This window comes from Chlamydotis macqueenii, chromosome 17, assembly GCF_036417535.1.
Source record: "Chlamydotis macqueenii isolate bChlMac1 chromosome 17, bChlMac1.mat, whole genome shotgun sequence".
Lineage (NCBI taxonomy): Eukaryota > Metazoa > Chordata > Aves > Otidiformes > Otididae > Chlamydotis > Chlamydotis macqueenii.
The window spans coordinates 6388700-6460788 of NC_141572.1; the positions used below are offsets into that span (position 1 = coordinate 6388700).

At 36.3% G+C, this 72089-nt stretch overlaps 1 long non-coding RNA gene across 1 annotated transcript; it reads right to left on the bottom strand.

Annotated features, from left to right (window-relative positions):
- Positions 1 to 18707: 18707 nt before the first annotated feature.
- Positions 18708 to 35650, bottom strand: LOC147598579 (uncharacterized). Its single transcript, XR_015260454.1, has 5 exons — positions 35555 to 35650; positions 27113 to 27165; positions 26545 to 26575; positions 25131 to 25193; positions 18708 to 20149 (listed from the first exon to the last, which is right to left on the bottom strand). It is a non-coding gene; the product is annotated as an uncharacterized LOC147598579 (long non-coding RNA).
- Between the last annotated feature and the right edge of the window lie 36439 nt (positions 35651 to 72089).

Below are 72089 nucleotides of genomic sequence, written 5' to 3' on the forward strand. Positions count from 1 at the left end.
AAGAGCCAGTTCTGGAAAGTCCTGCAGTTCCTGTCAGCTCACCTGCTAGGGCAATTAGGAGTCTACAGTGCTGACTACTGTTTAATGCCACAACATGTGCCCAAAAGTAAATAAATACATGAAAGATAAATTTGGCATACGATTTATTCATAGTGTTTTATGAATGAAAAACAAGAAAATCATTAGGAATTCAATTAATCATAGAAACCGAGGAAATTGGGACAAAACTCCTAGCGTGGCTGGTTCTGCAGTAAACTTACCTTGGCCTTCAACAAGTCACATAAGCTCTCTGTGCCTCAGTTTCTCATCTGGTGAAAGGAATGCCACAGCAGTATGCACGCTCTTTGCACATCTGGCCAGTGTGGGACCTAAACTGTACAGATGGTGAGCTATTTCTGATTTGGGGTCACCTCTGGAGTACCATTTGGCAAGTAGAGATGCTTGCATTACATCTGAAATAGGGGGTTTAGGTCTTTTCAGCCCCTTGGTGTGAGCGTGTGTCCCTGCTGCTTTCCAGTCTGACAGGAGGGAGGAGGTATGACCCAGCACTGTCTGCTGGCGAGAAATCCCAGAGAGCGGCTCCGGGAGGGAACATCAGTGCCTTCAACACAGAGAGACAAATCAGATGTGGTGATCTGCTTCTGTGTTTTGGAAAGCAGCCAGAGAAAACCAGCTTTCTGAGATCCAAACTCCAGGCACAATTGATTTCTAACCTCTAAGAGTTTGAGGACACTCCAATCTAATTGTACATATGAAAGCCAATCCTGAGCAATATTAAAAATTGCATCTATGTAGTGCGTAGCACAATGGGACATGGATACCTAATAAAAGTAGCAGTAATAAAAAGGATTTGTAGGAATGTGAGTATCTCACTGGCTCAGAAAGTATATTAATCACCACTGTAGTAAAGTGAGATAAAAGAGACATTCATGTGAGCTTGCAAAGAGGTGACAGGCAAAGCATTTTCCACCTGAGATAGTGAGGTGTAAGTGTTGGAGTACTCTCTCAGAGAATATAAGAAAAGTACATCTCGGGCTCTCATTAGGTACCTTAAGCAGTATCATGGTGAAAAAAAAAAAAAATCGATGTTAATTGCATATGTTTTCAAAAATACTCCAAATTACTCTATTAAAATAAAGACATGCCTCAGGAAATAGCTCCTGTTATGCATATCAATAGAGTAAGAGACTCTATTGGAGTCTCTAAAGGAGACTCTAAAGGAGTAAGTAAACTCCTTTGTGTTTATTATCTCTTTTTTCTCTGTGTGCTTCCTAGTGAAATCTCTGCCATGACTGTTTGTACAAGTTGATCTTACACACTTGTCCTGTCCGACTCTGTCCATGGTCCAGAGAGACCATGTAACTTGCACTACTGCAGTAACTTATTCACAATCACTATAGCTCCTATTATCCCCGTAGAAGCAAAAAATAAAAAATAAAACATAAAAAAGAGAGAGAGAAATTAAAAGAAAAAGGGCAAAAATACACATTAAGATGAACTAATAATGACAGACAGACCTGACAGGTGACACCCACCCTTGCCAGCATTCCTGAAAGCAAAAAGGATGAGCCAGCTTTTAACGCATAGATAGAATGCGACAGAATAAAGAAAACCCAGGTGAGAAAAGGTGCCAGCCAAGACCTCCAATCTAAAACTTTGCAAGAGAGGTTGCTGGGCAGCTGCACCTGGGACAGCACCACCAGCACTGCCCAGAAGCTACTCGGAGGAAGGAGAGCATCAGCACTATTAATAATATTAGCAGGTTCTGGGTTTTTAATAGAGGAAATGATTCTTCAGTATCATCTGAGATTCTAGCGAGAAGCTCAAAATAGGAAGGCAGCAACCTAATAAATGAAACAAAACCAAAGTTTAGAATACCTGTGTGTGCTAGACAGTTATAGGCATACACACACATATATGTATGTGTTGTGGTTTAACCCAGCAGGCAGCTAAACACCACACAGCTGTTCGCTCACACCCAGCCCCTCAGTGAGATTGGGGAGAGAATAAGAAAAGAAAGGAAAACTCATGGGTTGAGACAAATACAGTTTAATAGGAAAAAAAAAATGAAATAATAACAATGATAATAATAATAATAATACAAAATAAGTGATGCACAAAGGAGTTACTCATCACCTGCTGACAAATGCCCAGTCAGTCCCCAAGCAGCAGCACACCCCAGCCAGCTCCCCCCAGTTTATACACTGAGCACGATGTCACATAGGATGGAAAATCCCTTTGGCCAGTTTGGGTCAGCTGTCCTGGCTGTGCCCCCTACAAGCTTCTTGTGCACCTCCAGCCTTCTTGCTGGTAGGACATGAGAAGCTGAAAAGTCCTTGACTTAATATAAACACAACTTAGAAACAACTGAAAACATGAGTGCGTTATCAACATTATTCTCATACTGAATCCAAAACATGGTGCTATACCAGCTACTAGAAAGAAAATTGACTCTATCCTAGCCAAAACCAGGACAACATGAGATATAAGGTGTTAGCTGCATTAGATGCTTGATGCTCATGAGAAGCATGAAATGCTCTCTCTATACAACGGAAAATGCGTGAAGTTATTGATCCTGGGAAAGAAATACCAGGTGCTTTGTTACCAGCATGCTGTTGCACTGCACCATTTGCCAGCTCAGGCAAGCTGTACGTCTGCCCTGGCTCTCTGTCCTGGCAGGCAGCCTGATATCAGCTTGCAGTGCTGCCAATTCGGCTCCGCTGAATGGCCTGGGTCCCATTGTGCGTGCTCTGCTTTCACCTTTGGCAGTGAGTAGTGATAACAGACATAACATCCCCAAAGGCAGAGAAAAATCAGGTAGCAACTGTTAATCAAATACAATTGCAATGTCTACTAATCCGTTGTACAATTGTACATTGTGTAAACAACCAGTACTCCTTAACCTCATTTTTTTTTTTTTAGCAGGAGTACACAACTTCCTTCTTCCTTATCCACATAACTGAAGGGAATTTCTTTTGACTTCAACAGCCAGACTCTGAAACTCACTCTTCCACTGAACACTGCCTTACTTGAGAAGACACAAAAGAAATTCAATAGCCATGTATAAGAGTCAAAGGATAAATATATAGGTATAAACCTAAATGGTTTATCTAAACAGCTTTACAGCTCTAGGACTCACAAGAGTCCCAGGACAAGAGAACCCTTATATAAGCCACTTCTCTCCCCCTTATTTGTAATGGAAACAGGTATTGTCTTCAATTGAATAAGCATATAAGCCAACATTATGAGCTACAAACTGGCAAGAATAATATAAGTCATTCCGACAAACTTATTTTTGCTGAAATCCAACAAAGAAATAGCAAATAAATGTTAAAGATAGTTCAACCACAAATGCAAGCCTGTGCATAGAATCAGCTCCTGTTCATGGCTATAAAATATTGGGGCTCTTTTAACTACACTGGAGAGAATATTTAAATCCAGTAAAAGAGAAATAGTCCCTGTAACAGCTATGTTCATAAATGGTGTAAATCTGAATTTTTCAGGATAAAGACTTGACATGTTTTTAAGTCTTCCGTGTCTCTGCTTCTCCAACAGAAAGAGCATTTTCTTTTGTAACTTTCTGTAATCCACTATGTGTAAAAGAAAAATTCTATTTGATTCAATCTTTGCTTCAAAGTTCCCAAAATAGGAATTAGTCCCAAAGGCACAATCACAAGTATTTCATCAGGACACAATTAGCAGTCGCACTCATACCCAACAGAGTAAATATCAACCTTGAAAATGCCTGCACCTGCCAATTTGTATTAATGCTTACTTGGGTAAAGAGAGAAAATACTCAAATTCCTCCAAGAACTACTTGTCATAAAATTCTGTATCATTATGTATGTTCTACATACATAATGTATGTTCTACATACATAATGATGAGGCTGGATGAGGCTCTGAGCAACCTGATCTAGTCGGGGATGTCCCTGCTCCTGGCAGGGGGGTTGGACTAGATGACCTTTGAAGGTCCCTTCCAACTCTAACCGTTCTATGATTCTGTGATTCTATGTAAATGAAATTCTAAGCAGGTAGACTAAGAATGGCAAGAAGGCAACATCAACAAGGCAAGTGGCCACAAGCCAGCAGCATCTGACATGAACTCTATCTTTTGGAGCCTTGCCTAGAACTAACTACATTGTGCAAGACACTTGTTTAATTTCAGAAAAGCTTTTCAATGTCATTAAGAAACAGAGAAAATGACTGTGATGATATTCTATGTATATTTTCTCTAGAGGTTTTGCAAGGATCAGAATGCCTGTGAGCAATGGTGGCCAGGAATAAATATTACACAGAAACTCGAATTAGAGAAGACAAAGAAGATGAAAGAGTTGGGCTGGAGGCTGGTGCTGTGCAAGGATCCCTGAAGGAGGGCCAGGCTGCAACAGTCCCCAGCTTCCATTGGTGACAGGGGATGGTCTCCATCCCCTCCAGCTCACTTTGGAGAAGAGCAAGAGCTGGAAAAGAATCGGCTGTTTTTCAGTGAAGAGCTGTGTCAATTAATATAAACTTCAGAACGTGAAAAATCCAGATAGCATGTGTCTTCTTATTTCCCCTGAAGTACAAAGATTAAAAAGGAAAAATAATTACACAAAATAAGCTAATCTGCAAGTGAAGGGAATGACTGAAAATTAAATATCTGCCTATAGAAAGGGATAATAAAGCATATTGGAAAGTAAATAGATTTGATGGAAATATGGAAACTATGTGGCTAGAAAGGAGCAAAGTACCTTGATTTGTGTCAAAAAAATTCTGATAATGAAAATGACATTTAGAAGTTAGAGGAGTGGAAAGAGAGCACATCACATGAAATTTAAAATGTAAATTCCCTGCAATTGCAAGAAAACCCTGAAGATACTCCAAAGGCAATCAAAGAGCATAACCAAAATTTAAAAAGCAAAAGACAAGAGGACCTCATATGTTCAGAACATATTTTTATATATTTTTTTCAATATATATACATTTGTATATATATATATAAAGATACTGCCACATGCCATTCTGAGCTTGTTAAATTTCTGATCTGAAAATCGACAGGCAATCTATGGCAAAATGGGTCCAAGTTTTACGTCCTACAGCCACCAGGTCTGCAGTGCAGCTGCACAGACCATTTGTCCCACTGTTTCCCGTTCACCCTTGTATGACCTGACCTTGGGAGAGACTGGTGTCAGAGTTTGAAGCAAGGTAAGATTATTAGGAACTGAGATTCCTGGATATTACGCAATGTTATGCTAGCATCCATCCAACCACTCTTTGCTAGTGTACCAGCACACCTAACAATGTTTCTCACCTCGCTGCAACCCTGCTCAGGAGGAAAGCGTTATTCTTTCCTGTTGGAAAGTGCAGTCTGTCTATACCGCAGTTACAGCAAAGATGGTTGAACATACATCTCTGCTGATCTGGGAGCTGCAGTTAATCTGTGGTAGGATGTGAATTGTACACATTAAATGTCCAAATATTTACCGGATTAATCTAGTCCCTCCAAAAGAATTCAGTTCCAATGTGCTGCACTGAAAAATTTTGTGAATGTCGAACTAATGCTTTCACAGAAGCGCCAATATTAGGGAAATGGTTCCATTTTCCTGCCATTCCCAGACCTGGGATCCAGGGGCAAGGTAGAAAATACCTAAAAACTCCCATGGGACTGCTCAAATAAGACCCAAGATACACTGCCAGCATTTCATATTTCAAAACAAACATAACCACTGCAACACTATTTACAGGTGACAACTGAGATTGGTGCTGGTGCCGGTGCCCAGATTGTGTAGTAGCTGAGTACAAAAAGCACTTCCTCTGCAAGAGCAAGGTTGGAAACTCACTGCCCTCCTGAGTAGAGGGGGATCCATCCAGCTTCACTGGACTCATTCAGCCACGGGGCTACAAAAGCCCTAGGACGCCCTCCTGACCTGCCACAGCTACCTCACTCTGCAGCCAAGGGTGCAAGGATTAGGAAGACAGGGGAGAGCAAGCAAGCAAACAAGAACATGGCCCTACAGCTGAGACACAAGGGGAGCCTAGGAAGACTATCTTGTATGAATAGTTCTGGCTTTTGGTCCACTTCTGTATAGTGGAAAGCCAAAAGAGCAGGAGTTGGCACCCTGCCCTCCCACAAACTGACTGAGGGGTTTAACTGTAAGTGTATCGCAAAAGGTGGTCTGTTGTTTGCAGGAAAGGAGTCCAGACTGTGAATTTGTAGAACAGAGAAGCACCCAGCATGCAGCCCCATGGGGCTGGGACTGAGACAACCCCCATAGCTGGTGGTTCCCACTATTTAGCAAGCTCTAGTGAGAGCATGCACCATGGGCAGGATTCAGGTATCTTATTCTATCATATTGGAAATTTCCTGACCTTCAATCACTCCATTTCAGTCAAAGCCTCATTTCTTTAAGTATTGCAACTCCCAAATTGCAGAAGCCTAAGCAGCTTTCTGGACCTTACTGCACTCTTGCTATATCCATCATCTAAACATCGTTGAGAACTTTGAGCCCTTGATCATCTATCTTTTAGAGGACATAAAGAAGCAGAAGCAAATTTCTTAGCACAGTTCTCCCATGCAGTGAGGAGGCCCTTGAACCTTTGTATTTTCAGTTGTGAACTAATTACAGTCTATAATTCTCTGTTGAAGTGCAAAATTACACACACAAAAGCAAGCACAAGGAATGCTAATTTGTGGGTGTGTATCAGAAATGAATCATTCCACAGTCATCGCCCCCTCTTCATCTTATACTATATTACTAAACGAACAGTGACACTATTCATTAGTTTAATTGCTCAACTTACATATTTTACTGTATTCAACTCCAGGAAAGTAAAAGAACTGAATAAATACCATGCCTGTAAAGTTTCAATTTCCCTGATATAAACTACCACGGTATGCAATTGACATAAACTACAGATCTTTTTCTCCTAAACTTCAGCTGAATTTCATATCCCTATGGGGAGAACAGCGATAAAAAAAGCTTGAGTAAGGATTCTTGTACTCGCCAGGTACAGCTGAACCAGTGTGGACGAAAACTTGCTATGGGCAAGGAAATAATTATTCCTGTATAAAAAAAAAAAAAAAGAAAAGGAGAAGAGGGTTTCTTACTTTTTTTACCTGGTCCCTGATCTGCTATGAACAGCTCCAAATTTAGGATATCATTAACTTCTTAAATATAGTGTTATTTTATACAGCTGGCTTCAGCTAATTGGTGATCTGACCAGTAGACACCTTGCTATCCAGAACTGAGTGACAGTTTACAGATGCATATCTGTCTGCATCTCTATGTTATGCATTTTATATTTGTGTTATTTTAACCTCTTTGTGGAAGCAAATATCCTTCTGCTTTGAGTTGTTATGTTTCCAGGCAAAAAAGGTCTTAGCCTATAGCTGCAATTACCAAGGTGCATGACAAATAATAAATAGCAGTTACACAAGCCAATGACACATTTTTCAGCCAATGTTCAGCGGAAATTGTACCATGGAAAAACAAAACCAGCACCAGGAACACTGACAGATCTCTGTGATTGATTTGCTTTGGGCAAATCAGTCTCCAGCTTTTATGAACACCTATTTCTCCTTTCTTTTCTGGCCACCTTCTTTGCCATCTCTGCTGCTGTTTAATTCTGAGCAATGGTAAGGGAAATTACTTTTAAAAATTATTTATGTTTTTGTAGTTGGATGAGCAAACCAGTGCTACTTGGGAAAAAAAAAAAATGTTGGTTTTGATCTTCTGGGCAGTTCTTCATGTGTTTTTTATAGATATTGTTACTTATGAACAGAAAGCTCAGCTGAATCACTACCAGGACCAATTTCATGGGATTTAGAAAATAGGTTCAATAGTTTCATCACATCCACAACATCCATAAGTAAATCAGGTGCCTCTCTACACCAGGTACTCAGAGCATGGGAGTCAGCGGGGCTCCTTTTGCTGTGTGGTATCTTTGGGTTTAAGAAGCTTGGGAGGGGAACCAGAAGCTCAGCATTTGAAAGAGGAAGGGTAGGATTTTGTGTAAAATCATTAAAGAAAAAAATATCAAAAAAGTAAAGAAACCCAAGCCAATTCTAGGGATAAGTTTATGAGCCAAGGATACAGCCAACCGAGTGCTGTGTAGGATTTAACAGTGTGAGTAGCAGAGATCTGTGAATATTTCTCTCCTTCCACCCTTCCTACAGGGATGAAACCCTGACCCTGAGAGCTGTGGCCCTGCAGTTTATTCTCTCTCTTTCCACTTGATAACTGTAAGAAGCAAGGCTTAGAATACATTATTCACATCTAAGACTACTCAGTAACTGAGTAAACAACATGTCTCACTGTTACCTAAACTGATGGGTAGAAAACAAATAGTCAATTATATAAAATTAAATACATATATTTATACATACATGCATACGTGTGTGTGTGTGTATATATATATATATATATAAAGTGTTTGTGGACAGGAAAATCATCCACGTAAACATTTGAAGTTGAAATACCCTTTCTTATCCTTTTAAAACCTCACCCCTACTTTTTTACCTTTCTATCCATAATCCGTCTTTCCAAAGAAACCCTAAAGAAGGCAATTTATTCTTCAGCAAGGCTTAAAAAACCCTAAATGCAAAGCAATTAATTAAATGATATCGAAATCTGATGACAAATAACCTGAGTAACTGTTAAGCTAGACGAACACGAGAAACAACTACCTGTCACTTAGATACTGGACTGGAATTAAGGAGATTTAAAGCAATTCTCAAATCCTCCACAGACATCAAGAATGACCTTTGGACAAGCACTGCATTTCAATTCCCCTTTATGAAATAGGGATGGCAATAATATTGACTCCCTTTCGCTTCAAGGCTGTCTTGTCTGCTTAATTGTAAGAACACTGAGTGAAAGATGACTCATCCTTTGTAAGTCTAGCCCTAAGCATTTTCCTCTTTCTCCAAAAAAATTAAAGAAGAGTATCATTGAAAGGGTCTTGTATAGAGCAAGTTACCAGTAAGTAGAGAAAGTAAAGAATGAATCCAAAGGACAAAATCATAAAGACAGGTTTTATTACCAAACTATATATTGAAAAAAAAAAATGGAAAATGCAGGCTGCCCAAAAGGCATTTACTGTATTTCAGGGACAGTTTCATTTGCCCAGATGGCAGAGGAAGTTACTCAGGGAACTGGTGCCATGAATTTGATTCTGACTCATAAGTAGAAGCTAAGTAAGAATTTGAAAGTAGAATAAATTGAAAGTAGAAATAAAGAAAAAAAAAATCAAGAAATTGTTTGAGTTCTCTATTGCAAATAGAACACTGCAAAAAGAACAGTGGAACCCAACAGATTCAGGGAGTTGGTAGTTTGGATCCTTTGGGAAGAAATGCTAAGGGAAAAAGAAGTGTATGAGAATTAGCAGTTATTTAAACAGATTGTATTAAAAATACAAAGGCAAAAGAGTCTACTATACAGGAAAAAGACTTGGCATGACTCTTCAAAGAACTTAAAAACCCAGAAAGAGCACATCATAAAGGAGGAATAGAAAGGTATTATACAACTGGTGGGTATACAATCAGAAAAATGAAGGTTAAAGAGGAGTTATTCCTAGCAAGGAGTATCAGAGATAACACGAAAAAGGTTCTTCCAGTACCATGAGAAGGTGGCAAAGGTATAGATTATTTAATAGGAAAAAACAGCAAATATGAGACGACAGAGAAGGCTGAAGGATTCAAGGTGAAGAATTCAAGGTATTTATTATATCAGTCTTCCCCCAAAGACTCAGGTGTTTTATGTGCTGGTTTCAACAAAAAGATAGCTTTGCAGACCACAATAAAGAACAGTAAGCAGATTCAGGTATGCACCAGGCGACAAAAATGCTCAACGTTCTCTGCATGCCAAAACAAACATCCCATTTGCTAACATTTATGAAAGAAGATGGGGATATCAGATCACAAAGCACTTAGGCAATCTATATCAATTTTCATATAAGAAAAAAGCCTTCAAAAGCAAACCATACCATTTGGGGACTAGCACACCAGCCTAACACTCGGTCATAAATTTGAAGTTAAACAAAGCAATCAGTATTTTACATTTAGATTAAAAATTGACATCAGAGGCCCAACCACATCTGATCTTCTACCTAAAAGAAGCTGACGCTAAGCCTTTTGCATAGATCCAAGCATAAATTGAGTGTACTGGAACGTAAGACACATTTATTCTCCCTGTTACGATCCTGTAATACGTACAGTTCATTGAAGAACAAAGCTTTGAAAAATAAGTTAACTTTTGCGTCACTTCAGCGTTTAGGTGAATTATTATTTAGCAAGCCTGGCCTGTTTGTTGTTATCTAAAACACACAAATGTTTCTACCAGCTATTTTTAAGCACAAATTGAATTTTAGAAAGCTTAACTCCCCGGATTCTTGATTTTGTCTGTAGACAATGAGTCAGTGTAGGAGCTTAACTCAGCAGGAACCTGTCTCTCTGTAAGGAACATAAGTAAACTAGTCTTTGAAGTCTGGCTGCCTAAAATTAGATTTTTTTCAATACCTCACACAACCTTGATTGTGTGCAACTGCTTGAAGATGGAAACTACAACCTCTCTTGAAGCAGCCCTGAATATCAGATACTCTCTGATCATTCTGATGTGGCCGACTCGCATTAAATCCACTCCGATAAATGAAAGACGCTTCTCAAAATGTCCTGATTTTTTACCAAGAAGTAGAAATAAGTGACCATTAGAGTGGATAAACAAGAAGTCGTAATTGAAAGAGACAATCAACAAAAATCTTCAGTTTGGGCTATTTACTGCTTCTTTTTATATTTTAAGTACATATAGACTTGTGCACCTGTTACCAAAGTCTTTCTCTTAATTCTGACTTAGACCGTACAGACATCTCTGAGGGCATAACCTCAGGTCCCTGAAAGAATTGACCCTCTAGATTATTATGATTTACCGGTTACAGAAATAACGGTAGTCTGGAAGGTGTCTGCGTCTCACTTCCTCAGCCACGGACACAATGGCTTAGCTCATCACATTAGCTTCATCAAGCAGCACAGGGAGTACTGAACAGGTCTCTGGAGGTGAAAACTGTAAGAAAGTAAATTTCACCAAGAATATTTTATTCTTTTCTATCCCCTGCTTCTGTGTTGTATTTTTAATTCTGTCTGTAAACCTCTAGGCATAGCATCTTGGTACAGTTTCTAAATATCAGTACACTATAAATCAAATGTACACTTGGTGTTTATTATTGTAAATGTAATATCAATTAGATGTATCACAAGGGAGAATAATTATCTAGACTTAGAAGAAAAAATCTGCTCTGCATGAATATCTAAACATATTAATGGTCCCATGGTTTTCCTCTAAACAGTTAGAACAGATTTTATTTTTTTATTAAAGAAATAAGTTGTCTGCTAAAAGGCATTCTTTTTTTATAATTGGTGTTACTTTAATTAGCATTACTTCATTTTGTGGAAAGAGACTGGGTTTTGCACTTTATTTTAAAAAAAAAAAAAGAAACTATTTTGTAACAACTCAGCACCCTTTCTCTGGGAAAAAAAAAAAAAAAAGAAAGAAAAAGAAAATATTTAAGATGGTTCCAATTGCCAGTTGACATCCAGATATTCTTACTAATCCCTTAACTTCACACCATGGCATTTATTCAATAAGACACTATATAACTAAGTAAAAAGATCAGTATGTGACCCCATGAATTTATAGCCACCAAGACTTCCCCAATATTTGTATATATGGTCCCAGATATAGGTTAACCTATGTGCTTATACTGCGATTTGGAAGAGAATATAAACATCCTTTAGAAGTCTAATGCAAATACCACATTGCACATACACAACAAACAGCAATGCTGTGTGCCTATCACCATCCTTTTTTTTTTTTGAGAAACATGGGTGGGGTATGGGAAGAGAAGAGCAGATGCTGGGATGGTGCAGCATACATCCTGTTTTACCTCTAACATGGCACCTGTAGCCAACAGCTCCTGTTGCTGGCAGCAGTAGAGAAACCAGTAACTTTCTGCTCCTCTTCTGAACTTTGGAGCTAGAGAAAATATGGAAGAAATTGTACCTAGAAGTGTGTGTGATTCATAGCGCCGTGGGCCAAGTGGTACAATTTATGCACTATGTCCTATCTAGCCTAGCCCAGAGGCTCTGCATAGCACTTTGATGAAGATTTAATTTATCTCCTGTAGTGATAGTATAGTCTGTCAGATCAGAATTTAAGTACATTAAACAGCAACACCATAAAACTTCTCATTTTCATTTATAAGTCAGAAGTCATTTCAGCAGGAGGGGAAAAAAAAAAAGCTATTTCACATCAGAAACAGGTTCTTATTTTCTGAGACGATTCTCTTCTGGTTGGAAGCTGTTAACAGCGACAGCCCATATACCCCTCCGATCCTTTGCTTTACAGATAGCGATAGGCAGCAAGGCAGAAATATATGGACATTATATGTGGGTCTCCTGTCCTAACTCTGGGTAGTACAATAACTTAGCACAGCGTGCAATGAGATGCCAACATATCTGAAACAATCATCAAACATGTTTTCATCTGAGACCTGCTAATTGACTGTCTGGGCATTCCAGGTCCCTATTAGCTCTCAACCAAACAGATTAATGTAAATTATCAGAAAACAAGCCCTATACACTTTGGCTTCAAAAGCACTGGGATCACTATTTGGAGCTGGGAGCTCCACTCACTGATTGTGAGTGATGGGGAGTTGTTATCTAAGCAGCCTCTTAACGTTTCAGACTAGAGCTTTACTCTACCATCTTCCCATCCATTTGGGGAAGTAAGAATTAGACACTCAGATCCGAGTCCTGGCATCCTTCCTCTGTCAAATGATTTGATTTGCAGTGAGGTCCTCAGGAAGCTGTCAGTAGACTACCTAGTCAAGGTATAAAGCCCTAACTGTGGGCCAAGTGCCATACTGCTATGATTATGTAGATTTGATCAAATACAACATTATAAATTCCAGTCTGGCGTAAGATACTCTTAAAAGTCTAGTCCTAATTTCCCTGGATTGAAATGGTAATGGGTTCTCGTTTTCTATGGACACTTACATGCACAGGTTAAATGGCATTACTCTAGGTAAGCTCATTCCCTTCCGCTTCCTAAAGTAGCTAAAGCACCACCTGAAGAAGCAAGAATATATAGGATAAAATCTGATTTCTCCTATTTCTCTGAAGGTTTTTTGCCTACATTTGTCTTTTCCTTACTCTCAGACAGCAACCAGCTAACACAGTTTGCTTTTGTCAAGCACTCTTTTCTCCAGTTTCTGCAAAATCAGGAACCTGTGTGAAATTTAAACACTAAATTAATAAACTCCACAGAGAGTAAAAGTCCAGTTATCAAGTTCCATTAATACAAAAGTTTTTGAAATGCAGCTCCTAATAAAATACCAGCAAATTTGCTGTAAAATGACTTGTAGGTCCATTTGTGACCAAGGCAACTTAAATAGCACTCAAAAATTTCTTGTTATACCAAAAAAATCTTTGCTTTGGACTAACTGCTACTAGTAGGAAATATTTTATTAAAAGAAATAAACAAATAGTACAACTCTCTTACAGGCAAGATGTAAAAAGATAATTTCCACCATTAGCCACATGTAGTTGACATTCAAACTAAACAACAGATCTTACAAAGAAGAAAGCTGAAAACATCAAATTAGCGCTTTGGAATTTCTTTAACTCAAAACATTTGTAGTGATTTCAGACTCATTCTAATTCCACTGAAGTGTCCTTAAAATAATGGTCTAGGCTCTGGCATGCAACAACCATGTGGGAAACCGTATTCTTAGTTGCGCAGATCCAAAAAAAAATTTCAGTATCAGAGTAGCAATGTACTTTCTACAGAAGCAGACCCTTACACAGGAGAAACAGCTTAAGAGATGGAAATTCTACAGGTATTTTATCTCTTTCTTGAGTTCCACTTACATTAATTTTAGCATTTTGCAATTTATGTTTCTATTCTTAATATAAGTGATTGGTGTCTCCTCTCCTGAATGAAGCATTTCTCTCTAATCATAATGCAGTTCCTAAAACCCATTAAAATCAGAGACACGGTGTTAAAATGTCAAGTGTGTAATTGATGTGTGACATAAATGGACTCTCAGGGCTATGTGAAGGGTGAACAGGCACTCTGAAGGATACTTCAGACGAATGCAGCAGTATTGTCTGTTCAAATACAATAGACAGGAACATTTTGAGCCAGCTTTTACCACTGCCCTTCTTTTCTCTTTCCTGACAACAACTGTAAAACACAAACAAAAAATCAACAACAAGAGTATTTCATTTGGGCAAAAATTCTATGGCAGATCTCCCATTTCTCTGAAGTAGATGCAAAGTGAGAAAGATTCAGAAGCAGAGCAAGCAGCTTGATTATTTTTTTTTCCATGACAACAGTAGACAATAATGAAGCCACCATTCACTGAAGCCCTGAGCAAAGGCTGAAAAGGAAGAATGCACCAGTTAGCTGGAAGGTAACTCTAGAGATATCTAACTTTTGGCTCTTTCAGAAATTCAGGAATAATTATTGACAGTATTCAAATTAGATTTCTATCCATCAAGCATAAGCCTAATCTCTCCTTACTCTTTTTAGTTTAAATGGGATACTTTTCTTCACGCTGAAAATATATTAAATTTAGTGATTGCACGAAAAATGGCACTTCTACATTCGAGAGATTAAGACAACACTGTGGATATTTATGCAAATAATATTTATTAATACATATTCATTTTCAAAGAAGTTGTGCCATTCTACACTGTGATAAAAGAGTTTAAATTATTCAAGGTCATAGATGAACACCTTTCAAACATCTAAAGAGGACAGATAGCTGGAGGGATAGATGTATATGTAGATGGTGGGAATTAATAGAGCCTAACCTTCTTCTAATCAGTCTGAAGATTTTAATTTCCACTACTACCAGCAGAATTTAAACGTGTATTTAATTGCATAAATGTTGCCAAGTATCATACTTTATATCTCTACAGTCCTTATGAATATTCATATAAAAATAATGATTGCAAATAGGTTGTCAATAGAGCAGATAGACAGTCTGAAATGCTTAATAATCATCATCATTATAATAATCGATCCTTGTATAGCGTATATATCCAAGGTCTATAATGGCCCTTTCTCTTCAAATTAACAAAACTTAACCAGGATACTTCCCAATTACCTGGGGAGATTGCATTGTGAGAGAGTAAAATGAGAAAGACTGGTCTACAAGAAGTCTAGTCTTGTAGACAAGCAATGAACTACAATAGAGGAAAACTGGAATGAAAAGAGGACACTGGCACATGTGCCAAGTGCTGATCTTTGACAAGTCTGTGAGCATTTGTAAATCCTGAACAATTTGGCTTCCTTCTCCCTTTGTTAAAGTCTTCAAATAGTTTGAAGTTAAAATGAATGCAGTATTTTGGCCATTTGATGTGTCATCTCTCATGCTATCATTTAAGATTTCATATTGTTTCACTATGCAGAAGCCACTGTTACAATTATGTTTACTTCCTCCTAATAATTCAAGAGAGGTAATAATTTGATTTTTTTTTCTTTTCTATTATATTTTTTGGCTCATTGGTAACAACAAATGAAAGAACAAAGTCCAATCAAAGTCTAGGATCTATTAAGGATGTTTGAGGATGCAGGTATCAGGCGTCATTCAGCCTGGAGAAACGAAGGCTCTGGGGAGATCTTACAGCAGCCTTCCAGTACCTAAAAGGGACCTACAAGAAAACTGGGGAGGGACTCTGGGCAAGGGCATGTAGTAATAGTCATATCCTTGGTTTAATAATTATGTCTGTTCTGCTATGATTTGATCTTAAAAATTATATTAAATGTTCTAGTCCTAGAGGGTAAAATGACAGATTACAGACAAGTTATCATTCCTCAAATGAAATAAAGTGATTGACCTTGATCACCTTTGCACTTAAATGCAAAGCAGAATACAATGTGTGATCATCGCCTCTTCCCAGATGCAATCTACCACCCTATTCCAAATCTGCTACACAAGCTTGAATGATGAAGGGAAATCCAATTCCTATTTAGAATGTCTCAAGGATTGTACACTAGAACTGTGTCTTAGATCAGGTCAGTCCATGCAAACAGCATTCAAGAAGTAACCATCATTTCCAGCCCAATTACCTTTGATCATCTTACTCAAATGTGCTGACCGGTTCAACGTGAGCACACTTTCAAACATGTCAACTCACTCCCTCTGTTGAAAGAGTCTTTAGCCTCTGATAGAGCTGTGTTAGAAAAGTAACCTTCCACTGATCTCTTTTTTCCATTAGATAGCCACTGATTTTTGTAATCAGATTCTAATGAAACTTGAAATTAACATGTATTTTCTCTAATAAAGCAAGAAAATTTTGTAATTAATCTGGGTTCCCTCTGCAACAGCTGAAAAGAAAGCACTGTAGGTACCTCCTAACCAACAGAGCCAATTTCTCCCCTTAATGGGTACACATATACACATGCATTTTAATCTTTTTTAAATTTCTGGGTTTGTTTTGATAAGATACATTTTGGCTAAAATTATCTCTACCTTTTTAGAAGTGGTACACTTCCATATAAAGCCTTCCTTCCACGGGTGGACTAAAGTTAAAAGGTACAGGTTCTTTCTGGTATAAATCACCAGGAGTCTGCTGACTTGAATGGAGCAGGGCTGATTTACAACAGCTAAGGACCTGTCATCAAACATCTGAAATACAAAATATGACTTTTCTTTTCCTTTTTTCTTTAAGCCACTCTATTTTTATTACCCTTTGAAAGGAACTCTAAAGTGTTTACCTGCCGAGAAAATAAAATATTTGCTATTAAAGCTCATTCCCTTAAGTTTTAAAGTGATGGTCAGTGTTGCAGGGGTCATTCTTCTCTGCATACAAAACCCTGGTTTCAGTACATAGACATAAATTAATGTTTAGAGGAAAAGTGAGCCCTCAAACACAGGGAAGGAGGTGGGCATGCCCAGGAGCCATGGCAGGAGCTGCTCAGGCATGGAGGCACTGCCCTAAGACACTGTATCTTTCCACCTCTCTCCTCTCCGGGCAGCAGTGATTTTTTCCCCAAGTTATCCATGCAACAATCAGATAACAACAGATGTCAAAATGCCCACTAGCCAGTTAGGCTGCCAAGTCCTTGCTATTCCTGAGTGCCTTATGTGTGGGTTTTTTAAAAGCACAGCTGGCACAGTTAGCACAAATGAGTCTATGGCGAATGATGAGAAAATGGCAGAAATCACTGCCAGTATCAGACTCTCAAGGGAAATATTTCGTAGTGATTCAACAGAACTTGGTTCTATCAGTGTTTTGAGGTTTAAGACTTTATGGCTATTTTAAGAGATCAGGGAACAAATGGAATTTTTAAAATTCTGATCTCCTTATGAAACAGAAAAACAGAAACAACTTAAAAGATTTCTATTTCAGGTCAAACTGCTCTGATGACTCTTTTCAAAGATATGTTCTCCACATTCTACTTTTAGAAAAAATTATCTATAGCTTCTGTTAAAATGAGGTGAAACACAGTATTTTTAAACTAAATGCAACTTTTATTAAACATTGATTAAGTCAATATCTGAAGAAGATTATTAAATAAGTCCTTCTTACGTTACCTGAAATCCATTACGTCAGTCCCGAGCCTTCAGCTGGGCTGAATAAGTATCGCTCCAGAAATGTCAGTGAGGCTAAGACACAAATTGAAATTCGTTACCACCTAAGGAATCTAAAATACTCCAGAACTTTTATCTAGTCGTTCTCACTTTTTAAATTAATAACAAATCAAATCTGATATTATTTTAAAAAGAAATTAAGACTGATTCCCTCAAAATTTCAACTTTCACGCAATATTTTCATGGTTACTATGACCTTTTATAGAAAAATACATAAATATCACTGAAAACTGAAGCTACCTGTGGCTTCTACCCAAGACAGTTCATGCAGAAATAACTGCAGAAATGTGAGGGCTTTACATTTCATATGTGGAAACACAGGTTGTTTTTTTTTAACTGAGTTTTGAACATTGCAAGGACATGTCTGTATTTGATAATAAAAACTCAAGAAACTCTACGTGTTTGTAAAATGTTTCCTTTTTTTTCCTCTTTCTTTTTTTTCAAAAATTATTCTGAATCTGGAAAATTTCTTTAACCTTTCTTTGGAAGGTTTTCACTGGAAGTTCATACTTTGATTGACTTAATGTATTTCTTTGGGTCAAGGAAAAATCAGGTCAAGAGTAATGTATGTACACAGAATACATTAGCCTCAAGAGAAACAAATGAAAAGAGGCTGAATTTCGGAATTTGTCAGCATTGGGATTTGCGTGATCTCATCCCTCATGCTTTCACTATTCTGGCATGTAATTAAGATAAGTGGGTTGAGATGAAGACAATTTACTAAAATAACAAGGGAAAACTACAATAATAACAGAATACAAGGATATTAAAATATACAAAGTGAACAATATGTGTTTTCACACCACCCGATGTCCCAATGACCGGTACAGCCCGTCCCGAGCAGCGATCACGGAAACAAAACTGAGCGGCAAGCAAAGGAGCAAAAGGGAGCCAGCAAGGTAGAGGGAACGATGCCAGCAAAATGAGGGAGAAAGATGGATGCCAGGAAGGCAGATACCCGCCCTGGCCAGCTCCCATTATATGCTCAGCATGACTTTGATGTTTATGTTTCATGATTTCGTGATGCTTATGTTTATGATTCATGTTTATGGCATGGAATGCTCTCTTTGGCCAGTCTGGGTCAATTATTCTGTCTGTCCTTCTCCCAGCTTCCTGCATCTGCAAATGAGCGAGACTTGGAAAGCAGGACGGTGTCCTTGGTCTCATTCACAACAACTCGTATCATCAGGGTGTTTATCAACATTCTTCACAAACGAAATCCAAAACACACCAGCTACTGAGAGGAATATTAACTCCATCCCTGCCAAAACCAGGACACCCAGAGAGCCAGTTTCATTTATTATTAACTCCCTGGATGCTGAGTTGACTTGTTTGATAGCCTGAAAAGAAAAGGTTGAGTGTCTGCACAGCTACATTCTAACAGGCTTCTTACTTGATATTTTTAGAGATAATCTCAACACTTCACAGTTGTCAAGCTTCTTGATCTTTTTATAGTTTGATTTACATAAATGTAAGTGTTTCTTTCCTCTAAACAAACATCCAAGCAATTCAAGGCTTAATTGATTGCCAGTCTCTTTCAAACGTAGCAAGAAAAGGCTAAAGATGAGAAATTATACCAATAAATGAATGTCAGAGAGTCTGTGTTTATCTGAAAAAATATTTTTGGCAAGTTCTGCACTAGCTCAGCCAGGGAACACTCTATTATAATAATGCTTAGAAACTACCAAATAAGTTTGAAATCCAAATATTGCATTACTTCTGAAATCACATAAAGAATAAATAGTCCAGTGCTGGTGATTTACAGCAAACTGTTAATAGCTTAAATCATCCGTTCAAAAACTAATGCATTCTGTAGAACTCTGTATTGTGGTCTCTGTTTCCTAATGCAATCCATAAGAATCCCAATGTAAGATACAAATCACCATCAAGCGTCACAAATTAGACAGAAAATAGTAGATGCAATCACTCAGATAAAGCTTACAGAGATTTTACTTGTTTAGAAGGATAAGCAGCCAGATTATGCTCCTAGTACACCATTCCACCAGTGCACCGTCACTGATTTGTAATGCCAATTCCCAGTTTAAGCGAGATCTCAATGCACTTCTCCCCCTTAGAATTACTCTGCCAATCTAACATTCAACCTACAGCTCCAGTGGTAGCATGCTGATTACTCTGCTCCATCAACATTTATGGTAATTTTGTGAAAGGATAGACAGTAGGCCAAAATTTCCATCCTGCAGAAATATCTCATTTCCAAAACTGCAGTGAGAAGAGAAGGGAGAAGGGGTGAAGCTGCTTTTTGTTCAGTATCAAAGTGAAATTTCAGCAGTAAGAAATTTTCCAGAGAAGGGAATGAAAACAAAAGTTGGAAGCATGTAAAAAGAGATGTGTTAATATTTCTGGCATGGCAAGAATAGTCCACAGTCAACCTGAGGAGGATGGCAGTGATGCTTGTCTGCCAAGCAGTCCAGAGCAACAACCATGTGTGGGGTCCAAGGGAACGAGTGGCCCAGAAATGGCTGGCTTGGGGGAATCCTTCCTGCAGACTTTACCTGTTGGAGACAACAGAATGCTTCAATTCAATGAAATATGCATTTTCCAATGAAAATCTGACCTTTCTAAAAAAATTCAACTGGATCTAAATTCTTAGGCATCCCATATCTCCTTTGCTGTTATGGCTTCCATGTAACAGCGTTTGCAGCATGTTCTATTCTATCTATATTGTATACTCCACTATAATGCTGTCTGAAACTACATTTTAATCTGATTTTCTTCTCCCCTAGGTTGGTAAGAATTACAGAATTGCTCCCTAGAAGCCAGTGAATATAGACTAAACGTGAAGACAGCCAAAACTCTACCTCCTTTCTAATTTCAAGAGTGGCGTGTTTACCCTTAGCCCATTCCAGATGTTTGCTTTCAGCTGTTATTGGCATATGAAGACAGCTCACTAATGGCCCATTATGAGATGAAAAAAGTGTTTAGTGATGGATTGTATTTATTTTGGGTGCACATTCAGAGTGCAGAATGGTATAATACAGTTATTTTCTATGTATCTTAATGCAATGGAGGCAGGTTGCTTATATTGTATTTTGCATTTCAATATCAATTATTTTCTGACTTTGTTTGTAAACAAGCATTCAGAAGAATTGAATCATAGAGCATCACATATGAACAGAATGGAAAAACAGATTTAATGCAAATATTCTGAGCAACAAAGGCCAAATGTAGAAAAAAAAAGATAAAGCTAAATATATTAATCTCCATATATATTATTTTAAATGTAGTGACAGATGAGCTTCGTAAATATATTAATCTCCATATATATTATTTTAAATGTAGTGACAGATGAGCTTCGTAAAAGGCCTCATGTGACTAAGTCTTTTTACCTGAAGAAACGGTAATGCTCTATGTGCTGAAAATGAGACAGCACATATATTATATCTACACCAAGAGCTTTTTGCTATGGTTACAATGCTAACTGTACTTCTGTTTATTGTCAGGCAGAACTGTGTTGAGTGCTTTTCATCCGAAGTATTCTATGAGCATGAAGAAATGCTCTACCAAACAATATTGCCCTGAATATACAAGTGAAGCATGTGTACAATGGCTTTTTTTCACTGATTATATAAGAAGTGTTATATTTTTCTGCTGGTTGGCCCTTGTTCAAAAATAGTGACAATCAACAGCATCAAACTAGGTATTTACATTCAGAGGTACTGCAGCAAAACAGTACTGAGTCTGCCCTCTGTCCTCCAAATTGACTTTTTATTTTTAGACTTTCTTACATCACTGAAGATCCAATTTTTGTAGAGGCTATTGATAGTTCCTAGTGTTTCAAATTCCTTGACAGTTGAATATTTCAAGGATATTTTAAAATTTAAGTTAACATTATTTGTTAATAGAAAGGGTAGAAAATTATAAAAGTACTAAGAGGCAGCAGTACAAGACATCTATTCTCTAGCAGGACACTCTGATGAATAGAACTATTAAATCGATGTACTAAGAGTATTTTACTTGAGACATGTAATTTTAAAGTTAACTTAGAAAGAAAATACATTACCCTTAAGGACATTGAATTTTCTTTGTCATAGCAAATAAATAAAGTAGCAAATACATTTATTGCATTTTGCTCTTCCTTTCTGTAACAAGATCAGACATTTCTATTAAAAATTGTCAATCAATTTCTGTTATAATTTGACAAGATATATTTGGTAATATATAGATTACCAAACAGACTTCTTTCAATTAATACAGAAGATAAAGAATAAAATTATATAAATTGTGTTCAATTAGAAAATTAGGATTTTGAGGGTACAGCATCATTGAAATATGAACTGAAAGAGGGTTCAAAAATGTCATGCAGTCTATCTTTTTTTCCTCCCACTGAGCACTTCATCTCATCATCTCTAGCACCCCTGACAAACATTCAGCAATGGCATTAGCCAGCATCAGGCATTTCACAAACTGATTAGCCATCTTCTTCCTACGAGTCTTATATTTTGGAAGGCTTTTCAAAATTACATCACTCTCCATGTAAACCAGACCAATTTCATCCTCTTCTATGCTTGGAAAACATGGAGAAGGAAGAATCACCACTCCTTTTCACAGTGTTCTAATCTGCAAAGGCGGTTACCAGATATGCTCTCAGCCTTCTTTTTATTTAACTGTTCTGGTCTTCATAATTAATTTAAAAATATTATTCTGTAAGAACATTTTAACTCACTTGAAGATAGCCTTTTATGATATACACTTTTAAACATTTATTTAATAATTTCTTTCTGAATATTAATTATTCAGTGGGTTATTTTACCCACACAGTTTTCAAGAAAGCTATTAATTGGATAAATTATTCCTTTAAAGTGTCAAAGAAGTAACACTCAGTACTAAGCCACCTTCTATCAGATGCATTGCTTTACATGCAGATAAATACCTGTTTGATAAATGCATGTTAAGAAGCAGCTTGAAAGGAATTGCATTGTCTAAAGTTTACTGAAATCTTTAAAATTGAGGTCTAAAGATCATCACAATTATTTCCCATCATCTATTTTTACAAGAGCTGCAAAGTCAAAACAGGAAGATAGAAGCTTATCCCACAATTAACCTTTTGTACTAAACAGTGCTAAAAGTCTGCAGAAAGAAGAAAGTTCCCTCATAAGCATTCTGAGAACATTTACCTCACCTTCAGTGTCTAATAGGGTTGTTTTGTTGTCACTCTGAAGGACACAATACCTCAGTGAGGTATTTGGGAGGCGCTGGAAATAAGCAACTGGCAATAATGTGATAATGCCAACTGCAACAAAAACATCCTGGTGAAAATCAATATCCTGGTGAAAAATAATGCATTGTTTTTTCAGTTATGCATAAAATTGATTTTTTTTTTTGTTACAGGCAGCTTTTGGCTGTTTAGTTTTTCACAATCCATGGAAGAAGCTGTTATTTTGTCTCATTAACATTACTAGACTCCTTTGATCCTTGCTGAAGAGAAAAAGCTTGTACCCAATCTGTGTTAATGAAGTTAATTCATGAAATGATTAAACCTCTTGCTGGAGTTGAGCTACTTTGTTTTTCACATTTCACTTTATCATTACAACTTTTTAACAGAATTGGTCATTTTCAGAGTAAAAAAGAAAAATTGCTGGAAATATGAAATGGATTGAGGCAAGACCATGCAATTAATAACTACATAAGGTATGAGGAAACCTGTACGCTGTAGATCATATACAATGAGATTCTCATTAATATGAAAACTGTAAAAACTAAAGAAATTCCGTCTGACTTCCAATTCAGAAATGTTTTGGAGTTTTTTTCTCTGTACATCTGCTTCTTCTGACTATTTAGAGCTGGATCTCACAGCATGGCAGCTTTTGTGACCACTTAATCCACTACAAAAAAGTTCTGAGAACTATCCATGTAGATGGAGTATGTGCTAATTAGCACGTAAGATATGCAGAGGCCCACCACAAAATCTGCACTTTAACTCAGAACTTGGAACAAATCAGTTACGGGAAAATTATCACTTCAGGACAAATGTAAACAGCTTTTGCTTTCAAGATTACTGATAATATAACTAGCTTTTAGATAGGAGATATAATGCTGAAAAATTTTTCTTATCATGCATCCTAAAAGTACTAACAGAGAATTGTACATCTTTTCTGAAAGTCTGTTTTCAGACTACAGCTTTCTTGGATTTATCATCCTCTGAAGAAAACCAGAAAACACAGTGATTTCCTCTCTGGAAATTCAAAACAAATAGATAACACGAATGCATCCAGTGCAAGCAGTAAATATGATAATAAGGTCAAGTTTTATTTTACATTGAACTTTCACGTCCACAAAATCCTTGTCCAAGGCAGGATGAAATTAAAGCCTTACCATATTGCGTAAGGGTGAGAGTAAGCCATAGCAACACCAATGAACTGCTCTTTCTTGATATACATAAGATGAGCAATAAAAAAAAAGAATAGCATCTTTTGATGTCAAGAAGTACTGATGAAAGGAACAGGGATGGATTTTTATTGGTAGTACTTAAGGTAAAGGTAGAAAGAGAAGCAGTTACAAGAAAGTGCTACCAATGAGGACCAAGAAGGATAGAGAGACCAAAGTAGCCAATAGATATGTTTTTTCATACACCTTATCTTCAAGACCAGTTCATGCTGTTATCTTTGATAGCCTTACAAATCAAGCAGGGTTATTAGAAACTGGTGCAAAAATACATTTCAGAAGTGCAAAGTGTTTTTCTCACACAGAAATGATACAAGAACTAAATGCTCATTAAAATCAGAATTCTATTTCATGGTTGTTTTACAACTCTCGCAGCCAATTGAGTATAAACTCTAACAAAATATACTGGTAGTTCAGATAGATAACAGGTTAAACAAAGCCTAGGAATGTCTTGGTACCTAAACAAAAAGGTAGCATTTACTCTTAGATGCAAGTTGTAAACAAAAGAAGATATTGGAGGCCTAACTCTTCTCTTCCTCCAGCTGGAGAACTACAGGAGTGATTCAAATATGCTTCAATATTCTCATTATTCAAGCTCAGACATAACAAAGATGTTTCTTTAGAAAACAGAAAGGGTTAAAACATGGGCTATAATCAAATATGCCTTCATTTTTTCCACAAAAAGAATCCCAGTTTGTCTTGGACATAGCCTCTTCCTGTTTCCAACGGGCACATCCGAATTGGGTGGCCTTAGCACTCTCCCTAACCTTTGGAGATCTTTCCTGCTTCTGAACAATGTGCAGTCATTCCTCCAGAAGATGCCAAAGTGGCATGGAAGTCCTTAATATTAGGTCTGTCTTACACTTGGGCCAAAGAAAAGGAAATATTTGATTAAAAAATATGTAATGAATTTGAAAGTGTAACCTTCTCTGCCAGGGTTAAGTCTCAGAATGGAAGTAAATCCACCAAGAATTTTACTGTGTCCAGAAATAAAAAGGCCCCTCCGTCAAAAAGCCATTAAAACAAGCCATGTAACTACAGAGGTGAATTTATCTGCTTTCGATACAAGGGTAACAGTTAGTGATATAATACCTGTGTCAGGCTCTGCTGAGGTCTCTATGGAACCAGGACATTTTGTTCTCTTCTTGTCGAGAGCTGTAATACAAATTTTAGACACCTGAACCACATTTTTAGTCTCATCTACTTCCTGATCATGCTCTGTGGAGCAATCTTACTTTCTGCTTTGTCAACAGTTTCATTAATCAACAGTTCAACCAAATATAATAATAGATGGATTATAGCTCTTTGGTCACCGCGTAGCATCAATAAGTGTTCACTGAACATCATGATTTTGAATTTAACCCTGGTATCTTCCTGCACTTAGTGAGTGTTTAATTAATAGGTAGCTTCCAAAGGATGCCGTCCAATTAACTTCTACAACCTAATGTATTAGTAATCTAAATAAGCAAAATGTATTAAATTATTCCACTGGTTCAACGTAATTTTACAAACCAAGAAAATATATATATATGTGTAGCTTGACATCTATACTGAGTTGGTTGCCTTCAGCCTACTTTTAAAGGTAAAGAGTGCTCCACTAATAAGGTAGTTTCACTGGTATCTCTGCAGAGACAATAACTATTTTTTACCTGAGTCTGACTTTTTCCTTACATGGTGTTTCTGTCTTCCAGTTTTGAGTCCCAGAGCAGAGAGACTAGGTGAGAAGATTGCACTTGGACCTGACAGGTTACTCCACCGCTGCGGACATGGTTTGTGTGTTCACTGTCGTCTTAAGGCTGCAGCCACTCTTTTCCAGCAACGATTTAGGGGGGTCGGTGTAGCCTGCAGTCACAGTTTGAGACAGACTAGGTCCTCATCTACAGCTCAAGACATAACCCAACATATTTTTCCACGGCAATCTCTAGCAATCAATTATTGACTCCAAGGAGTTTTAAACAAGACTTAAGGCCAATCCACAGAGACATTTGGTTACCAAATCCCCAACGAGATGAACAATAGCTAGAGTGCCAAAGTGCCTCTACTGTCTAGGTGTTTGACTGAATAAATATATTTAATAGCACGTTTTCTAGAAGTTGCACAGAAATATGGGAATGCTTTTCTGAAAAAAAAAAAGTATCTCCTAATATATCCAATAAGCAAAAATATAAAATAGTTACAGAGCATTTTGGTACTTCAGGTTATATTATTTTACGCAGACAAGTGCAAATGTGTTCATTAAAGCACTAAGAAACGTGTTCCAAACTTACAGTCCTTTTTATGATGTCATATTAATGCAATAAGATAAAGAATATAAGCAGACAATAATTACATTAGTCACTTCACACAATCAGTTTTCCTTACCTTATTTAATTGTATTTCTATCTCTTCCACAGCCTCTTCTAAATAGGCTTTTCATAGTAATTTACAGAATTTTAATTTTATAAATATCTATTTATACAATTTTAATTTTCATAGATATCCATTTTAGCTCTATATAAATACTTACAAAGTTGCTCCTTCTACTGTTCTCGGGTTCACTGGAATAGATAAGGAAGGAGACATAACAAAAGATACAGAAAAACTATCTGAAAAGGAGGAAACAATAGGAAACCCCTGAGTCCTTCATCTCAGAACGCTACATGCCATTAAACACTCCATATTTAGTCCCTGTCATATCACTGATTCTGTGATGAAGCTTGTACTCTTTTTTATACAGATATTGGTTCTGTACTGGTATATCATTTTGTGTCGTATATAAAAGACCTTAGCATGCTGATACTTCTGACAGATTTAACTTTTTTTCTAGACTGTCATCTCATTTATATGGCCTTGTTTTAATACTTGACCATCTCCTGGAAACTGTTCTTGGCATTTAAATCAGATTTAAGATGTTCCCTTAGACTTATTTGCATCCTAATCAGTACATCCTTTACTTTCCTGTGGGAATTTATTATCATCCTTTACCCCTACTTGCAGCTTATCGTTTTCCATATATCAAGAATGTCCTTCCTCCTTCAAATCCCTATTTACCTAACTTGCTTGTACTAATTTCCTCACAAATCATCACTGCTTACCTGAGAGGTAGCTGCCATAATGATTCTCCTGTATTTAACATCAGTCAAAGCCACTGAAGGAAAAAGGACATGGTTTTAAAAAGCTTCTAACGATCCTAACACTCAATTTTAAAAGGCTCAATTTTCAGAAAGCTCCTATTACTCTCTGACAATTCACTTTGATCAGGTATTACGCTGATTGTCTAATGTGACTCATTGAAAAGCACTAGTTTGGGAAGAAAAAAAATAATCAAATACATCATTACTTGTGATACCGATAAATCCCTCTAAAATAATTCCATGATGAATAGCAAGCATTTGTTTGAATTCTCAAGTCTGCATTCAAATAAATAATTGCATAAATAACCAGTTGCAAATAAATAATCCCAGCAATAAATAAATTCTCTTTCATCAAACACTAAAAACATTTTTTTTTAAAATTAACTGAAGGAATTATTGTTGTTATATGAGCTTCCTTTTCAGGTAATGTTTACCTCCTCTGTCAAATGCAGGTTGTTTATATTGTGTATGACTCTTAATTTCTCTGTGAAAAATCATATGTGATGTCTCCTTTCCTAAATGTATAGGTGAGGATGAGTTAATTAATGCCTAACAGTTTCATTCATTGGTTTTCTGAACACAATCTAGACATAAAGATACTGTTAATTCATGTAAAGAAACAATTCCTACAAGTCCTAGATTTGCAAGAGATATCTTCTTGATGAAGATAGATAGAATATCATTAGACAAAAAATAAAATTGGGGTTTAAGTTTTGCCACGTCAAAATAGAACTTCAAGTATAAATTTTACACTAGCTTGTGGTTTGTGGTTTTTTTTTTACTTCCTAAATATTAATACTGGGCTAAATAAAATATGATATGCAATGTCTTATCAATGAAACCTTGCGCTCAACACCTACTCTCTTAAATTGGCTATGGATTGTAAATCACTTTAGTTGGAAAAAAAAATTACACCAATGTATGTCAGGGGAAAAAAAAAAAGAAAGCATAGCAAGTTACTTCTCCATATCATAACAAAAGGTATTTTATTTAAAAAAAAATAAAATAAAATAAAAGAAAGAGTCATTCTTCTTTACAGTTTTATAGGGAAAATATTCTTCACTCTAACACCAATGATGGACACAGAACAAACTCCTGGGTGCATATCTGATGTTACTATGTAAAGTGCTAGCACATATTAACCAGCAGTGGATCACTTTGATTTTGCAAGAGTAGTTTTCAGACAGCCAGCAGTATTGACTCTATATCCGTTGTTTTAAAAAAATCACTTCTGTGCTTTGATATTTGATCAGTAAAGGCATTAATTTTGTAGCCATGAACATCTGTCATTTCACCACCCCTCCAATAGCATCCACATGCCCACTACACTAATTACCAAAACAGTAATCAATCTGAACAGCAAAACAATTTATTGTATTTCTATTAGAAAATTAGTTCCATAAACAAAAGTTTCAGAATATTAAATATCAGGTTCTGACTAGTATTTAAATGAAAAATCATATCAAGTCAGAATGGTGAAAACTCAGTGCAAGTTTCATTCATTACAATAGAATTTTTGTTTTATCCAACTAGAAAAATCAGAAAAATACTGTAGTAAGGCTCTGACTGAAAGAAAATAAATTAAAATTGAGCTTTGGGTAAAAATGGTGTAGAGAAGGAAAGTCTTTTTCAGAGGGGCATCAGCTCTAAGAACACCTTCAAAATCTTTCTCACACAGTGAAAAAGAAGGATCCATGTTCCTGGAGTTAACCAGCTTCAGGGATTTCCAAACCTTTTACCTTAGTGTTCAGTTTTGATTGGGAAGAAGTGATGTTCAACAATGAAAACTGAAGAGAATTGCAGGACAACTTACATGATGAGTCTCAATATATACCTTGCATTTAACCCCCCTGTCAGAAAGATGATATTAATTTAGGTATTTGCGGCCCGTCAGGGAGTGCTAAGTGCCCAATTACACAGCAACTACTAAGCAATACTGATGTCGCACTGCCCACCACCATTTAGAATTTCTCTGAGTGGTGCTAGGAAGCATTCAAAAAACTGTCTTGTGCCTTGCTTCTCCACATATTGGTACAAATATTCGAGGTTTCTTTTATAGTATGAGAATGATATTTCACTCATGATCTTCAGAAAAAATAGAGTGACTGCTATCAGCAGAAACTGCAGTCACAAGGTCACAACGATTTAGAAACCATTTCAATTATATTTCCCAGGGTTATACTGTTTCTTTTGTGATGCTGTCCTACTAACCTTTAAAGAAATCATACATTTGCAAAAAAATCAGGAATGGCTTGAGGAGAGGAACAGTAGCCACAGATTTATGTATTATTTATGGATCTACTTCTCAAACTAAAGGAACAGGAAAAATTAATACGTTCTCTGCCTGAGGTTTTTCATCAGTAATAATACATTAGGTTTAATAATAGTAATCCAACACTATCATAAAATTCAACTCATTCCTATTTGCAACAAGTTTGTTGGCAGCTGAGGATGAATGTCTCAATTGAAGGCAAAAGTGGAGTGTTCTACAGCATTTTACACCTGGCAAAGTTTGGCAGAGGCTGGAGTAACGCCTTGGAGAACATTTAATGTGTCGCTCAGTTCTGGCCAGAAGTAGGTCTGCGTACCAACTGTTTGTTGTGTACACAGACACATAACGAGTAGGGTAAAGCCATATGCCACAGTACCATTTTGGCCTCCAATTCTCATTGAACTTTTAACTGCAATCATTGCCCAAGTACATTCGTGATCCAGATCTAGGTGTTCATATTGTATACCAGCAAGATGGCCCATACCCATCACTCAGACAAGCAGAACATTGTTTATAAATATAAGCTATTCTCATTGCTATTAGAAAAAGATCTGACACAGGGAAAAATCACTAAGGAAACAGACAGCAGCAATGAGGAAAGCTGACAATATTGATGATACGCCCTTGGGCAAGAAAAAAAGGTGGTTCTTCATCTTTCAGTGTGCCCCAGGCTGCTAGTGTGAAGCACAGGAAAGAAAGGCCAGAAAACTTCCATTACTGTTTTACACAATGCGTTTCCTTTCAGCTGAAAATGGTGAGAGGGATGGAAACAGCCACCCCTTCCAGTAATGGATATTTTTGCTATCTAATGTACATCAATGTAAATGATAGCTATAGTCAAATAAACTGCTGAAGCAGAAGAGAATTCAGGCTTGGAAAAGGATACCTTTTGCCTGTATGAAACACACTTGAGAGTCTCATTTGGAAGGAAACGTGTATCTATATAAAAGGGGAAATCATGCCAAAATATGGTGCTATATTTCTTGAAGGTCTTTTCCAGCCAAACATTAAACAATACGAGAAATTCAAATGGCTTCAGTTCCAAGGTCTTCTCACTCACACCTTTGTACTGTGACCATCCAACTGTGTTATTACATTCATTTGTTTTAGAGGAAAATTCATCATCTGTTTCCATACTGTCAATATGGTGCTTTAACTGTTTGGACATATGTCTTCCCGGGGTATACTGTGCATTTTATGGTTTTTTTTTTTTTAAAGTTGGATTATTTTACCATGCTTAATGGGCTTCTAAAGGAGTTAAGATGTAGTGTTACTATTGCCCTTGTATCCCTTGAAGCCATGAATCTGTAGCATTGTTTTTCTGAAAGTATTGGTTTTGCTACATAACGCCAAAAAGGAACTATGTGCTTCCTTATGGAGGGAGGAAAGTTATGCTGCCTTTATAATTCAGGAAATGAAATGGATTCTTCTTTCCTCGCTATAGGTTGCAGAAGTGTCAAAAATTAGGTCAAAGTCTGTGGTGACACTGCTAGCTCAACTGGAATCAGATGTTCCCATTCAGAGGAACAGTGATTTCATCTCTGGATTATCACTCTCACCACTTCAGCAGGAGATGTCTTAACCTCCCTGTGCCTCAATTCTCCCACCTAAAAAATGGTAGCAAATGACACTGATGACTGCCAATTGACAATCTGACTATCCTTAACCTTTCAGAACACCTTGTAATCTGTGCAGAAGAAAAGTATCATTTTAGATCACAGACATCATAAAAGTCCCAACATATCTAAAGACACCATAAGTAAATCCCTTTGACTTCAGTGGGAATTGTTCATGCTTGATGAAATACGGATGATGCACAGAAGCCTCTTGGCTATAAGAACTGGTAGTGACTCACCTGTATCTGCTCAAATTCCACCTAGAGAGGAAATAACTTTTTTTTTTTTGTGAAGTATTTTAACCTGGATATGAGTGTACAGGGTCTAGTATTAACTGGAAACCATTTCAGAATTAAAAGTATTAACAAATTTCACAATTAAAGGCATTCTCTAATGTTGAAATTCACTTAAATTACAGGAAGGAAAAAAAGAATATTCTGTGTTAACATAAATTTAACTTAGAGGATTGACTGGTATCTGAAAGTTATACTACGTGCTTGATTTTCTTGTATTCTTCCTTAAACATCCGCTGTCGGCCTTAGTTGCGAGGTGAAAGTTTGTCTTGAGCCAGTACCACCATTTATGTGTGCAAGTCATGTGACATTAATGAGGGAGGAATTATGACTTTGGTTTTCTAAATTTGGTTTTCAAATTTGTTTTGTGTGAGAGTTCTAAATTCTCATTTGCTCATGATTTACAGTGGCTGCCACAGGAATGCTTATATGCCAGATCATTAAGAAAGCACATACATTACAACGCACTACATATCAATGAAGTAGAAGCTGCGCTCACGAGAACTTTAAAATCTTGTGGATTCCAAAAAGTGCTTGAACCCTTGTAATCTCAGAGAAAATGCTTGGGATGATCAATATCAGTCTCCTAAGATGCCGAAGAAAGCACAATGACTCATTAAGTCTTGAGCAATTCTGGTTTGTTCTGACTTTAAACAGTTCAAATCCAACGGCTTTACATGGCTATTGTTAATTTTGGCAAGTAATTTACTATAATATGTATTATATTTCAGCATATTAAGAAGCCTTTATGAATGCAAACGTTCTGACCTCAAGATTTTGGTGACCTTTAAGAAAAACAAAAGAAACTAAGTTACTTTGCAGTTAAACCAAACTGTTAAATAGAAAAGAAAACCTCGTGGAAGCTTAAAGTGAATAAAAAGCTATTTTAAAATTAAAGGTCAACACCAAGAACTCTCTGAGAAGTAAAATTAAAATTCATCAGAAGCAATAATAAATTTCTAAGGGTTCCTAACTTGGTGATTATTTTAATGTTAAAAAGGAAAACGGAAGGTAGGGAACATATCTTTGTGCTTGAATTTCCATTGAGTAAACAAGCAAACAATTTATTGAGCTTTGCGTCCTTCTTAGGTCCTGGAGTATCTGTGAGCAATGCATACTGCATTAAATTTGTTTAATGTACAAAAAGTATCCAATGACCTTGCTGTGTCTCCCTAAGACAAGGGGAAAATAAAAAATGGCTTTGATTAACATAGACTAAAACAATTTAAAATGTTTAAGAAAATATTAAGAAAATAGATTTTAGTCTGAGACAGAAAACCATCATGGTTGTTCCAATTGCACTCAAATAGGTGTAGGTGAAACCAGAGACATTTTGGTTTAAGAAAAAAAAAAAGTCAAGTATTATATATTTGCTATATTTGCTGATATGAAACTGTCCTGTTCCATACTTACACGTTCTTCCTCTTCCCACCTCCGCTCTCATGGCACTGTCAGTCAGATTTGTTTGAATACATCAAGCTATTAGAAAACTCATCTCATAAAGTGTTGCAGAAAACTTTTTCTTGGTCAGCTTAATTTTATGCTGACTCAGCACAGAAGTGGCTCAGGCAGCAGTGAGCTCAGCCCAGCATCCTTGGGACCACATCCCAGACAAAAGTCCTAACCTCCAGTCTGCCTCTGCTAATATGCACAGAAAAGAGAAGAGTTCCTGCAAAAGGACTGAGGGACAAACCAAATGAAGTGGAACAGGAACCTGACCATATTTCCCCAATTCCATTTGTGTGCACTAAAGCGTTATTAGGTACTGTAAGAATGCATTTTTTCTTCTCAACATTTTAACCTGGACCTCAGACATTCCCTCTATTAAAATTTTTATTCAGCTCGATATATTTCTGTGAAACTTTTTGAGTTTCAGCAGAACAGCACATCCATCATAACAAACTACCTGCTTTGTTATTTTAATTAGCTCTGTTCTTGAGACTATGACTTTACCAAAACACAGACTTGCATTTATCCCAGTCCTCAAGAAAATTAAGAAATCCAGTGAACCTGAAGGGCTCAAGAGTGCAAGACTCCCTTCCTATTTAAACCCAAAGGGCTCCAATTTATAAGTCTCCAGCAATTACAGCTCCTTAAGAGGCTGTTATATTTACAATGCTAAAATAAAGTGAATGACAGTGAATATTTTAATAATCATAATTCAAGCAGGTTAATTCTGTAAATATTATTTATCAACATTTAAATGTCTTGGTCGTGTTATTGTTTTGTTGGGTTTTTTTTTAAGAAGTAAACAATGTTGCTTATCTGTCATCCTACTTATGAACTTGAAATCTGAAGGAATTTAGTATTGCACATACTCCAAACTTTTCAGAAATCAACTGCAAGATATGAAACAGAAAATGCAAAATTATCTTTAGATCAAAATAATAGTTCTCATATAGAAGAGTTCTCATATAGAATAGTTCTCATTCAACAAAATTCTGATTTATGTATGGAAATATCTACATGGCAGTATGATGCCACTATTTGATCTTATCCTTCCAGTTATCATATTCACATTTTGGGAATGAATCTATATTTTCGCTAGAGAAAGCATCCATGTTTTTTATCTGTCTCAGGTAAACTAGTTTCATTGTTCTTTGAAACATCTATTAAGAAATAAAGAAGTGACAAGAATAAAACAATATCTGAAACAATTTTTTTGCCTCACACATGCCCAATTAGAGCAATTTGTAACCTATGCGTAAGTTTGAGTGTAATTGAAATGTATGACCTTCAAAACATTATTACATATTGATTCTGCCAATTTATACCATAGGATGAAAAAGAAATTTGCAGTAAATTGCACTATTATTGCAATCAAATATTTCAGTTTCAGAAGAAACAAAGGTTTAGAGAAAGAGATAGAATAATTGAGCATATTCAGACAGGAGATTCTGGATGAGTTATGAATGCAAAGCAGTCTCTGCTTGCATAATGCTTAACACAACAATCATAGAAGTAATTGATTTCACACTGCTTTTAGGTTTCGTTTCTCATTACTAGGCAAAGGCAGTGATCATCTCATTTAGTTTCAATGCAAGAAATGACAATTGTTGCTAATTAATACAGAATATCTCTAATAATTTCTTAGATGTTTAACTTTCTAGATCTCTCAAATTTTTAAGTCCTTAAGTTGGAAACCAACTTCTCACATAATTGTACAACTTTTATTTTTTCTATATTATCTACTGAGAAAGGATAAGAATTGAAGAATAAAAAACGTGAGTTTGCCATGACAACTGCTGTGGTAAGATTTCCACATATCTGGGAAAATTTTCCTTGACTTTAGACTGCCTCTGCATCCACTCCTACCCTACTATTGCTTAATTTTCTTAATCTATGTTTTGCCAGGTACACCTGCCAGCATCTGATTAAGTTGAAATATGAAGCATTTGTTGTAAATGGTGTATGACCAGGATAATAAATCTTGTGTCAATATTCTGAGTTTTCCTTGGCAGTACCAATTCAGCCAAACACTGACACACAGCTTCAATGCCAGATACAGTTCAATTCAATACGATATGTGTGTGTCTGAATTTGGGTGCACTGTTGGGATTTTTAGAAGCAGCAATTTAGGGTACGCAGCTGTGTGCCTGTCCATCACCCTCCAAAATTCCAAGGCTTTGGAAAGCTCTACTGTTCATCTATAATACAATGGGACCACTTACTTTGCATTTTTAGAGGCATAACGTTAATTCCGCCTAATGCAAGAAGGTCACACATTTAAAACAAACATAACAGTGATCCGAATGGAGCAAGGAACTGTACCTTAATACCTTAAAATACGAAAAGACTATGGTAATATTTAGCAACTCTGTTTTTAAATCTATTGCTTTAAAAAATGAAAAATAAATTCTTGAATTGATATTTTTTTTTCAAAAGATCCTTCTAAAAAGTTAAATAATGGAATCCTCTCTCATACTCATTTATATTCACGGAGTCACTGCAGATACCTGACCAGATCATCATGTATCTGCTTTAAGAGAGAGCTATTACTTTCTGCTCAATGCCAAATATATTCTATCCTACAGCAGAATTGTTAGCAAGAATACATGTCATCCAGCCATAAACCTACACAATGCACTAGCAGTCATTTGAATAAATATGCGCAAATATTTTGCCAAAATACCATCCACTATGTCACAATCTTTCAGGGAACAGCACGTGTTTCCACTGAATATAGAATGTGATTGACAGTGAGTTTTCCTCAGGGCATTACCTGGTCTTTTCTTTCTCTCACCCCAGTCCTACAGGGCTGGGCATACATTAGCAAATCTATTCCGTGGGCAGGCTTGGCTATCCATCATAAGCCTGTCTGTTAATGAGTTGTTTCGTCTGAGTAAGATACAAAAACAGGAATGACAAAATCAATATCTTTTTATGCTGAAAACAGGGGAAAGAATCAGTACAATACATCTCAACTTACATAAGCTATCATAGAAATCTTTTAACTGTTTTTTTTTTTGTCCTAATTATTATGTGAACAGCCTTGCAGTACCAGTACTTTCAATTTTCTTTAATACAGTGTTGTTTGTAGAGAGTTTTTTTCCACTCTAGAAGACATGAAGCATTTTTTAAAAGTCAGAGTAAAGTATTTTCTGCATACCCTATCTAGAAAAAAGCCATATTGAGTCATTAATACTTGTCAGGACTGTCACAGATTTGGTTTGGATGGAAAAATAACAGAGGTCAATTTTTGACAGTATTTTCTACCCTGTTATAATAAATAGCTACCATTTTGGGTTTTGAGGACTATATTAAAAAAAAAATATTTGGTCATCTTATAGACCAGGGTAATCTTCATGTCACATTAAACACTTTTTTTGGTTAGAGAATGGGTCTTTAAGCAGTCCTGATCTACTCCTCACATCCATTTGTTATACACATGTTCTTAAAAAATCATTTTTTGCCCCATGCAAAGGTCTGAAACACTCTGTGAGCTTAATATAGCACAGTAAGACTTATGCTGGGTAAATTTCAAGCCTAAAACTGACCAAAACAAAAAAATCCAGACAACAGTTGTGTATAGGAAGAGTTACTATGTGTTATTCATGCTGTCTGACAGGTTTGCAAAGTTGCATAGTTTTTACTATCTTTAGAGCACTGCAAATTTTTACAGAAGTCAATTTAGACACCACCAAAACTGTACTACAGCTCTGGCTGAATCAGGAGACCGGGAAAATACTAACGCTCTACTAAACTGCCTTCCACCTCTTAAAAGGTCAGGGTTAATAACGCTTCCCACAGCCGCGTGTGCAGTGCCGCCACTCACTTCATCTCCTCTGCGAGGCTGGAGTCACTCAGTCTGTCAGCAGTTTGGTTCAAATTTGAAACGGATCATCTTCTTTAGGTGATACCTCAATTCGCACATTCAGCCCAGTAATGTAGTATTGTGTGGGGTATGAAAATAGGTTTTAAAGATAGTTGTAATTTTATATTATTTTTTCCCAAAAGATTCTCTAGAGATACTACTGACAGAAATGACTTCTCATGACTTTATTTAGCAAAATAGGAGATGGAAGTACAATTCCTTATGGCATGATCAGCCTTTGGCTAATGCTGTAATTATAATGAGCTACATTTTCCCTTTGAACTGCACTTTGTAAATTGTAGCGTACAGTTCTGGAAGCACACAATTCACTCTCTTTATGTTATTTTTCAAGAGAAGGTAAAAGAATCAAAAAAGCAAAGCAAAAAGAAGGAACAAGAAATAAGCATCATGAACAAGAAAAAAAGCTAGGCTTTCAGTACTGTGTTTGGGGTTTCCAACTGATTTCAGTAACACAGAAACATTATGTTGTCTTATGACCATGTTTTCTCAGATGTACTGTGAAGGGAAAGTAGATAGTTCCTTTCTAAGGAAACAGTTATCTTCTAACATCCATAAATAATGTTTGCTTCTAAAGTTTTCCTCTAAAATAGCTGATATTAACCTGTGTCAGTATCAAGATAAATGGGACTAATCTTATTTAATATACTAATTCTTTTGTTCCTATTAATTTCAATCTAGCCATTCTACAAGGTTACAGGAAATCTATTTTTCTGTTGCTTTTCAATATTGATTAGTAATTATTTTGAAGGGTATAATGAAATGGGAAATCAGTAACTAAATCTTAATTCTATCCGTTAATCTTGGGGCATCTGTCTCAAGATAGGTGATTTTCAAGTCCTTGCCTGCTGTATTTTTTGAGCTCATGCATATTGTGATTAAATTAATACCTGGTGACATTTACTCAGCCCGTGGATCAAATTATAAACTCAGAATTGTCATTAAATTTATACAACAAATACGCAAGATTACCTGACTGTATCACATCAGCTTCTATTATAAAAATAGAAGAATAACTTGAATCATGGATACTCAAGGCATCAGGAAGTACTGATTATAGAGCATATGTCTGTGCCTTTATGGGTTTCTGCAAACTCAACAAATGAGCATAGTCACCAGGGAATTAATTCTATTAAGTTAAAAATTATGACACTCAGCCAATATGCAGAAGGTACATTCAGCAGCTAGAGAGACTGCAACCAAAGATCCCTGAAGTTTTCCTTCTTTTGACTGATAGCACGATGTACAACCTGATACTCACATATTTATCATACTAGTTATTAATCTGATCTCATAACTACTGACAATCTAATTATGAAGGCTCAGAGTAGGCCAGAACTATAATATAGATGAAAGACAGAGTAAAATGCACCCAAACACCTATTTTGGGAGGAACTAGAGTTTGGCAAGGGATGGAAAAGCTTTCTTACATAAAAAAAAAAACAAACTTGAAAGAAAAATGTTATTCAGCAGTCACATTTAAGAAGAGACTGCACAGCCTAAATGGGGCAAATGTGGTAAAATAAATGACCTAAATTATCACTCTACTACACATATTAAGTATAAATGATGTCCTGTACTACACCATGTATTTTTAATGACTGTCCTCTGGTCAGCCATAATGGTTTCATAACAGATGTAGCTTATTTGAAGAATTTATTAAGGAAGAGAGAAAATATCTGACCTTCATTTAGCTAATACGAAAGTAACATTTCATGAAAATGAACAGGAAACTTTCAGCATGAAAAATTTACATCCTTTAAACAGGAGAAAGAAACTGGGAGCAGGACATCAGGGACACCTTCATGTTATAAATATTTCAGAACATATTTATCAAGGAAAAAATATTGTGCTATCTCATATTATCTCAGGTAAATACAATCTCCGATACCAATCTTGGTAAAGAATCAGAAATTTCAGTCAGTTTGACAAAAACACCCAAGTGACACTGAAAAGTATAACGCTAGAGATGTTTCAGCTCTGTCCATACTGTGAGCCCATCTTTGTTTCCGTTCATGGGATGAGGGCAGCAGAAATACAAACTGGGAGATTTCCATCATAATTTAGAGCCCATCAGCTGCAGAAATGACAGTCACCATTAGTTACAGCTATATAGGAGTGACAAACATTTTTATTGCCAGTTTCACTTGTCTGAAACATAAAAAGCTCATTATTCTGAAAGCTGCATTCTTACGTTATCCTGTAGGCAAAGTCAATACGAGGAGAACTGTCACACACACGCTATACTGGGCAATATCACATCTGTAATGAGCAAAAATTCTCCTCTCCTATCTTTTCATTGCTTTTTCACCACCTTCTCAGTAAGAGATAAATGACATTTTAATAGAATTTTATTCTGACTGAATTAAAATTTTCAAGGTAATGTTTAATGAGGCATAGGGCTCCTGGCTACACTGCCTTCATTTTAATGATAGTCTCATAATTTTTAAAAAATTACTACCACTCGATTACAAACTTCCCTGAAGGCTGGAGTATACCTGGACAAATGAAGCAAGCAGGCAAAGAAACAAATACATGCCCTACTTCTAGGCTTGGGGAGTTTAAGTCTAAAAATCAATGAGTAGCTTTGACAAGTTTTAATGCAGTGAGAGATGTAATTGCCATTATTCTCTTTTGGAATAAATCAGAAAATTTTGACACCAGCAGTCATACCACCAATCCTTCTTTGTGCCTTAATATTTATTTACTTCTTTTGATCACTGGGATAGTCTTCAAAGACAGATATCTCATTTTTATGAAAGGCATTTTTATGAAAGTAGCTCTGCTCACAGTTGGAAACAGGAAAACCTGGGATTTACTTTTCAGTTCTCTTCTCCCCAGCTGCTGAATTTTTCATTTGAAGCAATTAAGAAAAAAACATATTGACAAAGAAAATGCTGTTTAAGCTAAAAAAAAAAAATAAATCAGAAAACATTCTATAGTCATCTTTATGTGTGTTTAGACTGCAATGCAATGCACCAATTCAAGTGCTTTCTGCTCTGTATTCATTTTTTACCTTATTTGCTATTTATTAATCAACTCTGCCATGCGCTCCTGAAAGTGAAGGATTAGAGAGAGAGCTGAAGAAAAGAAAGTTCAAGGGAGTGCAGCCTTCGTGTAGTTTTGCTCTGGCAAGAATAAGTGCATAAATGTGTTCACTGAAAGCAGTCATGACCAAGCCAGGCTTCTATGGTATCTAAATTTTCCTCAGTTCCACTGAGAATAACAAGCAACCCTCAGCCCTGTCAGGGGCTGAATATCCAAGTAAAACACCAAACCTTGATCTCTCTGAACCTGCCAGCAACCCATGGAATCTTCTATAAAAACTGAAAGAGATATCTGCAAGAAAATACATAATACTGTGTAACATGCACTCTCTTTTGTCTTCTTGAATCTGTAATTTGTTGGGTATTTTTTAAATGTCTGTCCCCTGTACGGTCTCCAGTGTGTTTAATTACACTGACTAGATTCTCCCCTCATACCTGGCAGGTAGCACTAATTGCCTGTTTGCCAGACACCACAGGAGGGGTAAGACACAGCGGAGGAAAGCATGGCTCTGCTGCTAGGAAAAGCTGACATGGAGATAATATTTTTGACTCTGTCTTAGAAACATAATGTGCTGTACATTGGGGAAAAAAAAAAATACATTGTCTTTTAGATGCCTGCATTCACTCTGCATACAGAAAGGCTGGAAAGAATAGATTATTGCAGCTTTATTTGTTTTTTTTTTATCTGTGCATATGGTTCCTTCTGAGCTGTTAGCATACCAGGCTGCAGTAACACCTTCAATCTCTTCAGTCAAATGTGCATTATTTCTTTATGTCTGCTTTTACCTTTCTAACAAATAAATAGAAACAAGTTGCAAATCCTTTTTCAATAGGCTGCATTCTCCAGCTACTGACATAGTTCTAAAATGCGTTTATTTTAAATTTCAGAATGCCTTGCCGATCATACAGAAGAGTTTTGTAAACTCTTGTCTGGATGCTTACAGACACGAGGTATGTTTTTACAGTGCTATTGTTACTTGCTTAGTATTATTTTTACTATTTGTTATTGGGATTGCAAAAACCAAACTAACAAACTGTCTTACACACAAAACACCTACAAGTCTTAGGATTAGAAGTGAAGTAGAACATCCAAATAATCTTCTCAAACATCTGGATTTTATGTCAGCAAGTCTTAATTTACATTTACCTTTAAACACCACACCCAGAAAGTATTCTTTCCTATCCTGAGTAGATGACCTAAACTTCAGATACATATAAAAACTATTCTTTTGGGGCTCACTGGTTTGCTGCAAATGTTCTTCACAGGATATAAAGCTGAAAATTTAAGAATAAAGAGACACCGGAACCAAAAAGTATTCACTGTGCTGTCTGCCAAAACTCTGTCATCTCAATAGAGTCCAGAGAGTAGTCAGCTGAGGCTGAAAATCACATAAAGTATGTAATATAATCCAACAGATTACGTTTGTGGCAATTATGAAATATTTTCCATTTATGTATCTGCCAGTGCTTTAAAAAGGTATATTTTCTAGAAGCAGAAAACCCAGAAATCAAGCCACGTTTTCAAAGAACATTCAAGACAGTCAGAAGAAAATGTGTAGCTCTAGAAAATGGTAGGATTTTTTCAATTAATTATGCTATTCTTCTAGTATGTAGACACACTCTGAAAGTCTTTAAAAGCAATTTATGCAATGAAATGGTTTAAAACTACGTGTAATTTCAATTTAAAAGCATATAAATTTATTTCTCTAATTTACTTCTTCAGGTAGGCATATGTATTTAATTTTTTTACCTACATTAATTTCAAATTGTGTGATCATTATAATTATTTCCAATTCTTTTTCCCAATAGTTGTTCTTAAAACGTGGAAAACAGTAAGAGACAGCAAGCAAAATATAAAGAATGTTACTTTAAAGAAGGCAGGGATTCTGAAAGACCACAGGATTTTCAGAAGTCAAAACCTGCAGAGTAGACCAGACGAGACAATTCAGAGCATCTGTAAAATGACAAATATAAATGAAATAGTCGACAGTAACATAAAAAAAAAAAGCAGATAGAAAACTGAAAAGTCATCAGTCTTTTAGATTTAAGAATAGCCAAGGAGAGTGTTCAAAAAACCCCAAAATCTTACTTGCAAAATTATTTTGAGAAGACAATAGCTCTGTCAAAAAAGAACAGAAAAAACCCACAATTTCAGTCTGACCATCAGTTGGAATCCATGGAAATCGTGTTCTTTTTACAGACAAAGCATTAGAAGGCTGGCAGAGTATCAGAGGAACATCACACGCCTGCCTGTGATTTTCCTCTTCCATAACTATGTGCTTATTGCCACTGTCGTACAGGCTGCTGGACTGGATTGGACCCTTAATCCATACAGCCATTCACACATTATGGTCTTCGTCAGTGAACTGCTACTTTTTCCATGCACCACAAAGCTTTTGTTCTGTCTATAATGCCATCATCAAGACGCCAACTGAGCTGAATATAAGCAGCAGCTCTGTCGCCTCAGTTGGAGGAAAGCTCCCCTCCCGTAGAGGAGTTTGGCTTCCAGATATTTAGGTTTTCGAAAAGCTTTCAATAGACCATTTCTTCATTTTCAGCCAACCATCAACTAACTAGTGTAATTATTTTTGCATGCTTATTAATCATATATCATAATGAAATAATTTATTCCCAAGCAGATCGTAACAAATGAGGAATATATAATGTTGATGCTCTCTGTTAAAGAGCAACAGTTGTTACTGTGTTTGAAGTTCTCATTACTGTTGACCCCTATGCAATAGAGCCTATCACAGGCTCGATTATGCTATTTTGTGTATGTATCCGCCTAGAGTAGATGGGACAGTAAATAACATTTTATTTTCCAGGGCTTTATATTTAGCTGCTGCTAGGGCATGACTGTACTGATGATCGCTACCTCATGAGTATGCATTACGGAATATCCAGATTTTCACTGATTTAGAAGGAGGCAGGGAAGAAGCACTGAATATGCTTATGTAATGGGCTTTCAATTGAGGTAGTTAAGAACAAAAAGATGACTTTCCAAACGGTAGTCATGTCTATTGCCTCCACTGGATTAGTGGCACTGTCTATGCTTTTTAATGCACTTGTCATCCAGGGTAAATGGAGACGGATGGTAACTATTAATCTATTTTTTCACACTTTCTGTGGTACAGTGCCTTTCTGCTGGAAAATGTTGTTGAGTAAAAAGGTGACATTCATCAGCTATATTGTTCATTGGTTCAAACCATACGTTGATTAATATTAGTGTAGTGCTACTGACTTAAAACAGAAGAGCATAAGAGGTCTCTGGGTCACTGTGTCAAACCTCTGTAATCACAGTTGTTAATGTAAATGGCATTAAATCTAGAAAGTTCTTGGCTTCTTGACAAGCCATAGAAATATCCAATTATACAAAACCACTTATATAAAAAAGACCAAAAGCCTCAAAACATATAATACACCTCAGAAAAATAGAAAACAAACAGTATTACAAATATCCTGAAATCCTTCAGTATCAGAAAAAAAATGGTTAGCATTAGCCCAAATGGTCTGGACTTTTCCAGGAAGCTAACTGCACCCTGTGCTTCAGAGCAAGGACTCATGTCCCTGGGGATGCTACTTCACTCAATGTATACAAAAGGCTCCTTTTCATGCTCAAATCTCAATGACAGTTATCCTGTCACCCATCAGTGCAATTCAGGACCTTCTCCTCTTCTCATGTAGCCAGACATCCTCATTTTCAGTCCCTAAGGCATGAATTTGCTCTGTATATTATTAAATTCAAACACAGTTCTATTACTACAGGTAACGAGGACATTTATTCTTACCATATGGCAATCTAGTTGTCTACATGACTGGCAAACTCCGTTAACTTTGTGTCAGCCACAAATTGCATTTATCTCTTTATTATTCTCTTTTCTTTAAAATACATTCTAATGCTGTGCATGGTATTAAGGTCAAACTAAGAGGTTTGTATTTCTTATAGCTGAATGTCAGAGAAGGCATTTGTACTTTCGCATTGTATTCCCATATCCATCATCTCTAACCAGAAAGCAAAATTAGTTCCAAATACTGAACTACCTAAATAGAAAAGACAATAATTGAGTGAATCATTTTGCCTTTCCAACAGAGGATTACAAATTATAGAGTTCCTATCATATGGTGGTGATCTAAGGGATGAGGAAGCTCCCCAAATGGCATGGCTGATGTATCTCCTTTCCTGTTCCCAGATTGTCCACTCACCCCAGTCCTTGCAGTACTGTGCTACCTGCCTCGATGCTTTGCATCCACCAGTGTTACACCTGCTGACTGTGGCAGAGATGGCATCTTCTGAGGCCAGCGCTAGGTTAACTTCTATGTTGTCATCCAGGGCACTCCTGTGTCTCTGGCTTAAGCCTCGCAGTTACTGCTGAGGTAAAACCAGCATGAAGACTGCATGAATCTCTTGGGTCATACTTTGTTGTTGTAAGCTGTTGTACAAGTCTGTTGTAAGTACCTTAAGTCTTTGAACCTTCTCCTTCTCTGATCGATACTGGTCCAAACAGTCAAAATGTTTTGGGAAAGGAAGAGAGAAAGCTGGGAGTGACAGGTACACCAGTCAGTATGACAGTACAAACCTTGCTTCATGGGGAAATCTTGCTAAAAACAATGTAAAATGTGTTTTAATTTTATCTGCTTAATATTAATTGTGCGATTTTGCCCCTCTGTCAATTTTCCCTTTGCTAAGCACACAGGTGGTGCAGCTGTGCATTTCCTATGTGCAACTTCCTTTGAATTACTGTGTTCATTATTTATTTACTGTTACAGTTATTATAAGTATACCTATTTAAATAATATTTAATTATAAGCATACTTGCTTGGATTGTAGTTATTATATATAAATACCAGAAATCACAACTACAATTTAATAATATTATAATTCTGGAATACTTTGTCTGGAACACGTTGTCCAGAGAAGCTGTGGATGCCCCACCATTGAAAGTGTTCCAAATCAGGTTTGATGGGACTGTGAGCAACCTGATATAGTTGAAAATGTCCCTGCCCACAGCTGGGGGGGTGGAACTAGATGGTCTTTAAAGGTGTCTTCCAACCCAAACCATTCTATGATCTTTAAGACCACGGTGCATACTCTTCACCTTGGAAGAATGTTCAGGTCTATTTGTTGCAGTTTTGCCAATCTTCTTGGCTTTGTTTGTTCATCTGGGAATCCACAGCAACTCCATGGCTAAGAAAAGTTTATAGTTGCCTAGATGGTAGGAGTCGTCAGATGAGAATGCTGGTGGAAGCAGTATGATGGACATATCCATTTAAAATTTGGGTATTTTCATCAGGGCTATCTTTGAAGAACTAAGGACCCTTTGGATCTGTTATGTGTTTTCAGGCAAGGAGACAGCTTGAAAATCAGTAAGCAAGACAAGCCACTGACTCACTCACTAAAGGTAGTTTGCTTTTGGATTATCTAAATTTATTATTTAACTGCTATGCTGAGACTGAGCTGAAAAGCAGAAACAATTGGACGCTCATCCTAGTTTATAATCTAAACCAACAGAAGAACATACAGAAGGTCTAAAGGACAGTATAGACTGTGCCTTTATTGATAAGAACGACAGTTTTCCCTGTAAGTTTTATGTAGCTGACTTTTACTGAATTTGATGGAAGTTTGGGTTAGTCAGAATACTAATACTAGAATTTTTACCTGAAATATACAGTTTTACCTAAACTTACAGTCACCAAATTACTGCAGAAATGCATTGACAGATGGTGTCAAAATGCTGAGAAGCCACTGATATCCTTTAGTGGAGTATATGCAATTTAAGTGTTTAAGAGTCACAGGGAAGAAGTAAGACTCAGGAGAGTTTTACACGAAATGACTGTAAACAGATTATTATAAATAGTCAAATACCTGTAGGGGCCAGCAGTGAGATGGCAGTAGTTGAAGGAAAATTGGCACAAGTCTTTCTATCAGCAGTGAAGTAGCATTACCCATGTGCTCTGCTTTTAATTGGTTAAAAATGTTTACATGCGGACTTGCATACATGCATGTCAGGATCTTCACAATACTGTTAGCAGAAATTTACTACTGTGAGTGTTTGGTATGTTCCCATACAATTAAATTTATTTCATAAGGTGAATTCTTTAAGAAGCTCTGCTTACCGAGGTGTAAAATGATCATAGCATTTCATGTGTTTGTGACAGGTTTGAGATACTGCTCCTCTCCTCCCACACAGCTTTTTAATAAAAGTGCTGCCAGTTTGCTGACCTTCCCCTCTTCAAGGTTAATTGTTTGTTATCTATAAATTACTTTCCATGATACAGCCTGGGCTATGAACTCCAAAATTGTCTTCTGTGGACTCTCTCTTCAACTCGTTTTAGGCTCAGAGAAAAGCACATTTCCTAGTAACTGAGGCAGATTTCACAACAGGAGAAAGGACTACAGAAATGAAAGGAGATAATGCCAACTTTAGAAACTTACCATTTTGTTCTGAAAGACCACATACAATTATTTCAGTTGGTTGATGTTGTGGAAAAACTACTGTCATGTTCTCTAGTAAAGCTGAATGTCTACATTACTGCAGTCTACGAAAGTCTGACTCAATACACTTTTTCTTGCATATAGAGAAAAAGGCATATTAGAGGCATATTAGCCTCTAGGCTAAAGATGCTGCAGAAAGACAACAATTAGTGACTTTGCATTATTGTAAAGTTTTAGAAACACATTAATAGTCAGGCAATTTATAACATGCAGTCTTTGTTATCGTTATGGAACATCTGTTACTTAAGAGCCAACTCTGTTACAAACCATGCCCTAGTATTTTATAATCCTGTCACAGTGTAAGAGGGGAAAGTAGAGATGATATTAAATTTGATCTTGAGAAGTAGCAGACGTATTTGCATCCCACTGAGCACAGCACAAGCAGAAGGTGTTCAGCAACACCTTGCAGTTTTCATACTTTAATGATCTGTCACATAATTCTTTACCAGTTGGTCCTTTCCACCCTTTAAACTTTGAGAGTGAATTTTATAAGGAACAAAAGACAAGACTCCAGCGGGCCATTATGTACCCAGGAAATACATATTTGGCTTCAAGCTCTGGGAAATATCAGAGTATCTACACTGTCAGAAAATACAACTTCACCACTTCAACTGTAATTTCAGTCATAGAAGTAGCCATAGGGCTCTCATCCAGTCTGACTGTTATTTGTTAGAGATAATTTAATTTACATGATACCATTTCAAAAGGAATGTAAAAATCAGACAACAATGCAAGCAAAGCTTTCCTGGCATATTTGTGGTGCCTTTGCATATACAGTATTGCAAACTGCTTAATTAGTTTAATTTTGTATAAAGCCTCTATTGTATTTCTTTTTTTAAGGCTTTTTCAGTGATACATGGCAGTATACTTCAGAATTAAAAGCCATAATGACCCTTACCACTTTATCAACAGAGACAACAAAGGCCAGATTTTTGCTTACAGTTTACCAAGAACAATTCTATTATTGCCATTCAGAAATTGCTGAAATTGTGCCAGCTTATTCCAACAAGGAATTAATCACAACTTTTTTTTCCAAGTTGTAAAGGGATCGCTGATCTTTCATCTGTTTCACAAATACACCCTCCATACATCCTTTTCCCATTTAAGTACTTCACCAGTACGTTATACTGTGCATCAGAGCACTAACCATGTGGAACTCACTTTTCCTTTCCATTCTCTAAGACCGAGTTATTCAATGGCTGTGATGTACTACTACTTTTTTTGTCTACCAAGATCATTATTAAAATCTCTAGGTACAGCCATCTGTGCAATGTCTTCAAGCTATCTCAGTCCAATTTTATCCAACATTTTAAAGAAAAAGAGCAGGCTTTTCTGTGTTTCCAGGGGATTGCTATTCCTCTTTCTCTTAACACTTTTTTTTCTTACTTACATTTAATTTCCACTCTTTTACATGGTGCATTGTAATTGCACATTTAAACCAACAAAATCACAGATATACCATATATAGAGAGAAAGAAAATGTCTAGTTGTAGCATTTTCCGTATTTTGTCAAATTCGTTATGGAAACACAGAGCCAGCTTTGAAAATACATTTCTGTTAACACCTGAACTGTCAAAAGTAATCTAGAAATTGTGTTTTAAAATGTAAGTGGTTCATCACAACATCATGGTTGTCTTATTGTTTCTTATTTAGTTTTTTCTGTTTAATTACCTGTAATACAGACAGAAAACAATTTTTTCCTATCAAACGTAAACTCAAGTCCTGCAATGTTTTGTGTTACTTTGTGTAAGTCTTGTTTTCTCAATTATCTAAGTTAGTCATAGCAACCAAATCCATGGTTTTTGTATCACTAACAAGTAATATGGGTCTGATTTCATTTACTGGAAGAGACAAAGACCACTGGGAGCATGCCCAGTTTAGACCAACAGCACAGGTTTGAATAAAGGTGCCAAAGTAAACAAACACACAAAAGTGGCACTCAGCTTCCATTTCTGTTCAGTGAAAGGACTTTCAAAATAGCCAATAGCTCATCTTTGAGTCAGTGACTCTACTTCTTGAAAAACAGGCCTTCTTAACAGGTCTCAGACTGGAGATTCAATCCCTAAGGCATCCAAGGATTTGTAACACGGTCCAGAAAGTGACAGTATCCTTAAGTAAAATATGCACTGAATTAAGCAAAACTTCCAGGAGTGATGAATCTGATCGTGATACCCTAAAACACCAGCGTGGAAGCATCAGTGATCCGTTATGAAATACATCTTATAAAAAGATTTAAATCTTTAGGGTTAAAGAGAAAGAACAGAGTGCTGCAGCATTTCCATCAGAGTAAATAAGGATTGTAAAACTATCAATTCCTTTACCACTATGCAAAATGCCTTTCGTTATCTAAATTAAAACCGCACTGTGTTTATTGAATTCAGAGATTAGCTTGTTGTTATACACATTAGCCTTACTTTGATGTCTCAGGATTAATATTCATGAAGTTTCAGACTATTAACTACACATATGTAATATCTGACAAAAAAAAAAATGTATCTTACAGAACCACAATTATTGTAGGATGCTTTCAGTTCTGATTTTATCTTTCATTTTGCTGGGGATTCCCACAGAGTTTTCACACTGTCAAACAATGCTTTAAGGTTGGTTCTGGCAGGTTTGTGATATTGATGGAGCTGGCTAAAACTTAGACATTCAAATCCAAAGGACATTTTTCAATTTCTTTCTCATTTTAAATAGTTTTACATGACTGATAACTTTCAAATTCATTTGCCTGAAATGTCATCTGAACTATCAGCAGAATTGGAAGTCACCAGAAACTGTTCATTCCTCAATCAGTTCAGCCCAGAATATTTCACAACACTACACACACTACTGGCCAATATTGACATCTGTCAATTTTCAGAGTCTCAAAGATGTGAAACTTTTTAAAACTATGACAAGAATCACAATTCACCAAAAAAAAAATTTCCTTTATTTTCCTCATGTTGCACCAGTTCTTTGAAAGTAATATCAATGACTTAAACAGAAAAATAACAGCAGAAAAATCAAGTACTACATGAGGAAAAGTCTAGCACCACCAGATAACAGCAGTTACACTGTTAGCTCATATTATGCTTAGTTTCAGCTGGCACAGTGACTATATGAGCACTGTAAGAACTATAATTCAGAGAGTCATGCACAATAAGCAAACAGTTCAGTGTATTGCTTTTTCCGATTAGCTGCTTGTGGGAGAGAATAGTTCTTGATGGCAGCTGAAGGCTGCCTGGGAACATCAGCTCTTGGCTGCAGGCTTTCTTGGGCTGGTTTGTGTAACTTCTTATCATCAGATTCCAACCACAGAGCTGTGTAAGATCTCACTGGAACAGCTAAGATCTGATAAATCAAGAATGTGATAAACTTAAATAAGATATGAAGGTAAAAACAATATAAACAATGATTTTCAAGCACATCAAGGGAAGGCCATCAACCATAAGAGTTCTTCTGAGAGATCCAAATGCATGGTGACAATTTGTAGGATAAGTAACAAAACAACAACAAAAAAGTTAATGTGGAGAGAATCTCATGATTAAGAGAGATGCACCTCACAAGTAGCCATAAACACAAGAAATCCTAAGCTGCTACTTTTTTTCAGAATTCAAGTTAAAACTCAAAACCAAAAATCATGCATCACTCGTATGGTAATTATGGTACAAGATAGCTGCTGTGCAGAGAGCACTACCCACCTGTGCCTCTGTGATGCTGCTTAAAAGCTTCTACCTCTTTCCCATAGTGCAGGAAAGTCATAAACTGCACAGCAATAGCAACAAAATGCAATAACAAAAGCAAATGTCAGAATTTGAATTGCAAACTACAGATGAGCCTTGACTGCTAAAACTAAATCCAGATTTGAACATTAAATGTTTGAAGTTGCTCTTCTGGGGCTAGAGGCTGCTTTTGCTCAACCCTTTAATGAACTGCCAGGCAGTACAGGGAGAGTAGCGCTGATAGGGATGGAGAATCACTGCAGTGACTCTCAGGATAAGTTCACAGGATTCATGGGAAAGATTTACTTCTTAAATAGAGAATACATATCAAATTACTTTTTACATAATGAAGAATATTTTTTCTAATAGAGTTGTCGTGAAGCAATACAACTTTCTAAAACAGAGACTCCTGAAAACAAAGGAGTCTCTGTTTTAGACCTCACTGTGTGAGCCCTAATTCCCACTCATATCTTTGGATTTAGAAAAATATAGAATTAATCTTTTGAAAGGTACTGAATTTCCCATCAATTTAAAATTTTGGAGCTTTAGTTTTGCTGTCTTTCAAATTAAGTTTCAGTTTAGCTCTCAATGTAAAAGCTTAACCGAGAACGAAACAAATGCCATTTTTCCCTGAATTATTCCCTGAAAGCTTGATGAGAAAGACTTAAAACGCCCAAACACAAACCTTTGAAAGATTAACTGCTAACCAGAACAAGCAGTTATTTCCCTCTAAAAATATTGGTACTAAATTATTTCAATACACATGTAGTCACACCTGAAAGAACTCAAAAGCCACAGACTATGAACCCAGAAAAGATAATGGACAAAGCAGCTCTCTGTTATTAGCTACTGATGTATTTTTAGGCTGTTTTATTCTAATAAACATTAAAAGAATCTATTTACATGCATATGGTAATAGGTAACTTTTTATCTCATGCTAATTTGTAAAACAAACTTCAAGATCCCACATTAAGGAGCTTAGCTAAGCTGATGTTTTACGTGACTGACTTTTTGCAAAATATATTACAAACTTTCTAGATAGGAGTGCTTTTATAGTTCATCTTTTAGCATTAGCAGAAGAATAGCAGATAAGCTGTATTTCTGGCACTTTGGATTCTAGGTATTTCTACTTTTAAGATAAAATGACTGCGAAGAGTTGAATTCTACTGAATAAATAAATAATGTAAATAAAGTAAGTAAATAAATAATGTACAAAGAAATAGGCAAGGAGGTTAAAACAGCAGAAAACTTTAATGGAGAACATCTAAAGCAACGGGTGCCTGTTGACCTGAGCCATTTTTCTGAGTACAGCTATAGGAAGGCTGAAACTCAAAGCACCCCATATACTCTGTGTGATGAGCTCAGTGAAGTCCAACTAACTCAGTGCTGTACCTGATCAAAAGCTATTTACGTGCATTTTATAATGCTGATCCTTTACTAATAAAGCCTGTAAAAATCTATGACAAATTCAAGATTCTTACTTTGATCATTTGTCCCTTTCTTCACGTCAGACACGACAAGAGGTATCCCTGTATCACACATTCTCATGCTGCACTTAAAAATGTAATGCTGACTCTGCAAGATCTACTGTAGGCCCAGGATCAGGATCATCACACTCAGCGTGGGCCTGAAAATAACCTATGGAGAAATCTAGTCTTGGCTCAGGAAAACTATTTTTCTGATAAAGGTTACCATTTCAGTGATCAGAACTGAGGGATTAGAATCTACTGGTCCTTAGATTTTTAAAAGAAAATTAGAAATTATTTTATCAGGGCATTCTGTTCTCAAGGAATAATGCTTGAGAGATTAAGAAGCATCTCTTAAGAATTAGTGTAGATATGTCACCCTGGTCTCCTGAAATTCTGCAAGATTTGCTACAGCTTACTGATCTTTCTGTTTTATTAATAAAACTTAGGAGAATTTATATAAAACTATGCTCCAAAAGTGAACTCCTGTTTTCAACATTAATATACTGAATCAATGTTCTGTATCAGTTCTCTCCTAAACCATTGGAGACATATAATAAATTTACTTTTAAAAGAAAAAGAGTAACGCTGTCAACTTTTTCATGCTGTGTTTCAAGTTGCTGGTAACATCACTGTCATAGACTGAGCAGTAGATACAAGGACTTATCACTTATCTTTATTACTGTGAGGAAAGACAAAAAACTACCAAAACGGTCTTCTTTCAGTCCTATTTCAACATTGGCTACTTGAGAGATGGATAGAAGCAAAGTGTTTGGGCCATATAATTAAATTATCTTATAGAATGAAGAAAATGTCTTCATCCCATAAAACGGTAAAGGAAGAAGTACATGTCTAAAACATTCCCCGTCAACATAAAATCAAATTGTGACCAACTAGCACAATTGTCTCACACATCAATCAGAACAGGTATTTATACCCTGAAAAAGAAGAGAGAGAGAAAGCCAGGAAGCATTATATCACAGGGAAACGTATCTCTACTCAGTAACTGGAACATACTTGCAAGCTTCGGAATCAAAATTTGACAGATAAGGTCTGAGTCACTGGAGAAATTTATATGATTAGAAGCATTTAGAGAAAAAATAGTATCTTGTTAATTCCTGTCTAAATGTCTTCATGACTGATTCATATCCTGTTGTTCTTGCGGCAGTGCCATCTTTTGAATTCTTCATCTTCATGCCTCTGATGGGCATACAGGTAGCAAACAATACCCTCTCAGTTTTATTTTGTCATGGTAAAAAAGCTATGCTCTTCTGTTTCTTCCTTGTGAGACCAAATTTTATTCCTCTGATCATCCCACTGCTCCACATCCATACTGGTTTCAATTAATCTAGTTTGGAAATGAGTGACTATAACTGTCATATACCAGAATAAGATGCAGTTATGTCTTATATGAAGGATGTAACACTTTTCAACTGACCCTAGAAATCTGTTGTGAGACATGGCTTGGCATTTGCCTTTAAGTTGTATCGCACTTGTAGATCATAATGATTCCACGATCCAGTACCACATCCAGATTTCTCCTCACCTCATTTCCACAGAGAAGATCCTCCCTATGAGCTGACTTTTATGATCAGAAAAGTCAGCCAGAAGTACAAAGATAAAATATCAATTTACTAATGTTTATCAAACTAGGTTAATTCAGCAAACCCATGCTAGTAGCCTGTTTTCAGTGAGCTATGTTCTTCGTTTAGTTAAATTACCTAATCCAAAGAAATTAGCATGCTTATTAGTACTTGCTATCAACTAGTTGCAACACATCATCTTCTTCAGTAAATTATACCAGAGGGAATAGAGCTCGCTGCTGCAATATGACTGTCTGGGAACAAAATTTTTTTTTATATGAATAGTTCTGAAAGCTCATCCAAAAATTTATGTTGTTAACAGTATTGTTAGGAGAAAATCTGCCCACTGTAAATCATTCTCATATTGCAACAACTATTGAAAAACAATAATCCATGTAACAACTGCCTCAAAAAAAAAAGGGAAAGCAAAACAGACTCCTGTTACAAGCAAACAAAAGATGGAAGTGTCCAGGAGTCAAAAATTACTCACAAAAGAAAATATGGCTCTCAAGGCAGAGACTCAGAGTTAAAATCACAAACTTAAAAACTGTATGATGCAACAGAGAACTTCCTTAAATGTATAGATGTGATTTATACCTTAACAGTCATACAACTTATAAAAACTACACTTTAATGTTACAGGTTACTTGTTACCAGGCATGAGAGGCAGCTAGTTCTGTCAGAGAAAAATCAATACAGTTTTGCCAATAGTTCACCTTCATAAGTCCATCTTTTTACAGTAATTTCTTCTTTTTGATTTGTTTTCTGTCCTTTTATTTCTCCTTGTAATTTAAAAGGAAATTGCCTTTTGAACTTTCATACTTCTAGGTAGAAAAAAATATATGTTTTAAATCTGGTGCACTTCACATTTGGACGAAGTTTTGTGTGTGTGTGACTGGTCAGCCCAACTACCTTCACATTGTCCGAAAGAAAAAAGGAGGAAACCTATAAGGCTTCATTTCACCTTGGTTTAAAACAAGGTTTGTAAATACAAAACTATTCCAAACTGTAATGTATGTATTTAGAAGAACACAGTCCAATTTATCTACATACATAAAGGCATAATTTACCTTCACTATTGCACATAGATTGTTTTTCTGTTATCTATTCCAGAATCTAGGAATGCAGGAACATTCAGTTATTTTTAAAACTAACAAAAATGTGATGTACAACCACCAGAAAAATAGTAACCATCAGAAGTCAAATGTATGCTTCTGAAATATGATTTTAAAAATTGAAAGAAAATTTTCCAGTTGCATTTGCTTATTGTTTTTACCTGTACCTCATTAAACATGTATATATAGAAAATACCTGTGTTATTGCTGCATCACAAAGCACTATCCATGCCCATCAAATTTAGTCAGCGTTAGAGTCTAAGCCAACATGATAATTTGATGTGACACTGAAATAACTGGTGATCTTGATTACATATAAATCACAGTCAGTACCACTACACTGCACTTTGCACCCTTTTATCTATGTTGCATATCATTTCATTAACATGGTCTTCAGCCACTGGATAAAAAAAATTTCTATAGATGTAATAACCGACAAAAGTTTACATTTCATTTACTAGCCTTTCATCACCTTAGTCCTCACTCTACTGTACAATAAAATCAGAACATAATGAGCTGGTTGTACAATAAACCTTTCATTAAATATGAACTCATACAGCTGAAAGAAATATACACAGTAAAAGTTAAAAATAGATGTGCTTTGCCTCCACAGAAGAAAGGCTTGTTCCTCTTCCAAGATACACAGCCATTCTCATCCTTGCTTACATAGCGTATGATCTGCCTGTTTAAAGAGGATAGGTAAGCTCTAAGGCAAACAGATTTTCAGGGCCACTTAAGTGGTTCTAAACTGTATGGAAGGACTCCTCATCCCCTCCAGCACAACAAGGACAAAAGTCAAATCAGTCTCTCCATCCATTCAGGCCAGAGAAAACTTCATCTGCATTAAGGGTCTGAATGAAAAACCAACTGAACAAAGGGGCAGGGGACTGAGTGCACGGATGCTCCTGTTATCACACTGTGAGTAAAACCCAAGGGATTGTGTAGTTTAGAGATTCAAATGTTTCAGAAGTTATTTGGGGGGTGTAGGGGATGGAAGAAGAAAGTCAAACACCTTTAAGCTTGCTTCACAGAAATTCAGGTAAGAATATTGTCAGAAAAAGATGTCTAGCCACGTTTGCATGGAGTTATTATAGAAGAATAACTGTAATGCACAGAAATGATTACAAAAATAAAGATTGGCCAAACTGGTGCAAAAATAAAAACAGAAGAAAACTGGATTGGATAACTGCTGCCTGGAAACACTTGTTAAACTGATTTATTTTATTTTTTTTACTTTTTTGCATCTGTAGGAATCTACAATTAAAAAAGCTTCTTTGATATTTATGTAGAGGAACATGCTCTTCAAGGAAAAAAAAAATTGATATTCAGAAAGAATTTGAAATTTTTATATTCAAGAAGGAAAAAGAATTCAAATCTACCAAGGACTTTCAAGGACTCATGGCTTGGTATTGTTCAGCATATTTCAAGCTCTGCAGTATTAACAGTTCATCTCTTTTCCTCTGCATTGCCAAAATGAAATGAAGTATGGCCTATTATTTAAAGCAAGCAAACCTGCAATGGTACAGAAAAGTTGAAATAAGGATTGAAAAAACTGAAGCCCAGTAGTATTATCTTCAATTAAATGTAATTTAATTGATGTGGAGTCATTAACTTCTTACTTTGCAGCTTGCCCCATTAGACATGGCGGGGTTTGTAGATTTTTTTCTTATTAGCTGACTCATACAAAGTACCTTCTCTGATGTAGTAGATCGATTTGCACTATAAAGAACTGAAGCTTAAATACTTGGTTTTCACTTGGCAATGCAGGCTTTATAATTTGCTGCTTAGATTAATGTGTATACTATTTAAAGTGAGATTTTACCATAATGATGATTAATAGTTGATTTTTCTGCCAGACAATAAAAAGATTAGCTGGCATGATATTTTGGACTTTTACCTTGGTAATACCTACTTCAGTTCTTTCAGAAAATTTCAGAATATACAAGAGTGCTTTTGAAATGAACATCGAGAATGAAACAATGACTGCCCTTAGGTAATGAATATTGTTAAAAGGACCAAGTCTTTTTTTTCCACAGATGATGTCAGTTGTCTGGTCTGGAAACTGCAGTCTGCTATTTAATTAATTGTATTTGTAGGATCAACAGTTAGGTGTGCGATGATAAACAGGCTTGTGGTTAGGACACCCTACTCACTCCTTTTGATGTTTGAAAACTAGTAGGTCTTACCTCAAAATTTCTCTTTATCTTACTTTTTCTGTCTGGCAAGGAAATAACAGTTTCACATTTCACTGCCTTCTCTTCAATAAATTTCTTTGTATCCTACAGTAACTCAAAAGAAATTAAATATGGATATTAACAAAATAAGAAACAAAGATAAATTCTTAGTTCCACAGAGTGAAAGGTCAGAAAAAAATTCTAAAATTTGACAAGGGTTGAATTAGTTTATGCAAAGTCTTTTCCTGCATCTTCCCACATTTGCATTTTAGATTAAATATGTTTTCGTTGCTTCTATAAAAACTACAAAATAAATCTTAATCTCCTATCCATATTTACAGGCTTTGAACAGCATGTTGTAAGAGGCTTAGCTGTATGGACTTAGTAACAGTTCTTTCAAAAAGCTGGAGGCAACATACTTTGAACAGAAATTTCTACCTGAACCAAAAATTGGCCTGTGTGGATGATTTAACCTTGCTTTGTTATATCGTTAACTATTGCTCATATTCTTCTCTCGTTTGTGTACATTTGTAAGAATCACTCAAAACCTAGTGACCTTTGTGCTTCCACTCTACTGCTAACATATCACCTTCCACCTTATAAAGCATATAAATGTCATAAAAGCCGGTTCCTACATTTTAGAAATTAATAGATTGTTGGATCTAGAAATAGCATGACTTCGAGCACATAGGCATGAGATCTAGTAAAAAATAAGGTGATGTAAGAGAAAAAAAAAATCTTCTCTAGTTACCAAAGGTCAAAGCTTCTGAAACTAGATACTGTGGAATCACACAGGCGGGCTCTAGAAAGGTGTCAGATACCATTACATTGCTCTATCCACCTTCATTCCCATTCTCAAGTAGCGTTTGAAATAATATTTTACAATACACTGAATATTTTTCATATATTAAATTTTTCTAATCAGTAGTGTGTGTGCAAAAGACTAAATCATCAGGTTGGAAATAAGAGATACATTCAATTCTCATCTGATAAAAATAAAATATGCAGAAGACAATCCATCTTTAAACGCAGATTGTAGCCAAAAGAAGAGCACAGGTCACCGCCTTTGGCTAGGTGCTAATATCTTCCATTATTAGCCTATTGTGACAGCGTTCATACACTCGGCAGAATATATCATCTTTGGATAATTTATTTTGACAGACTGACGGTTATTCTTTCTTTGGATTAATTAGTTTGGGAGAGTTAAAAAAACAAGAAAAAAAAACCAAGAAAACCAACAACCTCCCATTATCTTATTTTGCAACTCTTCATGGGAAAAAAAATGAATTCTTCAATCTGAAAATAATTTAAATAAAACTCCAGCCCAGCTTTTATGTCTGAATTTCCCTGAGTTCTGAATACACTACTCAAAGTGGGTAAAGGACTTTGAGCTTTCCATTGTGGTAATGGATTCTTTAACTGAGAGAGCATCCTACTAATATAGAAGTTAACTGAAAATTTTCTTTCAGTATATTTGAATTAACACAGGGAAATATTCCATTTAAGGAAAAAGCTCAGAAACGCATCACTCCTAGAAAGAGAAAAATCATAGAATCATTAGCATTGGAAAGGACCTGTAGTCCAGCCTCCCACTTGGTGAAGATGCATTGCCAACACCAGCTTTGTACAGCTGAGCCCAGAAAACCTCCAAACCTCGTGTGACACCTCTTGCAGCGCGTGACTATCCTCCTCAGTAGCATTTTGTGAATATATAGGACTGAGGATTAGGAAAAGTGTCAGCAACTACAGCAGATATGATCACACCTAAACAGTTTCAGAATAACTCATCAGCAGGGTGAATACTCTCTTTCTTTTACAACAGTTGTATTTCTCTACAGTGTAGCCATGTGTGTAATCTCAAAGTGTCTTGCCTAATTTTTTTCTTATTAGCACATTAAGATATATGGAAATACAACACAGCCTTAAACTGATCATCCTTCTGTGCAAGTGCAGGAACTCAGCAGGGAAGCAAATCACATTTTTCCTATATTACAGGCATAAAGCAACTTGTTTTGTGGTCAACCTGACATTTAAATAAAGCAACTTAGAATAGTTTAATTTTCTGCTTTACAGCAAGAGTAATAAAATCTGTATTGGTCCCATTTGCCATCTACATTAAAAAGCATGCTGCAATCAACTGTGGATTTCAGGATGTTATAATTAATGGCTTTCTGCTGGCTGCATTTTTAGTCACTGTGATTTGCGTGGTGTAGGATCTCTTTCCAGTGTTGGGTAAATGGCAATTTTTCCCACATTTCTCTCACCGTGAAACTATTTCTCGTGATTTTGTGGAGTATTTTTAACATAAATACACATTTTTTTTTTCATGTGTATGAAAAACAAGCATAATTAAATTGGTTGTAAGCAGCCACAGAAGACTACAACAAAAGCTCTCCGGTTAATAGTGTTACACTTCAAACCAAGGTGGAAGAAAACTGAAGCCAGACTGGGCTAGATTTTCCAGCCTGTGTCAACTGTTATATAGTTACACTGACAGCAGTGGAACTGCATTGCTGTCAGACAAGCTGATAGATTTAGAAAATCTCTGGGCAGTCTTCAGTAGCCTAAACAACTGTTACGCAGGCTGCCAGGCAACTCAGAGAGCACTACAAGAGTTTACTTTCAGAATTCCAAAGCACCTTTTCTTTTCCATCAAAACCAAATGTAGAAACCCGGAAACACTATCTACACACACACAAAAGAAAAAAAAAAAAGGAAAAAAGAAACTGTAAATCACCTTACCCTCCTTTAAACTAAATAACAGTGTATTTTAATAATATATATTCCTTTCCTACAGAAATACTTCCCTCTTTGACCCTAATCCCCTCCATTTTAAATGAAATTATTTAAATCTATGAGAGAAGGAATAGGCACTCCATAACTGATTGTGTCTTGTACGGGTTATTGGTTCCTTTTTTCTTTTTTTTTTCATCTTTATGCAATCAAAGAACATGAGACCCACATGTAGCACACAGACAGGTATGGATTAACTGCTTGGCTGTGCACTACGGACTTTTGAGCATCCAGCCCTCCTTTCTATAGTTTTAATCGCACGTCTGTCAACTCTGTCTGCTTAGATTCATGCAAGTTTTGTACAAACCTTTTACTTACATTTGAACAAAAGGCACCTGATTACAGAAATACGCTTCCAGGCTTCCTTTAAAACCAATCTTTCTATAATAGAACACTCCCTGTACTTAGATTGACTGGAGAACGCAATGAGTGAAATCAAAACAAACTAGATTAAGTTCAGTTCTATGTTTTGTTGGAAACATTTAGTTCAACTAATATTCATGACTATTCCGACAGCAGGTATCCAGTGATTCAGAGATGTGGTTACAGAAGCTACGGTAGGAGCAGCTATAGAAAAACAGAAAAGGACCTCACAGGCCTAATATCAGAAAAAAAACCTGGCATTTATTTCTTGCCAACTTTTGTACCTATATCCATTACTGTTACAAAAAACGTCTATTCGTACTGCAGCAAGACTACAGCAGCTATTTCAGCAGGAACCTCTGAAAACAATAACTTTGGCTACCAGGTGCAACAGACCTGCGCTGCATTTATGAGATGTCAGCAGTAGAAGATTAATTGCCAATATGGGATGAATCTACTACCTAAAACAAAATTTACACATGGTAAATCTATTTATTCAAGAACAAAGGCCACATATCTGCTGTGGATGCCCTGGAGTGGGATAATGTTACCTGCTGATCAGCTACAAATTAGTTTGTGTGCATAATATACAGAAACCTATTTACAGCATAGCTGGAGAGATGATTTGTGTCAAACCAGATTTTGAAGGGTACAATACGTGCAGAAAGGATGCCCTACCTGGCTTTTCTGAGTCAAGTGTTTGGTATTTGCAATACTTTATTTTGTTCTTGCTAGCATTTCAGCTTGCATGTCTCTGGCCTCTCATACATTTTAATAGACGCAGAACTAATTCATACTGTGCAGTAAACAGGAGAAAAGTAGCTCAAATAGAGAAATTTGAAAAAAATTAAATAAAAACATACAGCCTCACAAGAAAATAACTTTGCAATGCTCATCACTATCCATCACAGAATACATGCAGGGAAACAAAAGCCTTATTTGCATCTTGCCTCTTTGTACTGTGGTAGTTTATCTGAATAATTAAAGTAGGAAAAAATTAATCCATTATAGAGCTACTTTTCCTAAGGAAAGGAGGCTTACATTACAGTATTTTCTCTCTGTTACTCATTAACTATATTTTTAATTATTGGTTGAATTCAGCTGAATCTGACAGAGATGCAGACATCTCAAACATAGGATGCTTCCTAGATGTGAAAATCAATGGCTGGCGAGAGGAACGAGACTCAGATTAGTGGTTTCAGTCCCCACAAAACCTCCAGGGATGGAAAGTCTCCACCATAGAGATTTTGTACTAGGAAAGCATGCAGTACATATTTAACAGCATCAATAAATTGGCAAGAAGTTCAATCCAGATTTTTTTTCTCAATATAATTTCCAATGTATGTTTCAGAGAATTCAGAGTACAAGTGTGGAAAGAAATTTCTTTCACTTCCTTTTCTACTATCGTCTGTAGCTGAACCTCTGTTTGGTGTAAAACGTATACATAGTCTACAATGAAAAAGCACAATACAAAATTTTAATATTTCAAATAGTCGCATACCGCATCAGACCACAGCGCACAGCCTGTGTGCCAGGTTTTATATAAGACCCTGTACATGATACGTACCTATACATGTGTACGTATGCAGGTTCAAAACATATGATTAAAAGTATTAGTGACGCTATTTTTCCTTTTAGCCTTCAAAGTCAGATGCCTTTTCCCTGTGAATTCTACTGTATTGACTTCAGGTTTTTTCAGCCTATATATCCCTATAAAGCTATCCAAAATACAATTCATTTGGCTTTTACCTTAGCATCACTACCTCATACACTCCTCCAAGGTAAAAGTGTAAGCCTTTGGAAAAGGGGAAGTTTTCTTGCTTCTGTTTTGATCTTCAAGCACCAGTCACTTGCAAGCACCATTATGCTTGCAGATATAGCAGGAGGAATCTATACAAGCAAGGAAATCTCATACTGGTACAAGGGAGCCTGTTCCTGATTGACACCTGACGATGCTGCCAATCAAACCCCTGTCTCTGGGAAGGGTTCCCTCTACTCATCCCTGCGCTCATTAGTAATTGCAGCATCTTGACAAATTCTCATCATAGAGAGGCCTTCTCTCTTATGCTGCAAAATTACCAGTGTTCTTTGGCTGTATACCATCCTGCAGAAAGAAATATATGCACATAATAGTCACTGAGCAGTAGTGACACTACCTTGGATAAGCAACACCTCAATTAATTATACTAACAAACATCTCCACTGAGATAAAGATTTCATATAAAGGAATATGTAAATTACTTTTTATCCATTAGGAGACAAAGGAAGATAAATGCATGTAATTAACAGAAAGCACAGCAGTAACTAGCTCTCGCCTATAGCTATCTATAAGAACAGCAGGAGAAATGTATCTGTGAAGTCTTCATGTTGGTGTGCATGTTCCTCTGTTTAATGAGCACCCCATTGCACATCTGGTTCTCAATATCTTTAAAATAAACTTACATCCGCGATGCCTAGTATGTGTTTAGAAAAAGCGACAAAAAGAATAATTGTGGTGGTATCTATTGTCAAGGTGAAGACGCTGAAGTTTGTTAATTACAAACAGATTATAATTCAGACACCCTCAGCTGTAGATGAGCAGAAGGAAACCATTTTGCTACTGCAGGGAAGCAGTAACCTTCTTAGTGTGCAGGAGATATCTGTCTTTAAGGGATTTGCAAGGTCGTGCATGGCTCTGCTTATTCAAGCGTGTGTAATGGGACAGGGCACTGTAAGAATAGGACATTCAGACATATTTCAGCTTTTCAGGGATCAATGTTGCACTGTTTTATAGCACACACATCAAGACAACTGCTAAAAGCATTCACATAGGACATTGGGGATGTTAAAACCATGCAGAAATAGTACATATCTTAAGAACTTATAGTGCACAGCCAAAACAGCAAAATTATTCAGGTCAGAATATGCCTGACTATGTAATCGAGCCATTGATCCAAAACTGGAAGTACTGACTTTTTACTTGAGCACAAGCAATGTAGATGTGATACAAATACCTTCCTTCATGTGTCACTTTCTTTTGATAGTGAATGATAAACTTAATTTGTTTACTTATGGACGTGAATACTCCTCAGTTTTCACCTGTATCTGACCTCTCCTAAATTCACTTTTAAAAATGTGATTTGAAATTACAGTACCTACCTAACTTAGTGTCCAAACACACAAACAAAACCTTTATATCTTTAGAAGTAGTTCTTGCATTGCAGTAATAAAACTAAACAAACTTGTCACCAGTATGATTCCTATGAGTAATTGTATTCCATACATTTCTATTTTTTCCAGGTCTCTGGCGATCTCACACTCTGTACCTATTTATAAGCATGTTTAGGTTAAAGAAAAATATTGAATTCTCAAAATTCTGACTGTGATTTCTTAAAGATAATGCAGTGTATGTGAAGCGATTTGGGCATTTAATCTATGCCATGCTGTTGCTGAGCCATCTTTCTATTTTGGCTCTGGCTTTTATCTTTATACAATAAACGTGGCACAATTCTGTTGAAATATGTGAAGCAAAACCACTTGACACTACTGGACAACACAGGGCTTTATGGTTACATTTCCCTGATGCTTTCGAAACATAAGGTTTATTCTCGAAGTGCATAGGAACTGTAGAAGCTCAGTGAATAAACAATAGTCTGTGGTTCACTTTCAAAAAATATAAAGTACGATTCTTTTATGCACACTACTAGCATAATTATAATGACATCAAATACTAAAAATATTTTAAGGAATGCTTGCTGCTGCAGCTACTCCTGTTACTCCCCATTGCTATATAATTTTGCAGTAATATACTACAGAAATCACCTTTTGTGCAGGTAGTGAGCTATTACTGAAAGATTGACAGTATACGAACAGAAATAATGTGCATTACATTGAAGGCATAAACTAACTACGAAGTTTCTCTAGCTTCCACAGACTCAGAACTGACAGTAGGAGGCATGAAGATAAAAGAGACATTAAGATAAACAGTGTTTTCCCAAAGTAACTCTTCTACACATACTGACAGTTTTGAGGTTTCTTCCAAGCACTAACCTTCTTTATTTACTGTTGCATTTCGTTTTATGGATTTTTTTTCCACTTTGAGTTCAAACAGAATAAACAGAATTTTGAGTTATAGCATGTAACATGGTCAGAAAAGGACTTTATAGAATTAGATCAATCCTTGTTTCTTATCCACCTGGATTCATAAAACACTCATATTGACTCTCTGGTACTATAATCTCTGTGTTTGGTTGCTCATGCTTCACAATCCATTACAAGCTAAAGTAGGAGCTTTTTATGAGAAAACTAGAAGTCATGGGAATCTGCTAATGCTACTCTCTTCTGCATGATTTTTTTCTGAAGTATTTTATAGAAGTTCTCAATCTCTTGTCTGCTATATATACATGTATTAAACAAAACCCTTCAATGAAATCCAGTAAATCTATGATGTCAAGGTCAGGGAGTCAACAGAAATACATTTCTCCAGTTAGCTCAATAACAAAAGAAATGTGTTTACAAAGAAAGCATGAAAAATCTGGACAAATTGTAGATGTGAGGTAAGTGAAATGGAAAGGAAGTGAATGGATGCAAGGAATCCTACCCTACCCACTTCTAGGCAGCCCCAAAGGGTTTCTTGTAAGAGCTCAATGTACTTACTTTCCCTGCGTAATACAATAAAGGAGCAGTTGGTAGAACTGACACAATATTGTCTTCTAGAGGTAATGGATAGATACTTCAACTCACTATTCCAGTGCAGAAGATGATAATATATCCAGGATGCTCCTTAAACATCTAATTATTGCTTAAATAATTCTATGGTATTCTGTTGAAATACAGTGTCAGGACATGTTCTTAAAAATCTCTTTATAGTTGTGTCTCTTAGATTCTTAGAGCAATTTACTAACTGTCTTTAGCCTCCTTTACTTTTCTTAGGAACCTTAAAAAATAATGGCTTGAAGTATGGTTTAAAAGATGCAATTTCTCACTGCTTTTGCTACCTTCAGGCGAAAGTGAAGCTGCTTGGATTACTTCCAGTCTGGCTCTCAATATGTATGAAGGAAGAAACAATGGTGCCTGTGATTTAATAAAAGTGATTATCGGTAATGAAAAGCTGTGATCTCTCTGTAATTCATCTAATGAGATCTGCACAATAAAAAGGAAAATTTCTTCCATCTTAGCTTTGACATCCTAGCTGAGAGCATCGTCGTTCCAAGTGAGACACTGAGACAAGCCCAAAAGCTATGGACTGAGTGTTACTGCGCAAAGGTGCAACTTGAATTCTGACTTCACTCTCTATACAAAAACTCAATATATGTGCCAGTGGGAGTGAAGTTAGCCCCTAACTATGAAGAAAGCTTGTGCATGATGTGCCTACCAGTGAAATAAACAAACCAATCAAAGTCATGGGAGTTGAGCACATAAATCACATAACCATATAAAATGCTGTAAATGTTTTTTCCATTCGTACGAAAATATTTAGGATTACAATAGTAACTGCAATGTAGCTTGGATCAAAGAATTAAAACTGCAGCTTCTGTAACCCATGAAAAAGAAATTTTTTTTTGGTTCAAAAGTGCATATTTTAATCATTTTTAAAGTACTACAGCACTCTTCTATGTATCCAGTAGACCAAAATTTATATGACCCTACTACTATATCTTGCAATAACAGGACTCTTGATCCAAAAGTATTTAGTTAAGGAAAACTAAGCTTTACAAAGAAAAACAGCTGAAGAAAATGTCATACAGTTAAGAACAAAAAAAAAAAAATGTTAAGAACATAGTCTGTTCTGGAAATTCTAAATGGTTTTGGTACCAAAAAAGAGACACTCTTTCATGAACAGCATGCATTAGAAGGATGGCATGCATTTAATAGCTATATTGATGTAGATTTCCATTTAATAATGTTAATAAAAAATTAATTACTAACCTATGCCTTTATTGGCAGCCAGGGAATTGTATTGCCTTTGATTTTCCTGCTATATCTCAATTTCTTGTATACTAAAAGAGCTGGACCTCATATGGGAAAGAACTATATGGGAATCTGTGCCCTGACTTGCTCATGTTCCTGGCATTTCATGGAAAAGTCCTGTTGTGAATTATGGTCTGGGACTAGTTCTTGTTTAAAACATGCAAATAACCCTGACTAAAGAATAGGCCAACAAATTCATTTTCTTTATGTAAATTATTCTAGTGTACTCCTTGTGTTGTGTTAGAGTTGACTCAAAATGATTTTTCATAAGATGCTTGAGCCAATCCAATAATTTAATTCAGATTGTGTGTAATGGCTCTGAAAAGTTGACTTTAAGTAATTTTAAAATTACTATCTTTATATAAAGTACTAAAGAACTGACTAGAAAACAGCATGCTATTATACTTGGTTTAAAACTATCCTATTGAAATGATTAGAGATTTTTTTTTTTCCCCAGATTATTGAATGCTATAAAAACTGTAAATAAATAATTTTTTTAAGCACTTTCTGTAGAAATACATTACACCTTCTCAAAGTAATATAGATTATATCTCGGAAGCTATCAGATTTAAATACCCTAATCCTTGTCACAGTTAGAGAGCTCATTAACTATTGGTGAACAAGTGTCTCTTCTATCTTGATTCATCAGCTCCTGAGGTATTTCTAGACCAGCATAATCCCACAGTTTTCTAGCAGAGTTAAGGCCCCCGTTACTTCTTCATAATCATTTTGTGTTTTGCTCAATGTCTCACTAGAGCAGTAAGTATTACATATTCCATTTTCTGTTCGGACCAATATTAAGATTCATAGCTTTTTAAATCTGACACTGACTGCCTTCACCTCCAACAAATTAGTAACTTCATATTAAACACACATAACCCTAGTAAAGAAAATAAAAGATTGTATTCTTCTGTGTTCGTACAGATACTTATGCTGTCACTAAGTTACATGAAGGGAACTTTCAGCAGTTGGCTGAAAAAATGCTGCATATGTCAATATTTAAAATGAAAAAAAAGGAAAAGAAGAGTTATGAGTTCTTACTGAACACACAAGCCAGATTTTTATTTATAACCTATTTCCTTTAGCAGACAATAGATACTTGTGTGCTTAAGAAAAGAACCAAGATATCTAAAAAACAAATGGAAGTAAACTGCATTCACATCTCAAAGCCTAGAGCTGTATCTATTATTTTCACAGCTAGCTTCAGTAAGTGGCAATCCTCATCTCCTGGGTACTGACTCACACATCATAACAGTGAGCACCAGGCTATTACATTATAAAAATGTGGCCGTTATCCAAGAATCAGCACATTGCTAGATACATGAATGACATAAATGCATTTAATAAAATATTGCTTACAAGCAAATTAACTTATTCAATATTTATATATCAGTGAAACTACAGAAAGCGAAAAGAAAATTATACTTGTCATAAAACCAACTATGAACTCAACACTGAGGAATTAAGCAAAGAGTGCACAAAGCTCATACAATCCTATTAACAGACAGAAAGCAAATTCTGTCCAAACTGAGTCTTAGCCTTTCAATGGAGAAAACCTTGCTCTCACAAACCCTGGAGATCTCTAGTCACTGACACTGGGCCCAGTCCAAGTAACTACAGCTGGCAAAAGTGTTCTAGGCTGCTGCTGCTGGATGTCTTTGAGAAAGGTGGAAAGAGAAGGAAGAAATTCCTTCAATAGGAAAACATTAGAAACAACCAGTGCTAAACTTCTTCATTGCTAAACGTCATCCTTCCTATCAACCTGCTCACTTGGCAGCAAACCTGTGCCATTCAAGCACAGCTAGCCCCCAAAACTGCCAGGAATACACAGGCTGCAAATACAGATAAAAACTTTTTCCACGCAAAATCTCCACAGTTATTTGAAAGCACTATAGGATATCATGGGTCACAGCAAAAAAAAAACTGGAGTGATTTCTTGAAGTTTTGTAGGGAAAACATTTAGGCTACATATTCTAAAAATTAATACAATTTGAAGCACTGGTAAGACTCACTATGTTTTAATAGATGAAATCCTCATACTCTATTGCACTTCATTCAAATTGTGGCATCTCCTTTGTGTGACTTCTCCTTGTGTTCACACAGTTGTATTATCAAACCAAGCATTCAGATAGTACTGGAGCTTTGTTGAGGTTTTTTGGTTTTGGATTTTTTGGCTGAGTTTCTCCCTGCTCCTCACTCCTCCCCAGTATGAATCCTGAAGAGAATATCAAGCACAAAATCATAGAATCACTAGTTTTGGAAGGGACCGTTAAAGCCCATCTAGTCCAACCCCCCTGCAAGGTGCAGGGACATCTCCAACCAGATCAGGTTGCTCAGAGCCCCATCCAACCTGGCCTGGAATGTTTCAAGGGATGGGGCATCCGCCACCTCTCTGGGTAACCTGGGCCAGTGTTTCACCGCTCTCATTGTAAAAAAAAAAAAAAAAATTTCCTTATATCAATTCTGAATCTGCCTCCCTCTATTTTTAAACTATTACTCCTTTTCCTATCACAACAGGCCTTACTGAGGAGTTTCTCCCCATCTTTCCTGTAGGCCCCCTCGAAATACTGGAAGACTGCTATAAAGGTCTCCCCTGAGCCTTCTCTTTTCCAGGCTGAACAGCCTAACCTCTCTCAGCCTGTCCTCATAGGAGAGGTGCTCCAGCCCTTTTATCATCTTTGTGGCCTCCTCTGGACTCGCTCCAACTTGTCCACGTCTTTCACGTTAAGGGCTCCAGAGCTGGATGCAGTACTGCAGATGGGGTCTCACAAGAGCAGAGAAGAGGGAGAGAATCACCTCTCTCGACCTGCTAGCCACACTTCTTTTGATGCAGCCCAGGATGCAGTTGGCCAGAAGGCTGCAAGTGCACATTGCTAGATCATGTTGAGCTTCTTGTCCACCATCACTCCCAAGTCCTTCTCCTCATGGATGTTTACAACGTATTCTCTGCCCAGCTTGTATTTGTGCTTGGGATTGCCCCGACCTTGCACTTGGTCTACTGCATCAAGCAGTTTGGTTTACTGAGTCATGACAAAGTAAATTTGTTAAATAGGTAAAAACATCATCCACACAATAATATAACCATAAAGGTGGTAAATAAATAAGCAGTGCAATTTGCCAGTTTCCTCTGTGTGCACTATACGAAGCCATAACTGTTTTGCTAAACTGTGTCCTCTTAGAAAGATTTCCAATATCAATTACAGTGCTGATTGCATTGCTACTAAATAGATTCCCCTGTCATGTTTCCTTGATTATATGTAAATATTTCCTAAATTAGACATGTTTCAAGCTCCATTTAAGATGTAGTACTATTTGATAGTGTGTCAAAATTCTGAAGGCAGAACATGACTACAAGGACTAAGATTTATACCTTCTAGTTTGAAATGAAAGGAAAATAATTAATTGTAGATAATGTCATTTAACAGCACACCATTAAGATACTTGTGGTTTATGCTATGGAAAGTATGCCAGCTTTTCTAGGCTATTAAAAAAAAAAATCTAAAGTTTAGCTCACATAAGTCCCTAATGCCTCAGATATTGTTCCAATAACAAATTCAGAATTTAAAAATGTGATGTAGAATAAGATCTCTTTCAATTAGTACGATAAATTAAGCAATTCAGGTGATGGAAATTTCATATGTAAAATAATGACACATGGAGGAATGTATTAATAACACTCATTGCTCACTTCAGAATTCCTGGATCTTTTTTAAGATTTAAAGCTCTTAGCTTCCGATCTTCATATATTTTATTGTGTTAGAATTCTGCTATAGTCATCTTTTCTCTGAGTACTGAAAGTCTCCAGAGAAATGCTAGGCGAGTATTAGAGAATACTGGATCAATTGTTAGCAGCTCAAAACTGAAGAGTCCAAGATGCCTTTAGTTAATTTAATATTTAATTTTTCTTATTTGTGTGAAAATATGTCTTATATCTATCTATCTATATATTCCCTTAGAAGTTATTGGTAAGTCACATATTTTATTTTCTGCTTACTTTATTCAGGTTTTTCTGCTATTATGAAAACTTCTCAGAACGTTATTACTTTCTTAAAATATAAAGCTAGGGAAACTGAAAGTCATTGTTTTTCCCCACACTATTTTCACCTTAAGGGTGTGGAAGATAAGGATACACTAAGAGGTTTACTTAAACTTTAATATTTTCTTTAAAAATTAGCATCCCATGCAATAGAAAATATAAACCAGAGTTTTAACACAGCATATTCTACAAGTCAGTCATTTAAATGTGCTGATTAAGCAGAAAACATATCAGGCTTGGGGGAAATTCTTGATGTTAATGAAAATCCAAAATGAAATTCGCCTTTAGAGGAATACCACAAAAATGCTAAAAATAATTTATGAATACTGATTGTTGTCTCAACAAAGACTGACACTTTTAGAAATCTTTCTTAGATATGAGGTTGCACTCAAACAAATGAAATAAAATTAACTCTACAGCATTTGCCAGTCACCTGGCCCATGTTTTCCAGTTTAAACTCTACGTGCCATTCTACAAAACTAGCCAAGTTATCTGTAATCAAATAGAAGATGATTTATAAAAAAAATTTGAATGGGACTAATTAAACCCTGAATTAAATTGTCTTCTTGAAATGCTCAAATTTTACTGAGACAATCTGAAATACAATGGACAGTAGAGTTAAGGGGTTTTTTTTAAAGGTATACTTCTCTTTATTCTTCAATGGGACAGGATATAAACTACAAATACACACGAGTCTGTACACATGCACTTCAAACAATTCCTTGATCTTTCATGTTTAATCCAAAACTCACAGAAGACTGAAGACAATTCCATAACACTCATTCCTGAGTTTGTTCAGGGCATAAAAGTCGAACGAGCATGACTGCTTCCAATAAGAGGGAACAGAAGTCACTGAGAAAAAAAAAAATCCTCTTCAGTCCTGTAAGCCCTTAAATAGGACACTTATGTCAGACTCCAGAGATAAGACACTGCTCCAAACCAGTCAGAGAGGGGTGAGCTCACCCGGACTCTCTGTGAAAGCAGTATGCAGTAAACTGATGATTTTTCTTTCCAGCTTTCACCGACTCGTGCTGTACAGTCAACCTCCGATGTTCTGCCTCAGACAGGCTGTACGTGAGCAACGCACTGTGCTCCATAGCTGCATATAATTCCTGCAGCTAATCAGGCTTCCTCATAATCTGCACTGCTTTTTACTTAACAGACCTGACACACTGAAACTTTATTTCTAGAAGTGTCACCTGACACCTAGAGGGTACACTTCAAAAATAATATCTCATCAGACTCAGTGAATTAGCATTTATAGGGATAAAATGTCTTTTCAGACTGTTTGCTAAAGCCTAAATAGCTTTTTCCACAGACATCTTTGTAATAAAAACCTATGTAACCTACGTAAGGATGCCAGGTGCACCTAAATATTGTGCAGTTTGGGCATAATTAAGCCCCCTGTTGCTACCCTACTGCTCCTTGCCGTCAGCAGCTGCTTGTTTTCTTGCTGTAATAGAACCACACATGCTGCTGGCTCCAGGAGCAAAGAGCTCTTTAACAGAACATCTTATGACTGTAGATCTCATCACTGACTTTCTATTTGAAAAACTCAAAAATGTTAAAACCCACTTCTGACAGAAAGCTCAGGCAGAACAGCACTTCATGAAAACGAGGATGATCAGAAAATGCTGGCACAGACTGACAATCCAAGACTTCAATCAAGACTCAACCACTGGCATTATTGAGAGTTTTCAGTTCTGCAGAAAGCATAGGAAACAACAAAAATTTTCTAATCCAGATCACAAATTGCAACTGCTTCAGCTATCTCTCTGATGAAAAAGACATCTCTTTACTATTTAAAGATCAATATGGAAACTTTTATGGAATGTCAAAATACTATAAAGCTCTATAAAAATTGATCTCACGCTGCTCATTTTAAGTTTTGATTTCATTATCCTGTTTATTAATAAGAGTTCACATTTTTAAACATTTCCCATTCACACTTTTAAAAATTACTGGCTTTAAAGTGTCTCAGTTGCTCCAGAGAAGCAGTCTAAAATCACATCGACCAGGAATTTCACTAAAGATGAAACCACACTTCCTCCTTTCTACAGGCTCTTTTGGGCTTTACAACATTCTCCCTGATCATGATCAAGAACTGAAGGATTATCAAAATCATTCACTTCTGGATTGCAAAGTTTGGTCTTAAGAATATAGTATCACTTAAATTTGGGATAAAATGTGTTTCAAAGCAGGAATTAATTTCAAGCTCTAGCAGAGAATACAAAAACACAGCCCCTCCACATTGTAGAAATCTACCAGAATTACTCTTCTTTTTTTTGCCAGGCTCCAGGATTTTGCTAGATAACTGTTCCTTAAATTCAAGATATAGACAAGTGAATAATTCCTTAAAGCCTGCTTGTTCAAAGTCTAAATGAAATTACATCTTTGCCTCGCACTCTCCATAAACCACATCTAATTTGTATTTGCAGGTGTGATAGGGGAAGTTATGGTACTATCACCTTACCTTAATTAAGTTCTTCCATTCTCCCTCAATAAAAATTTTTGAGCTCCACCTCCCATATACCACCAACATCCATCTCGGTTAATAAACTATGAGATGTTACTGTCAAACCAGAAGTTATGAACATTCCCCCCTTGAATATTCCCTGTAATCTTTAGATAGAATCATAGAACAGTTAGGGTTGGAAGGGACCTCCAAGGGTCATCTAGTCCAACCTCCCTGCAAGGAGCAG